Source organism: Emys orbicularis, chromosome 2, assembly GCF_028017835.1.
Source record: "Emys orbicularis isolate rEmyOrb1 chromosome 2, rEmyOrb1.hap1, whole genome shotgun sequence".
Taxonomy (NCBI): domain Eukaryota; kingdom Metazoa; phylum Chordata; order Testudines; family Emydidae; genus Emys; species Emys orbicularis.
This window is the reverse complement of record NC_088684.1, coordinates 127,728,359-127,800,447: the sequence shown is the minus strand read 5'-3', so window position 1 is coordinate 127,800,447 and position 72,089 is coordinate 127,728,359.

Below are 72,089 nucleotides of genomic sequence, written 5' to 3'. Positions count from 1 at the left end.
AACTGTTACCATGACCCATCCGAGTCTTTTCTTTGCCAGACTAATCAAGTTGTTCAATCTTCCCTCATAGATCATGTTGTCTAGACTTTTATTCATTTTTGTTGCTCTTCTCTGGACTTTCTCCAATTTGTCCACATTTTTCCTGACATGTGGCACTCACAACTGGACATAATACTCCAACTTAGGTCTAATAGCGTAGAGTAAAGCGGAAAAATTACTTCTTGTGTCTTGCTTACAACATTCCTGCTAATACATCCCAGAATGATGTTTGCTTTTTTTGCAACCGTGTTTGTCATAACTATAAAGGGAAGGGTAACAGCTCTCCTGTGTACAGTACTATAAAATCCCTCCTGGCCAGAGACTCCAAAATCCTTTTACCTGTAAAGGGTTAAGAAGCTCAGGTAACCTGGCTGACACCTGACCCAAAGGACCAATAAGGGGACAAGATACTTTCAAATCTTGGTGGGGGGGAAGGCTTTTGTTTGTGCTCTTTGTTTTGGTGGTTGTTCGCTCTTGGGACTGAGAGGGACCAGACATCAATCCAGGTTCTCCAAATCTTTCTGAACAAGTCTTTCATATTTCAAACTTGTAAGTAAACAGCCAGGCAAGGTGTGTTAGTTTTTATCTTTGTTTTCTCAACTTGTAAATGTACCTTTTGGCTAGAGTGTTTATCTCTGTTTGCTGTAACTTTGAACCTAAGGCTAGAGAGGGGTCCTCTGAGCTCTTTAAGTTTGATTACCCTGTAAAGTTATTTTCCATCCTGATTTTACAGAGATGATTTTTACCTTTTTCTTTAATTAAAAGCCTTCTTTTTAAGAATCTGATTGATTTTCCTTGTTTTTAGATCCAAGGGGGTTGGATCTTGATCCACCAGGAGTTGGTGGAAGGGAGGAGGGGGGATGGTTAACTTCTCCTTGTTTTAAGATCCAAGGGGTTTGGATCTGTATTCACCAGGGAATTGGTGAAGAGTCTCTCAAGGCTAACCAGGGAAGGGAATTAGCTTTGGGAGTGGTGGCAGCGGACCAGATCTAAGCTGGTAGTTAAGCTTAGAAGTTTTCATGCAGGCCCCCACATTTGTACCCTAAAGTTCAAAGTGGGGAAGCAGCCTTCCTGCTAATACATCCCAGAATGATGTTTGCTTTTTTTGCAACCGTGTTATACTGTTGACTCAAATTTAGCTTGTGATCCACTATAACCCCCAGATCCCTTTCCACAGTACTCCTTCCTAGGCAGTCATTTCCCATTTTGTATGTGTGCAATTGATTGTTCCCTCCTAAGTGGAGTACTTTGCATTTGTCCGAATTGAATTTCATCCTATTTACTTCAGACCATTTCTCCAGTTTTTCCAGATTGTTTTGAATTTCAATCCTATCTTCCAAAGCACTTGCAACCTCTCCCAGCTTGGTATCATCTGCACTCTCTATGCCATTATCTAAATCATTGATGAAGATATTGGACAGAACCAGATCCAGAACTGATCCCTGTGGGACCTCACTCAATATGTCCTTCCAGTTTGATTGTGAACCACTGATAAATACTTTCTGGGAACAGTTTTCCAAACAGTTATGCACTCACCTTATAGTAGCTCCACCTTAGTTGTATTTCCCTAATTTGTTTATGGGAAGGTCTGTGAGACAGTATCAAAAGCCCTACTAAAGTCAAGATACATCACATGTACTGCTTCACCCTTATCCATTAGGCTGGTTACCCTGTCAAAGGCCTGGTCTACACTATGACTTTAATTCGGATTTAGCAGCGTTAAATTGAATTAACCATGCACCCGTCCACACAACGAAGCCATTTATTTCGAAATAAAGGGCTCTTAAAATCGATTTCTGTACTCCACCCCGACGAGCGGAGTAGCGCCAAAATCGATTTTTTCATTTCGAATTAGGGGTAGTGTGGCCGCAATTCGATGGTATTGGCCTCCGGGAGCTATCCCACAGTGCACCATTGTGACCGCTCTGGACAGCAATCTGAACTCGGATGCACTGGCCAGGTAGACAGGAAAAGCCCCGTGAACATTTGAATTTCATTTCCTGTTTGCCCAGCGTGGAGAGCACAGGTGACCACAGATAGCTCATCAGCCCAGGTAACCATGCAGGCCGATAATCGAAAAAGAGCACCAGCATGGACCGTACGGGAGGTACTGGATCTGATTGCTATATGGGGAGAGGATTCAGTGCTAGCAGAACTTCGTTCAAAAAGACGAAATGCCAAAACTTTTGAAAAAATCTCCAAGGGCATGATGGAGAGAGGCCACAATAGGGACTCAGATCAGTGCCGCGTGAAAGTCAAGGAGCTCAGACAAGCCTATCAAAAAACAAAGGAGGCAAACGGTCGCTCCGGGTCAGAGCCGCGGACATGCCGCTTCTACGCCGAGCTGCATGCAGTTCTAGGGGGTGCCGCCACCACTACCCCACCTCTGACCGTGGATTCCCAGGCAGGGATAATCTCATCAGCTACACCTGAGGATTCTGTGGACGGGGAAGAGGAGGAGGAGGAGGACGAGCTTGCAGAGAGCACCCAGCACTCCATTCTCCCCAACAGCCAGGATCTTTTTCTCAGCCTGACTGAAGTACCCTCCCAACCCAGTATCCAAGACCACGACCCCATGGAAGGGACCTCAGGTGAGTTTACCTTTTAAAATATAAAACTTGTTTTAAAAGCAAGCGTTTTTAATGATTACTTTGCCCTGAGGACTTGGGATGCATTCGCAGCCAGTACAGCTACTGGAAAAGTCTGTTAACGTGTCTGGGGATGGAGCGGAAATCCTCCAGGGACATCTCCATGAAGCTCTCCTGGAGGTACTCCAAAAGCCTTGCCACAAGGTTTCTGGGCAGTGCAGCCTTATTCCGTCCTCCATGGTAGGACACTTGACCGCGCCATGCTTGCAGCAAGTAATCTGGTATCATTGCATGACAAAGCCTGGCAGCGTATGGTCCCGGTGTTTGCTGGCATTCAAGCAACATCCGTTCTTTATCTTGCTGTGTAATCCTCAGGAGAGTGATATCGCTCATGGTAACCTGGTTGAAATACGGGAATTTAATTAAGGGGACAGAGGTGGCCGTTCCTACTGGGCTGTTTGCCTGTGGCTGAAAAGAAATCCTTCCCTGCAGTTAGCCAAGAGCAGGGGGGGGGTGGGGGGGAATTGGCCCAGAGCTTTTCGCGTTTGGCTAGCAGGGATCTTCCCTGATACCAGCCACGCGGTGGGGGGAGGGGTAAAGCGATCATCCCAGAGAATTCATGGCGGGGTGGGGGGTGTTAGTTTGGTTCCTGCAGGGATCTTCCCTGATACCAGCCACGTGGTGGGGGGAGGGATAAAGCGATCATCCAGAGAATTGGATGTGGGGGGGTTAGTTTGTTTTCTGCTGCTGAAGGTTAACAGGAAAACTGCAGCACTCAACGGGCTTTGCTTGGTATGTGGGAAAGGAGGGCGCAGAAGCCGAAAGACAATGGCTTACCATGGCTGCATGCAAGCCGAATTCTGTTGCCCGGACCTGCGTCTGTGATCTCTAGCAGCAAAGCCACAGGCAATCAATATTAAGAGGCAAAATGCGACCTTGCACAGAAATCACATGTGCTATGTAATGTGAATAGTGTAGGTCACCATGAAAGAGTATAAGCATTGTTCTGCAAAATGTATCTTTTTAAAAAATTCTCTCCTTTTTTCCCTTCCTCCAGCAGCTGCAAATTCTTCAAGCCTCCCTCCTCCGTCCCGAAGGCTATCCCAGATAAGGCGTCGGAAAAAGAAGACGCAAGACGATATGTTCGCAGAAATCATGGAATCCACCCGCAGTGACAGAGCTCATCTGAATGAGTGGAAGGACACGGTTTGCAAGTATAGGAAAGAAGCCAGTGAACGTGAGGACAGGAGGGACCAACGTGAGGACATGAGGGACCAACGTGAGGACAGGAGGGACCAACATGAGGAGAGGAGAGGCGCTCGAGATGAGAGGTGGCGGCAGGAAGATCAGAGGAGGCAGAATGCAACGCTGGGGCTGCTGCGTGAGCAAACAGACATGCTCCGGCATCTGGTGGAGCTTCAGGAACGGCAGCAGGATAACAGAGTGCCGCTACAGCCCCTGTATAACCCCCCTCCCCCCTCACCATGTTCCATAGCCTCCTCACCCAGACGTGTAAGAACGCGGGGGGGGGGGGGAGGCTCCGTACACCTTCCCATTCCACCCCAGTGGACAGCCCAAGCAAAAGGCTGTCATTTTTTTAACCTTTTTTTAGTGGCCTTTTCCTTCCCTCCTCCCAAACCCCACCCGGGTTCCCTCCCTCTTTTTATAATCTATGAATAAAGAATAAATGATTTTTAAACGATAGTGACTTTATTTGGTTTGAAAGCAAGCTGGGGGAAGGGGGAGGGTGGGTTCCTTACAGAGAATGAGTCAATAAAGGGGGCGGATTTTCATGAAGGAGAAACAAACAGATATTTCACACTGTAGCCTGGCCAGTCATGAAACTGGTTTTCAAAGCTTCTCTGATGCACAGCGCTTCCTGGTGTGCTCTTCTAATCGCCCTGGTGTCCGGCTGCGCGTAATCAGCAGCCAGGCGATTTGCCTCAGCCTCCCACCCCGCCATAAAGGTCTCCCCCTTACTTTCACAGAGATTGTGGAGCACACAGCAAGCAGAAATAACAATGGGGAGATTGGTTTGGCTGAGGTCTGAGCGAGTCAGTAACGATCGCCAGCGACCTTTTAAACAGCCAAATGCACATTCTACCACCATTCTGCACTTGCTCAGCCTGTAGTTGAACAGCTCCTGACTCCTGTCCAGGCTGCCTGTGTATGGCTTCATGAGCCATGGCATTAAGGGGTAGGCTGGGTCCCCAAGAATAACTATTGGCATTTCAACATCCCCAACGGTTATTTTCTGGTCCGGGAAGTAAGTCCCTTGCTGCAGCCCTTTAAACAGAGTAGTGTTCCTGAAGACGCGAGCGTCATGAACCCTTCCCGGCCAGCCCACGTTGATGTTGGTGAAACGTCCTTTGTGATCCACAAGTGCTTGCAGCACCATTGAAAAGTACCCCTTGCGGTTTATGTACTGGGTACCCTGGTGCTCCGGTGCCAAGATAGGGATATGGGTTCCATCTATCGCCCCACCACAGTTAGGGAATCCCATTGCAGCAAAGCCATCCACTATGACCTGCACATTTCCCAGAGTCACTACCTTTCGTAGCAGCACCTCAGTGATTGCTTTGGCTACTTGCATCACAGCAGCCCCCACAGTAGATTTGCCCACTCCAAATTGATTCCCGACTGACCGGTAGCTGTCTGGCGTTGCAAGCTTCCACAGGGCTAACGCCACTCGCTTCTCAACTGTGAGGGCTGCTCTCATCTTGGTATTCTGGCGTTTCAGGGCAGGGGACAGCAAGTCACAAAGTTCCATGAAAGTGCCCTTACTCATGCGAAAGTTCCGCAGCCACTGGGAATCATCCCACACCTGCAACACTATGCGGTCCCACCAGTCTGTGCTTGTTTCCCTTGCCCAGAATCGGCGTTCCATGGATAGAACCTGCCCCATTAACAACATGATCTCCAAAGCACCAGGGCCCGCGGTTTGAGAGAATTCTGTGTCCATGTCCATGTCCATGTCCTCATCACGCTTGTCGCTGCGCTGCCGCCGCCGCCGCCTCCTCGCCTCGTTTTTCTGGTCCTGGCTCAGCATAAACTCCACGAGAATGCGCGAGGTGTTTACAATGTTCATGACTGCTGTCTGGAGCTGAGCGGGCTCCATGCTTGCTGTGGTATGGAGTCTGCAGTGTTCACCCAGGAAAAAAGGCGCGAAATGGTTGTCTGCCATTGCTTCCATGAAGGGAGGGGTGAGGCTGTACCCAGAACCACCTGCGACAATGTTTTTTGCCCCATCAGGCACTGGGATCTCAACCCAGAATTCCAATGGGCGGGGGAGACTGCGGGAACTATGGGATAGCTATGGGATAGCTACCCACAGTGCAACGCTCCAGAAATCGATGCTAGCCCCGGTACATGGACGCACACCGCCAAATTAATGTGCTTAGTGTGGCCGCATACATTCGACTTTATACAATCTGTTTCCCAAATTCGAATTATATAAATTCGGATTAATCCCGTAGTGTAGACATACCCAAAGAAAGCTACTAGGTGGGTTTAACATGATTTGTTCTTGACAAATCCATGCTGATTGTAATTTATCACCTTAACAACTTCTAGGTGTTTGCAAATTGATTACTTCATTATTTGCTCCATTATCTTTCCAGGTACTGAAATTAAACTGACTATTCTGTAATTCCCCAGGTTATCCTTCACTCTTTATAGGTGGGCACCATATTTACCCTTTTCCAGTCCTCTGCAATCAATCCCATCTTCTAGGATGTATTTCATCAGGCCCTGGTGACTTGAAGACATTTGGTGAAAACTGAAACAAAAAAGTCTTTTAACACTTCTGCATTTCCACATTTTTTGGTGGCTGGTGTGAATTTTGCTCATTTTCTCTAGGCAATGCAGCTAGAGCCATCATCACTCCAGTCAAGGGAGGAGAAAGAAACAGCATCTTCCTACATAATGACCCTAGTTGTATGCAATGTTGTAGCCATGTCGGTCCAAGGATATTAGACTGACAATTCACCCACCTAGTCTCTCTGCATAATGACCCTATCAGCTTGGGGGAAAGAATAATGGTGGTATCAACAAGATCTCTGAGCTGATGTGTACTGCTTCCAGCAGCCTCTCAAGTCATTTGAATGATCCTGAAGGTACCATGTACCCCGGATGGTTTGCATGAATCTAAACCCAGTTCTGGTCACTATTAAAAAGTGTTTAAGCTGCTATTAATCCAGTGTTAATATTGATATCATAGGGAATACTGAAAAGTATTCAGAAGTATAGGGAAAAATAATGAAGTAACATTATCTAAGAGAAAACTGAGAAGATCTTAATAGTGACTGCTCTATAGGGTACAATGTAAAGAGTGTGTGTATTGCTCAGACCTCCTGAGCTGCCTCTAGTCACTGGACTCTAGGGGAAATAAAATCCTATTCACTAGAGCTAATGAAGATTTGTTTTACTTTTGTTTTGTTTTGTTTTTAAACAGAAAGTATCAAAAGTCCATGAGGCTAGGTTATGCAGTATAATTTAAGGCTGTAAAATCTACTCTAGTCACTGCAGGACACATGCCCATATTTGATATATTTTGTACAAATAGGCAACTTTATTCTTCATAGCTAACAAAATTAAAGAAGGTGGCATGCAGAGAGGCTTAGTTTAACTGTTTATTTTAGCTCCTGCCGGGAGTGTGTGAGGCTGCCCCTCCTCTCTCGGATCCCCATTAGAAGCTGGGTGGGCAGCAAGCCAGCCAGGACCCCCCCACACACACTCACCCTGGGGTGACAATCCCAGCTGTGAGAGGCTTTGTCAATTTCACGGCTCTGTGAAATTGACAAGAATGACAGCTAACAGCTGATATAAGCAACCGACAGTGTCTACAGGGACACTACGTTTCCCTATCTACACTGACATAAGCCCTACACCTCTTGTGGAGATACACTTATTATGTTGGCGTAGTAGGGCACTTACATCAGTGGGAGAAAGGTTGTAGTATGTACTGCCTTTCATCGACCTAACTCTGTAGTGAAGACCAGGCCTGAGTCTCACCTACATGATTTAGGTTTACTAGAGACCCAGAGAGGGATTTGCCTAACTTCAGTCAAGGTAAAATTAATGAAGAATCATGCACCTTTTGCACCTCAACAGGCATTGCTCCATCTTGATGTTTCTACTGAAATTAATTTCATGAATACATCCATTAATAACTACCTGCAAACTAGTAAAGAACCATAGCTAATTGGTTTTGACTAGAATTTTCCAGTAAGCTAGCATGGAAATGGATATTTTCACCTCAGGACAGTTTTTGTGAAAACAATGTTAGCTGGGACATATATATTCTGTGTAGCGTTCTACATCTTAGCTCTAAGGTTGTTGAAAACAAAGGGAAAATAAAAGAAAAAAGAGAGAAAGTGATATTAAGGTGTACGTACCAGGGCATTAAAATATAAGTTTCCATTTATCTTAACTTGGATTGTTCTTTGCTTCAGTCAGATTACAAATCTGAATTAGGTCTCCCATCAATTTTCACAAGCCAAATACTGTCCTTTTATAACTGGATCAAAAGCTTAAAAAGCTGAGTACTCCAGGACAGCATGTAGCAAATAGAAAAGGCATCTTTATTTAAGAGTGGATGCTGCGTTGAGTGTGTGTGTGTGTGGGGGGGGCTATTGCTACATGGAAGCAGGACATGCAGGAGAGAAGAGGACACAAAGCAGTCCATCTAGCCTGAAACACTGGAAAGCCAAAGATGCACAAAAGGGGTGAGCTCGAAACATGAGAGGATGTGTCTCGGCTGTTTATTTTCCAAGTTCTGCAACTCTCAAATTCTGTTAAGAGTAGAATACTAAATGTGGGCAGACTAGTCACTATTTCTGTCCCTATCAGACATTCTCTTGAGCTTAGATCTCATTTGACTCTCCTTCTTGGGATGTGAGACTCCAGTTGCTCTAGACTTGTAAACCAGTACCACAGACCTTAAGCTCCCTAATCATTTACACTTTCCCTATACTCCACTGATACTGTGTGTGTTTTGGGTTCTAGTGTAACCCCTTTGCAGATGACATGGCAGGAAAGCAAGGGATGTTGGCATAACCAGGAGGAGAGTCAGACAAAAGTTCTAAGATTGGAAGAATGCCTGATAGATTGAGTTAGAAATAGGCACTAGTCTCTGTCCATATGCAGTTGGCTTAGAAACACATGGGGCTCAGTGGATTGAGTCCCCTTGCGATAGACTGACAACTGTACAGTGATGCTGGGCCAGGTTGTGAGAGTAGCATTGTTCTAGAGATCTGATTCTGTCTCATGCATGAAGACATGGTCTCTGATATAGCTGGATCCTGACCCATAACAAATTTTGTAAATTATACTCCAGTGCTGTGATTTGGGATTGGCTGGAAACTGGGAACCAGTTAAGGGCATGGATCAGTGCATGATGGTCTTCCAGTGACTCTTCCTAAAGAGGAGATGGGATGCTGCATTCTGTGCAAGCTGGTATAGTCAGAGATTCCCCAGTACGAAGGACCACATGCACTGTTCAGGTTCCACTGGCTTCTGAGATGTTTGAAAAGTAAAAAAATTAATGAACATTTACTGAAGTGTTTTACAGTATTGGCCTCCTTCTACTCAGAAATATTCCTTCATTACTCCTGCGGCATCCAAAACAAGTCTCAAAGGTTGGCCATTCTACTATTGTCCACACCTACTTTCTGCAACCATTTTTTATAATATGGATACGCCGTGCTTTGTTAGAAGACCTCAAGAGCACACCCAACAATGCCTCCAGTGGACAGTCTCTCCATGCAGTATTATAATCTTTCATCCACCCTGAACTGATTCACTCAAAATTAGAGGTGCTTGAGAATATTTTGACAATGCTGATCAATCAAAACAAGATTTTTGTGGAAACATTGATTTGATGAAAATTTCCTTTGCAAGGTTCTCTCAGGTCCAGGATGGACTTTCTGGTCAAAACAAGAGAGATGGACACCCAACAGTGGTTAAGAGCACTCACTAGGATTATAGGAGTCCCATTTTCAAGCCCCGGATCCAAATCAGACAGCACAGGGACCTGAGTCTCTCACATCCAGAGTGAGTACCCTAACCACTCGGCTATTGGCTATTCTGGAGTAAGTTGGTCCATCTTTCTTCTTTTCATTAAAAGTTTTGAAAGGTCTAGTTTTCAATCTGCAATAACTGGCCAGACCTCAAAATGTTCCATGACGCTGAATTCTTATTCTGAGTAGGGCTGGATAGAGAAATATCATTGAGCATAGTGTCTTTAAGGTATATATTCAATGGTAGTAATAACTGTAACCAGTATACATGTCACCACCATCTGTGCTCAATTTTGGGGAAAAAAAACAACAACTCAAAACTAAGATATACTTCTTCCTCCTTTAGCCTTACCCAAACCCTCAAAGACCAGGTTTGGATTCTCCTTCTTTTTATTCCTTTTCTGCCCAAAATACACAATAAAACATTAGAACATTCATAAATTAAATAGAACATATTAGCATTAAAATTGTGAGTGTGATTTCCCCCCTTCTATTCTCTCTTCTCTGTCACTGTTAATTTCCTTTTTCTCCTTTATGTCCTAGACATTCTTTGTGGAAGCTCCTTTATAGGGTAGATCTGCCTTGGCTTCAGAATTGCCAAGTTGGCCAACAAAGTATACTTTCAGAAATTGAAACTTTTGCTTATGACTTGCATTAAAAACAAACTTCAACAACAGCATCAAAGACAGAATGTACTTTGTTCATAATTCACAATGCAGCCAAGTAATAGAATTATTAGTATCTTAATTTTTTATGACATTTGCAAGGGGACATTATAAAAAATTCTTAGCAAATCTGACTTTATTGCATTTCACAAACTCAACTTACCTTTGGACTTAAAGTAATAATTAGCATTTTACTTGTATCGAGCTACTGGAATTATATATCTGATAATGTAATTTCAAAAGTTCAGCAGCAGTCAAAATTCTAATTTAAACTTTAGGAAAGTTTTCAAGCTAAAATCTCGTGCTGAACGGTAGAGCTACTAAAGCAGCAGCCACTTAAACTAAATTAAACAAGTTACTAGCTGCACTGCAGACATACTGTGAACAGGTAGAATTCTTATCATGCTTTAATGGACGCACTGCATATAGTTCAACTTTACCCCCTTCTTGGAGTTTGACTTTACTGGAAACTCAAACAACATTAACTGAGTAATGCTTGCAGAGCCCTGTAAATTAGGAACCTCAATTTTGAACTCCCTCCCCCACCTTGGTGTGAAATAGCCCAGATTAAAGTTTGAAATGAAGGAAAATCAAAAGTGATTCTTTCCATGAGGATTTTTGGGGTAGAGTGTTGCCTGAGATGAGATGTTTGTTGTGGGGGGAGGTTACTCTTTATGGATTTTTTTAAGGGTTAGGTAGTTTTTGTTAGTGTAGGTATATGGTGTAAGCGGTGTTGGTTTTGTCTTCTTATGTTGAGTTTTTTTACAATTATTGTCAAAGGCAGATAGGGCCAGATTTCGAAAGGTATTTAGGTGCCTAAAGATGCAGATAGGAATTTAATAGGATTTTCAGAAGTTCCTAGGCACCAGACTCCCATTTAAATCAATAACTTAAAAAAATCTGACCTCTAAAAACTGAGCTAGACCACTTCTCTGTCTCTATCCTACCTCAGTTATAAATATAAAGAAATGTATAACAAATGCAGTAAACATAGACAAAAGAACATACACCTAAACCTAGGCTATCGTCTCAAGCTTGGCTGCTCCTACAGTATTCCTGCCGGTCCATCCTTTCCCCAAACTTTCTGTAAGGGGTAGAGGAAAGTAGATTTCAACTCCTCTTCTATCCTGGCTGGAACTATTGAATGTACCTGCTAGTAAAAGTCAGCAGTAATTACAGCAGCCTTCAAGCACCTGATAAATGGATGACTTAATAGGGGATCTATACAGCTTTCTACAATGTTGTTTCACCTATACGGACCCACCCAATACTATAGCCTTTTACAAATATTACCACGATGTAGAGCTCATTGTACTTTTTTACACTACTTACTGAGCGCATTCAATAAACATACTTTTAAAAGCAGTCAGATCTACTTGTCAGCTATTTATATACTAATATCTATTTATTTTTATTTTATAAATATTTATATAATAAATTTAATTAGGTTGAATGTTCAAAAATGGCAAAGAGAATATTGGGTCTTCACAAGCTCAAAAATGCTTAAAAATTGGAGACACAAAACTAAGCCTGAGTTCTAGAGGCTGCCTTTACAAACAAACAAACAAACAAAAAAAGCCCCAAATGACTGAATAGTATCTTTGAGACAGAGTGTTTTTTAACTCAGTTAGGACTTTATCTAATTTCTGGCAAGACATTAACTGCACAAAGCAACATAAGAGCAGGAGTAGAAGTGTTACTGGACATACAAATCAGTATTCTAGTATGCTAGATGTCAGCTGACATTGTTTATGATAGCTCTTCCTGTAACTACTGTATTCTGCATATTAACTCAAAGCCGGCTTGATCCAAAGTCGACTGAATTTAACAGATCCATTGACTTCAGTGGGGTTTGGATAAGGCCCTACATAAACAATAATGAGCCTGTAATCTGTATCTATGCTTAAAAAAAAATAAAAATAAAATAAAATAAAACTTACACTCATAAGAGAGATTCTTGATGCCTGGTATATATGTACACATATACATACATACAGACAGACAGACTTGAGTTTTTGACTTTTTTATCTTTATTTGAATAATAAAAAGTTGCCTATACAAAGATCTAGACACTTTAAGATGCAAACACAATTAATACCACAACAAAACCATAGCATTAAAAGAAATCACTCAAAATGTAACTCTACCAGACTGTTACCTGCAAAATAGCTCTGTTCCACCCTTTTACCATTCTGGGAAGCCAAAACCTCAGCCCCCTCCAAATTCCCCCACCCCCCCAACAGTCTTTTGCAGAACACCCAGGTCACCACATTTGTGCTATTCACTCAAATCATAATTGCATGTTGCATGTATTCTTTTTACTATTTTTGTCCCAGTTTTCTGTGATTTCCCTGAAACTGAACATTGTACAGGGAAAGGAAAAAATATTTACCATAAGCAAGGGCTAAATTAAGCTTAGTATCCCAGGGCTGATGTGGGCTTTTTCGAGCTCTTATAAAATCCTGATTGTGACTTTAACTTAATCTCCAAATTTTCTATTACTCTAAGATTACAGCAGTTTCACATTTGGTCCCTACTGGGTAGGTCACACTTGTGTAATTGCCATTGTCAACTTTCTGAGCAAAATATCTGGCTTGACATTTTTGATGCACATCTGTGTACCTGTGGTAGAATCATGAATGGACTAATACATAGGCATGACCAGTCTACTGCTCCTTTCAAGGGCAAAATTAAATTGATTACTACTACTCCAGGACTACTTATATAGCCTGCCAAGTCAACATATTTTAAAAGTGATTTGGCTAGCCTGCAATTTCCCTCCCCACCCCCAATCAATATTTAACAGTTTATTTAAACGTGGAGAAACAAGTGTAATACAAGAAGCTTAAAAGATAAAAGTCATGAATTTGAGTGCTCCTAGAAAGAGACTAAGGACCTAACCCCTAGAACGTGCTGAATAAACACTGAAGGACTTAAATAGGAGTCATGAGTCTCAACTGCACCTGATTGCTCCTTTTAGTCTAATAGTTACCTTTATTTGGCACAAGTTTGGTGTACTCTCACTTTTAACAATGGAAATTATTTACATCAGAAATAAAGACTCATGAAACTGAGGTTACAGAAAGAGTTATTTACCCCAAAGTAATACATTCCATATCATTTTAGCTTTCCTGCATGAATATTTTCCATGTGTGTGTGCGCATGCGCTCCTGTCCCTCCTTTTAGGTGTTTGTCATATATTTGGACATTGGCAGGTTGAGAGATGTGCTGGGAGTTGGAGGTGTTCAGAATAACACCCAAACACCACAGGCTAAAGCCTGAAACAATGCAGTTAGGGGAATGTCCAATCTTCTCCACACATCTGTAAAGAGAACTGAACTGTAACCTTCCATAACCCCTAGATAGTTCAGTCTAGACCTTCTCCTAAACAACATGTCATTGGGGAGAATCTGTGAAGAGGAGCTAAGTGATGCTGAAAAAAAAAATGCAACAGCACTCAGCAAGTGGCATTTTATGCCAGTTTTTCAAAATTTAATTCCAAAACCAGTTTGGTCTATTGATTTCATGACCTAGCTGATGCTCTTGATGTCTTTAATTATTATTCTTTGACCTGAATCCATTATGTAGCAGTGTAGGTTACATCTGTGATAGTTTTCTAAACTGTGATATCAGCTATATTAAGACATAATTCTCACGGTACAATGCCTTCTCAGAGTTCTTATGTGAGAAGATAATTGAGTGCTGATCCTGGGATGTCCACCCTTTTTCCTTATTGACTCTTTCACTATGTATATCATAAAATCGAAAGTAAAATATCCATCAGATTAAAGAAAAAAAGGGTAGTACAAACAATAATTGAAGTTGCCTTGAAAGGCTTAAACTCCCCACCGCCCACCCCCACGCTACTCCCAGGGGGGGGGGGAAACAAAACATTTTTGACCAGTTCCACTTGCAAAGCTTATTCAGGTTCCCAAAGTAGAAAGCCAGTGAGCCAAAGAAATATCTGTAGATTATAAATGTTCCTATGAAGTTTGAGGTCTGCAGAAGTAATGTTGTGGTATTGTGAGCATGAAGGATTTAGTTCTTTACAACATGCTGTTCATGTAAAGGAACTTTCTGTTATACATAGACAGCACTGAAATTACACAAATGTAGATGAAAACAAAGAGTGCTAATGATTCCAAGAACACTGGGGTAAGAATCTCAGCATATATTTACCAAAAAAAAAAAAAGAAAGAAAAGAAATTCTAGCCCTCATGGCTGCAGAGAAAAACTTAAAAGACATAAACTCAAAAACAAGAAGACAAATGAAAAACAAAAACAACTGTATTTTTCAATGATTAAGCTAATTTCATGAGTTTTTGGCTCTGACTCATAATTGTTTAATGCTTAGGCTTGGCCGTCCTGGGACACTGTAGGACGGTACTGAGACATTTCCCCAGGCATTGGAATTACAGTATCAGATAACCTAAAAAAACCCCTGGAACTCAGGCTTTAAAATAAAAATCCTCTCCTATGTAGAAAATGGGCATGTCTGAGAGACTTCATGTGAGGTTTATTTGAAAGATCTTGGCAAAATCTAGCACAAAGAAGCAAATGTCAGCTGCTGAAAAATATATTAATTAAAAACAAAAATAAAAACTATTAAGTGCTGAATAATGGATGTCAGGAAATTCACCAGACTGACATGTCATTCTAAGGATTGGCAGGAATCCTGAGGTTCTGATGGATGTTTGCTGGTTTGCTGTGGCAGCAATAAACTTTTTTTTGTTTGTTAAATTTTCACCACCAACTCAAACATAGTGTCCCAGTGCACCCACCACTACATGCAAGAATGGACTCTCCAAATCAGGCGGATAGAAAGCTTGCCTCAGGGCATGGCTACACTTGCAGATGTAGAGCGCTGTGAGTTAAACCAGCCCTCGGAGACAGCAGCAGGGAAAGTGTTGCCGTGTGTTCACACTGTCAGCTGCATGCACAGTGGCATGGCCACATTTGCGACACTTGCAGCGGCATTGAGAGCAGTGCATTATGGGCAGCTATCCCACAGAGCACCTCTTCCCATTATGGCGCTGTGGCTTTTGGGAAGGGGGTGGGAGGGTGCAGAGTATTCTGGGTCCTGTCCCAATGCCCCGTGATGCATCGCTTCGCATCCCAGCAATCCCTGTGCTTCCGTCCACATTTGGCGCCATCTTTCAACATTTTTTGTACTGCATGCTCTGTCTTCCCTTTCGGTCTGCGGGAATGGATCCTGAACTTGTGAGGAATATGCTGATGGGTCTCTCCAACACGTCACAAATCGCAGTCGAGTTACTCCTTAAGCTACAAAGTGACAGTGAGGAGTCAGACAATGATCTCAACTCGCATAACACATATGACACGAGATTGCTTGTGGCATTCACAGACATGCTCACCACAGTGGAATGCTGCTTTGGGGCTTGGGAAACAAGCACTGAGTGGTGGGATCACATCATCATGCAAGTCTGGGATGATGAGCAATGGCTGCAGAACTTTCGGATGACAAAAGCCACTTTTATGGGACCGGGTGCTGAGCTCGCCCCCACCCTGCGGTGTAAGGACACAAGATTGAGAGCTGCCCTGCCAGTGGAGAAGCATGTGGCTATTGCAACCTGGAAGCTGTCAACTTTGGACAGCTACCGATCAGTCGCTAACAAGTTTGGAGTGGGAAAGTCGACTGTTGGAATCATGTTGATGCAAGTTTGCAGGGCCATTAATCGCATCCTGCTCAGAAGGACCGTGACTCTGGGCAATGTGCATGACATTGTGGCTGGCTTTGCACAAATGGGTTTCCCTAACTGCTAAGGGGCAATAGATGGGACACATATTCCAATTCTGGTACCAGACCACCTAGCCTCCGAGTACATAAATCAGAAGGGGTATTTCTCTATGGTTCTCTGGGCACTTGTGGATCACCGTGGGCGTTTCACAGACATTAATGCAGGCTGGTCCAGAAAGGTGCATGACGCATGCATCTTTCGGAACACAGGCATGTTCAGGAAGCTGGGATCTCACGGTTGCATCTGTAAAGCCAAAATGCAACACTTAACAGAGGCAGCATTGTTCACACTAGACAGGGCAACAATTTGGCCATACTTAAAGACAAGTATAGTGTATGCAATAGCAGAAAGTGCCCGTCCCAAAGCGAGCACACATAACACACAGAGGCAAGGGGGATGGATTATTTCAGGGCCATACTGTCCTCTGGGGTTGGTTCTGTGCCTTGGGGAGAGCCAAAAGCTGCAGGGGGCCCCTATACTGAACACTGTCCCCACATGTTTCACAGGATGAGTTTGTTCTGGAAGATATCTCGCTGCTGAGGGTGACCTGTGAAGCAAGGGAGAGTCTTCTACTACAATGCGGTTTCTGCCCTGGCCCTTATGCCACTTGCATGTGTGCAGCAATGGTCCCCCCACCCCTCACGGCCCAGTGGCCCGAACATGTTAGCCTTACTGGGTCAAGGAGCACAGTAGTTCTGCCAAGGAACCTGCACAAGTGGATTGCCCAGCTTCTGCATGAGACCTTTGAAGAGATCATTGAGGCCGATTACCACGATGTGAGAGAGCACATCAACGCCCTATTCTACATCTAGGCATGCACACAGCCATAACCCTTCTTTCTGCAACTCTCCTCGTCCCAAGAGCCCGCACTGTACAACTACCTTCCCAAAATAAAAGCCACTTACTGGCACCACCTCTGCTGTTTGTTCTTCCCCAAGCACCATCCGACGTGACTGGCTACATGCATCTAGGGATGCTGGGCCATCCTCTGCCTCTGCGACCCCCTCCTCCTCAGCACCCTCGCTCCCGCTTTCCTCCTCCTGCCTTGTTGAACTTTGTCCTGCTACGGCCTCTGAAGTGTCCATGGTGGTCTTTGGAGTGAAGGTGGGGTCACCCCCAAGTATCGCATCCAGCTCTTTGTAGAAACGGCAGGTTGTGGGGACAGCACCAGAGTGGAGGTTTGCCTCCCACGCTTTGCAGTAGGCATTCTGCAGCTCCTTCACTTTAACCCTGCACTGCATCCCGGTCATGGCCCCTTTCCATCATGACCCTTGATATCTGCCCATAGGTATCATAATTTCCTATGGCTGGAGCGCAGCTGGGACTGGACAGCTTCCTCACCCCAAACACTGATGAGGTCCAGCACCTCGCCATTGCTCCATACTGGGGATCGCCTGGCGCGTGGAGGCATGGTCACCTGGAAAAATGCGCAGAGAGCACTCCACTCCTTGCTGAGCAAACAGGAAGGGGAATTTTAAAATTCCCAGAGAATTTAGAGGGTGGGTCTGATGGCTGGTCATCTGAGGGCAGGACAGTAGAGTTCAAAGTGATGACTAGAGTGGCTAGAACAGGCATTGTGGGACATTTCTGGAGGCCAATCAGAGAGCATTAATAGACCAGGGCATCCACACCGGCACCGTGGTGCTCCAGCTGGGGTGCAGCAAGCTTTATGCTTCTCGTGGAGGTGGATTACCAGAGGTGCTCCAGCGGTGGAGTCCAGGCGCTCTACATGCCTTGCCAGCGTGCACATCTCAGGAGTTAGGGTGCCCGGGGCTAATTTAATGTGCTCTAACTTGCAAGTGTAGCCAAGGCCTCAGTCTTGGCAATGGAGTTGCAAACTTTCAATACATGGGTTGTTCAGCTAATAGGATACGTTTTGTTTTTCATTTTTCTAACAGTCACAGGGTTACATTTAGAAGGCACTGTGTAGAAAATGCAAATGGAGAGTGTGACACTACACTCCATATTCGTCACAGAAGTTCCTTTCCCCTATGCAGGTGATTCCAATGAGAAGAGTGGGGTTCAGTATAGACAACCTCAGGATGTGATTGAAAGTGGAGCATAAGTGGTGTACTGCAGACTAAGCACTGGAGTGGATAACACACACACACACACACACACACACACCACAAAATCAAATTCCAATTATGATTGGCAGGGCAGTACCTCAGATTCCTGATCAACTTTGCTCCTCTATATGAGTAATGAGAGAGATTTTATTTCTACTGCACTAGGTTTTTTCAAAGGTTACCAGCATGGCTTTCAGTGGAGAACAAAGCTTGACCTGACTGCACTGTTAGATATCAACTACTGGGTAATAGAACAGAAGCAGTATTTCAGTGAATCAAATTATTGGCTCAGCTTTCAGTAAGATTCCAAAAAGTAGACCTAACAGAGAGGCTGCACACAGTCCAGAGCACATGGGGATCAGACTTATCTAATGAACAAACTTAAATTAGGTTAAATAAAAATGTCTTACAAATCAATAAAGTTTAATTACAATTATATAGTAATTAAAGAATTAAAGCAATTGCATTGCCAGAGTACAAAAGTAATTAGAAAACACAAAAGATGCCATCAAGGATCATATATATATCAGCCTTTGAATAGAAGAAATGAAGTTAGTTAAAATTCTTCTGGTCTTGACAGAAATAAATGGCTCCAGCATAATTCAACATGTTTTACTTTTTCTGGAAAAATTGGAAAGTGCAACTATTTATTAAGTATTTTGAAAGTTACTGTTATGAGCATCTCATCTACTTGGAATATGTGTACAATAGACATGTGCAAACTGGAAATGTTAAAATATATTATAAACCTTACTCAATCCCAATACTGTAAAACAAAAATGTTTCAGTTTGAAAAATATTTAACATTATTTTATAGGCTGCTATTGTTTTTGTCTTGATAAACTAAATGGGATTGATCACACTAAATGTAAAATTGTGTTCGTGCACCCACACATAGTTCAATTTCTTAGAATTTGACTTGAGCTGGATAAAAGGGGTCGGCAGAGAGTTCCCTACTGTATTTTGAAAGTCAATACTCCTTTTTGGAAGCTGCTGAAGAATCCATGTCATGGATGACTTTTAGCCCTCACACAGATATTTCTGAAGTCATCCTTGGAGTGCACCATATTGCACAAATAACAGGAGGACACAATAAAAGTTAATGCAGACGCCTTATGAGGATTTCATGCCTCCATCTCTATGCAAATGAAGGCACATTTTGTAGGCTATTCAAAACCCTTTATTCAGGATACTGGCATCTTCCACTTGGGCCCTAACTGCATTAAAAGACTGCTACTAAGTTCAAAGGCCAGTGATGGGACACTAAATAGGGAGGGCTCCGTTAATACAGAGAATTCTATCCCAGGTATCTGGCTGTTGGGTCTTGCCAACATTTTCAGGATCCAACTGACTGCCCTATTTGGGGTCGGGAAGGAATTTTCCTCCATGACAGATGCCTGGTTTGGGGTTTGGTTTTTTGTTTGTTTGTTTGTTTTTTATTTTGGGGGTTTTTGCCTCTCTCTGCAGCATGAGGCACCGGCCACTTGCAGGTTTAAACAAATGTAAATGGTTGATTCTCTGTAGCCTAAAGTCTTTAAATCATGATTTGAGGACTTCAGTAACTCAGCCAGAAGTTAGGGGTCTATTACAGGAGCAGGTGGGTGAGGTTCTGTAGCCTGCAGTGTGCAGGAGGTCACACTAGATCATGATGTTCCCTTTCTGGCCTTAAAGTCTATGAGTCTATAAAATGGGTTCAGAAAAGCTACCCCAGTGAGGATCTGGCCTGTAAGTCAAAATAGCTCTTTTGACTTCAAAGAGTTCCCACAACTTACCCCAATATCTTTACATCTTACCATGGACATACTGCAGTATTTGGGGCTACTATAGAATACTATACTATCTTTTTAAGGGTCAGGACAGCGTAGGCTTAGAAAGCATGAGATATATGTGTTGCTGCACTATGAAATTTCAATGTCTTATGTATGAGTTATTAAGATTAGGTCTTTAATGATTTGTACATTTGACAGAGTGCCATATCCTCAGCCATGCATTTAAATTGCTGGCACATTTCATCACTCTCCATTCAGGAAACATATAATTGCAAAGACTGTACATGTAACATTTGCAGGAAAATGTTGTTAAATTGTGTAGCTATTTAAAATGTATACCACACCTAGGTGCACAATTACTTATGTAGTTGCTATGCAGAATCTAACAGGAGAAAAAAAAAGTTACTTTGTTAACTACATAGAAAATAAATGACAAGTAACGTTAAGGATTTACCTTTCTGAAGTGTGTTTCACTTCATGTAATTTGCTAATACACAGCAGTATGAAGCCTAAATTAATCCTCTACATAAACTCAGGGCCCAATATTGCAAGCTGTCTGAGCACTAAACTCCCACTGAGTCCAGTGGAAGTTTTGTGCATGAAGGGGTTACAGGACTGGGTGCTGTGTTGTTTCATGAACCCCTCAATTTATTGGTTTAAAGTTAGAGAATACAAACTACAGCCACCACAAACAATACAGGGCTATCTATATCACTGGGCCAAGAAACAAGCAATCATCGTCATATTGATCGGCAGGGCTTCTGACTTTTTGTAGCTTGTGTGCCTTTATCATACTCTGTCAGTATTGTTTAGCTTCTATTGGTTCTCTTCATGTTCAGTTTAAGGCAGCTGTCAGAGGGAGGCAAAGACAGGAATGGCCCAATTCTCTCCTCAAATAGATTTTAGATCATTACAATTCCACTGACTTCAACGGGGGTTGCTCTTGATTTACATCAGTGAGAGAAGAGTTGGGCTTGAAGGAGACAGGCTAACAAAGAAGACTTCCAGAATGACTGATTACTGTGAAAATTGTTAAACATTTAAACCTGATATGAATCAGGTTATGTAAGATCACTTGCATATCACTGAATCTACAGAGAAATGCCCCTGGATTCTCTAAAGCTTATTTATTGACTTGCCACTAGCTCAAAGTTAGATGCAGTGGTTGGTGAAAGAAAAGCATGGCTTATCAGATTCATTATGGTAACAGTAAACACAGTGGAATTTCCAGATATATATCATGTTCACTGGGGGAAAAGGTGTTAATATGGAAATTTACAGAGAACTTTTTGTTTAATCCCGGCAAATTCAGTAAAGTGCATACTTTTCATTAGCATTTCAGTAGGACAATGGTTCCCAAACTTGTTCCGCCGCTTGTGCAGGGAAAGCCCCTGGTAGGCCGGGCCGGTTTGTATACCTGCCGTGTCCGCAGGTTCGGCCGATCGCGGCTCCCACTGACCACGGTTTGTTGCTCCAGGCCAATGGGAGCTGCTGGAAGTGGTGGCCAGTACGTCCCTCAGCCCGCGCCGCCTCCAGCAGCTCCCATTGGCCTGGAGCAGTGAACCGCAGCCACTGGGAGCTGCGATCGGCCAGACCTGCGGACACGGCAGGTACACAAACCGGCCCGGTCCACCAGGGGCTTTCCCTGCACAAGCGGCGGAACAAGTTTGGGAACCACTGCAGTAGGAAGTAGCATTTTAAGCATGGAGGGTGGGAGGGGTGACACGCAAAAGAATAATTTCATCTGAAACACTTTGGCTGCAGGAGCTTCTTTGTCAGTGTCAAAGTGGGAATAAGAAGAATTTAAAATGTCAGGTTTAATCATTTCTAAACACAGCCCCAGCTTTCTTGGAGAAGTGGTTATTTTCAGAACTACATCAGTGTTCTGTTCAGCTTGTATTTCTATACTTGTTATTTTTTTTTTTATTTTTTTTTCAAGTGGCCAAACAAAAACAAGTCTCAAAAAAACTGAGTTTCTCCACTGCTTAGCATGGAGTGAAAGAGCAGAACTGGACACATCTTAAATTTACTTACAACAAGTACCTGTGCATGCATCAAGTTTCAAAAACTGATGTTTTTTTTTTTTACTCCAACTTTTCAACTGGCGGAAGCTTTAACAACATTTTTTCTTTCCATTTGTCAAGTTTTACTACTTCCAGTGTAAGGCAGTCTGAGAGTTAGAATCTGCAGCCCCTATTCACATGAGGTATCCCATTGAAGACAATGGGTCTCTTGCCGTAAGAGCTACTTGCCTAAGAAAAGATGAAACTTCAAGACCAATTCTTGCAGTGGCTGATAAAATGGGGAGAAGGAACTTTGGAGGGGAGGAAGTGGAGAAGCAGTGTTGAATAGACAAAGAGGAGTAGTGGAGGGGCAGTCAATCTCAGACAGTTGCTTTAAGGAAACTGTGTGTAAATGAGACAAACTGTTGGTTGCAATACTGAGGTAGGAAATCATGGTCATGGGAAGAGAAATGGGAGTTGTTGCTTAGGATGGATTGTGGTGATGCCAGTGGCGAGGAGGTCCTGGTAGCTGCTAAGGGTGAAGTTGTTACCAGGGGATAGGCCACTAAACTCTTAGGTCAGAACTGTTTGAAGAGAGTTTTCAAAGCAGCCTGTTCTGAACAGTCACAGGCTCCAGCTGATTGACTCCAGACACCTCCTCATTACAGCAGGCCCCGAAGTGAGACTACTCAGGAGTGGACAAAGTGGATTTGTGAATCATCATCATACCACATATATGGTATTTGAAAAATTGCTTGAACAGATGAAATCCACCTGTCGCAGCCCTATGCTCTGTCATGGCGTCTGGATGGCCAATTGTCGGTCAGAAGGTCACATCGGTGTCGTGTGCAGCACCTTGGTGCTGTGTGCAGCGCCTTGGTGTCGTGTGCAACACATTGGGGCCGTGTGACCATTCTTGAACCTTCCGCCTGGTCAATTGTGAGTCACATTGGTACCATGTGCTACAATTCCGGCATGCCGTGTGCATAAGCTTAGCATGCCGGGTGCAGTATCTGTTTACGTAGAGGGCACCAGCTCGGAGCCTGGTTGGTGTAGGAGCGGGGAACCAATTAGATGCTCGCACGTGCAAGGGTCTTCGAACAAAACTATGTCCCTCGCCTAAATCAGCAGGAGTGTCCGCGTGTTAGCTGGAAGGCCTGATCACCCTTTCAGCCAGGATCTCCTCTGGATTTAGCCGGCTCGTGTCATGTCATCTCGGGTTACATCTCGTCATGTCCCTGGTGTCTGTACTGCTGGTCAGCTGCGCCTGGAGTGTGGTATGTACATATTAATTTTTGTAGATATTCTGTTTGTTAGGCCCTTTTTCTTTATTACTTGGTACCAGATCTCATGTATAGTGTATAGAGGACGAATTGTTACAGTTTACTCAGTTTTGTATGTTTGTTCTGGTTTGTCAGTAAATAGTTGGTTGTAAATTATCTGATTCCTTGTTGTTAAGTGTACATAGACTGTTTTATATTATTGCTCTGGTGATATTTTTGGTTGGTTACTTGTTCCTGTTTCAATTGAATTTGTATTGTTAGTTGGTAAAGGTGCTCCTCCCCAGCCCAAGTTGTAATTCATTCCCCATTAATAAACGGCCACCTGTTTTTGAATTATAATCTGCCTCTGTCTCAATTTTCCTCTTCCACTCGAATCCTCATTCGAACCTGTATTGGTCTCGGACATGGCGTCACGAACAGTATCGAGTGAGGAGGAAAATTGTCCCCTGTCACCAGTGCACTTTAATTGTCCATGGAGAACCAAGGTTATTGACAAAACCCCTGATGATGAGTTTAACCATCTCCAGCATCATGTTTTGTCTGATCGGGGGCATTCTGAGGCAATTAGCTGGAATTGCATTATTGGAGTCGGTTACTCAAGCCAGACTTATACTGTCAGTTTGTCTGTTGGTGCTGCAGGCTGTCTTTTGACATGCCATCTGGGTCTTCGGCTAACCCCCGCAGAGGCTAGCTATCGGCCGACTTGTACAAAGTCAGGGGAAGCTGGTGCTGGGACTGATCCAATACGTTTGTGGAAGGATGCCCAAAAGATTTTGAAGGCAGCTGGAGGCACCTGTCCACTCACTACTAACCCCCCATTTACTAGTCATAGCTTTGAGGCCTTAGTTACCAAGTGGGGAGCCCAGCTCCATGTCCACCTCCCCTATCAACCCCATAGCAATGGTGTTGTGGAGCGTCGCACTGGAATTCTTAAGACACAACTCCGTGCTATTACTGGGAAACCAGATTACAAAGGCTGGCACCTGGCACTCCCACAGGCCCTCATCACTTTAAATGCAGCTTATAGTCAATGGCCACATATCGACCCGGAGCCACCTCCACTCTGGAAACCAGTTTTTGCCCCCCAGGAGCCGGTATGGTTAAGTGCCCCAGTAGCATCCGGACATCCACAACCCCTTTCAGCTATTGTGTCCAAGCCCGGTCATTTCCCCAATACATATCACGTTGTGTGTACTGGTCAGTCAGAAGCCCGGCTAGTCCATCATAACTGGCTCAGCCGGCAATCATAACAGGGCCCGCCCTAGGGGCTCGTCCTATTTTTCTTTTTCTCATTTCAGGTTTACCTACAACCACATCATCCACACCCAAATCCTCTGGTGAACTGGATTCTGGCCTACGCCCGTCAGGAACTCTTGGCTGCTAATTCAGGCGATGTTTCTTCTATTCCCTCAAATCATTATTGTGTAGTATGCTCTAACCTCCTTTTCACCCTCGGGGAGATTCCCTTTTTCCTTGATTTTATCCCTATTGAAAATGTGTCTCGTGAGGAACCTGCCTCACGGTGTAATGAACCCAGTTGGCCCTGGAGACACTTGTTTACCTGTAATTCTTCCCAATCGGATCGATTTGAGACCCCTAGCACCTCCATTTCCGTGTATAACTCCATGTCTCCAACCAGTCCCTGTTTTGTGTTTCTGGGTCCTAACTCCCTCCGGTCTTGGGGGAAATATCCCAACTGCTCCCATTACTATATGCCCCCACCCCCTTGTCAGTGGTGTGGTAAACGATATAATTGTAGTGATCAGCATAATTGGCAGCGATCAACTTCCCCTAATTGGTATTGCCAGGCATTTGAGTCCACCTTAGCCATTCTTAATCAGTCTAATGTCCCTGTTACTGTTTTCAATGCCACCTCATTGTTATCTTCTTTTGGCCCCGTATTTTCTACTAGAAGGCAAACAGTTGGCCTTAGGGACGTTGATTGGGCACATCGCTATTGGATTACAGTTGCATACGATCCCACAGCTATAAACAAAAAGAACTTGCTTCTTAAATGGGGCAATACTTCTGGCCTGTATTCCCCTTCAGGAATTTACTGGCTGGGTGGTTATGGCGTTGCCCACAGTCATCTCCATTTACCCAAGGGCATCTGTGCTCTTGGACAGGTTTTTATCAAAGGAGGAGGCATCTTTCACAGACCTCCCCCTGCATTTGGTCCACAAAAGCGTGAACTCACATGGTGGACCCGTTTAAAATCTGCTACTGAGACCCTTTTTTGGGGCTATGTACAGTTTAATCCCCTTAGTTATGCTTTCACCCTTAATCAGCTTCGCAGCCTTTCAACAAACTTAGAGACGCTCACTAATCTTACAGCTCTTGGATTTCAACAGGTTGATGACTCCCTCACTGTGCTGGCTGAATACACCGAGCAGAATCGCCTGATGATACAGACTTTGTTGCATCAGGACTTTTGTGACGCCTTAGAGAATCTTGATTCTCGCTTCAAAGGACAACGTTGCCTTCGTTTACGTCCTGGATGGAACAACATCTCTGCCATCACCCAACAGTTATCATCTCTGGTTGTTCGTATCCATGAGGAACATCAATCATGGGACTGCTGGCAAACTACTTTGTCAGGCTGGGGACTTGGACAATGGGCACGATCTTTCAAGTACTGGTTAATTGCTGCAGCAGTTGTTATTGTTGTTTTTTGTTTAAGTCTTGCATGTACCAAAGCTTTGGTGACTAGAGCTGTATCTGCACTACATATTCAAGCCACGTACCCCGCTTTCCAGTCAGCTGACAACCAATCAGACATCGAGACCCCAGTCTAAATTTGGTTCCTTCCCCAGGCTCGCCCCCCTTCCTGGGTGTGAGCTGTCCCTCTCGTAATGGACCGCCAATCGGCCACGGGGGCATGTCGCAGCCCTATGCTCTGTCATGGCGTCTGGATGGCCAATTGTCGGTCAGAAGGTCACATCGGTGTCGTGTGCAGCACCTTGGTGCTGTGTGCAGCGCCTTGGTGTCATGTGCAACACATTGGGGCCGTGTGACCATTCTCAAACCTTCCGCCTGGTCAATTGTGGGTCACATTGGTACCGTGTGCTACAATTCCGGTGTGCCGTGTGCATAAGCTTAGCGTGCCGGGTGCAGTATCTGTTTACGTAGAGGGCACCAGCTCGGAGCCTGGTTGGTGTAGGAGCGGGGAACCAATTAGATGCTAGCACGTGCAAGGGTCTTCGAACAAAACTATGTCCCTCGCCTAAATCAGCAGGAGTGTCCGCGTGTTAGCTGGAAGGCCTGATCACCCTTTCAGCCAGGATCTCCTCTGGATTTAGCCGGCTCGTGTCGTGTCATCTCGGGTTACATCTCGTCATGTCCCTGGTGTCTGTACTGCTGGTCAGCTGCGCCTGGAGTGTGGTATGTACATATTAATTTTTGTAGATATTCTGTTTGTTAGGCCCTTTTTCTTTATTACTTGGTACCAAATCTCATGTACAGTGTATAGAGGACGAATTGTTACAGTTTACTCAGTTTTGTATGTTTGTTCTGGTTTGTCAGTAAATAGTTGGTTGTAAATTATCTGATTCCTTGTTGTTAAGTGTACATAGACTGTTTTATATTATTGCTCTGGTGATATTTTTGGTTGGTTACTTGTTCCTGTTTCAATTGAATTTGTATTGTTAGTTGGTAAAGGTGCTCCTCCCCAGCCCAAGTTGTAATTCATTCCCCATTAATAAACGGCCACCTGTTTTTGAATTATAATCTGCCTCTGTCTCAATTTTCCTCTTCCACTCGAATCCTCATTCGAACCTGTATTGGTCTCGGACACCACCAAAGAGAGAGAGTAAAGTGGAAAGAAGGGAAACCAAGGACAGAACCCTGTGAACTTCCACAGACCATGGGAGAGGATGAGGACAAGCAGGACTTGCCAAAAGAGACACTGAAGGAATGGTCCAAGAGTAAGGGGAGTCAAAGAGCTATCTGGCTGGTCACTTAACATGCTAAAAGCATGTCAGCGATTAAATACCTGCTCATGGTGTATCATTCCAGGACATATTTATTGAAATTGTTGAAGTTGAATTTTTCCAAAGCTTTGTTTGACTGCTGTGGTAGAGTCTCTTCTAAAAGTAGTTTAATGACTCTTTTTTATTATTATTTTTTAAAAACAAGGCAAACAAAACAATTGAGAGAGAGGGAAGGGGTTTTTTTTTTGTATGCAAAAAGTGTGAAACAATAATGTTTCCCCTCATATCTAGTCTCTCTAAAACTTGCTATAGCAGTACAGAGCTGATTTTAGAGTCTGGTACAGTATTTGAATTGTCAATTGAGATGACAACTGAAGGGTAAACACTTGTTTTGAAAGCCTGTGTAATAAAATCTAATAATTTTTATTGGAACAACATGTACAGTATTCCTAAAATTATAGCATTCTTGTATTGCTTTGCCTCATCAGCTCTCCCCATCTCATTTCAAATCCCAGATGAAAATATTATTTCCCTTGCTTGTACTTCTTAATTTCCAGGTCCCTTTTTCTGTGTCTCTCCCTCCGCCCCCCACGACTGAACTTGGTAATTGTGTCATTTGGGATATAGTTTGCATGAGCAATACAAAACTTTTATTTATTGTATCCGTTTATCTCTACTGTTAGAAAAGGAACCACATGCTCATCTTTAACATGGAATAACTAAACATAGGGGCTCACACCAGTATGCTGTGTTTGAATACCCTTAAGCTTTAAGGGGGTTCACACTCCGTACAACTGTGTTGAGTAGTATGGATTGACTAGTCCATGAGTCTCTAGCGGCCTTATAATTGACTTCAATGAACTTTGGATCAGGCCCGATGGGTAATGGGCTAAACAGAAATCTTTGATCCAAACTCATCCAAATTTTTAAGGGCTAGAAATCCAGATTGAAATGTTGCAGCTTGAGGCTTGGTCTACACTGCAAATTTAGGCTGATGGAAGTTGCCTTACGTCAACCTAATAATGTATACGTCCTCCCTAACAGATGCCTTCCACCAACCTAACACACCTGTTAAGTCAACTTAATTACTCCACCTCCCCGAGAGGGGTAGCCCTTTATTCAATGCGTATGCATCGACAAACAGGCAGAGTAGATTCTGCATTGTGTAAAGCAATTAAATTGGCTTCCAGGAGGCGTCCCACAATGCTCCGCTGTGACCACTCTGGTGATTGTTTTCAGCTCCACTGCACAGCAGCCAGATACACATGGAAACAGCCCCTTCACTCTTAAAGCCCCAGGAACTTTTGAATTCCCATTTCCTGTTTGATCAGCATGGAGAGCTTGCCAGCCCAGCTGATCATGGTGACTCAATGCCCGAACATGCTCCAGCCTGTAATACACGGGAGGTGGTGGATCTTATTGGTCTGTGGAGAGACCACAGGCGCAGGCACAGCTCTGATCCAGCAGAAGAAACAGACATCTACAAAAAGATCCCACAGGGCATAGGGGAGAAGGGGTACACCAGGGACATGCAGCAGTGCCACATGAAAAATCAAAGAAACTTCGGCAGGCATACCAGAAGACAAGGGAGGTGAACAGTTGTTATGGTTCTGCACCACAAACATGCCGCTTCTACAATGAGCTGCATGCGATTCTCAGTGGCGACCTCACCACTATCCCCAACATAGTGTGAATACCTCCCAGGAGTGAGAGTCCCGGGCCACCTCAGGCAACAATGAGGAGGACATTCTGGATGAGGAAGAGGAGAATGGAAGACAGGCGAGCAGGGAATCCATTTTCCCCAAGAGCCAGGAGCTATTTTTAATCCTGGAGCACTCCAGCCGATCTCACAATGGTATCGTGGTTGAGCGTGATGCTGGGGAAGGCACCTCTGTGAGTATGCAATTCCAATCAAAGTGTAGGGGTTACAGGCTCTTATAGTTTATGTTTAATCTGAAGAAAAAGTGAGGTGTGGTAGGTATCTGCTTCCCAGTGGCCACTCCAGCTACGTAGAGGGTGCCCCCGGAAAAGACTGTTTATGTACACAAGTATGGCTTGGGAATCCTCCATGGAGATCTCCAGGAAGCTTTCATGGAGGTACTCTGCAATCCTTTGCAGAAGATTTCTGGGGAGGGCTGTCTCATTTCTTCCACCATGGTAGGATACTTTCCCCACCACTCCAGTATTCATTCTGCTAGCATCATTGCAGCATATGGACCAGGTCTGTACCCAGACTCTTGCAGCAACTGCTCTCTTGCTGCCTCTGTTATCCTCAGGAGACTGATATCACATAGGGTCACCTAGGGGAGATGGTGGAAGTTTTAATTACAAGTGCTCATACCGCAAACAATAGAGCATGTGATTCTCCTACCCATGGTGATTTCTGGGTCCCTCAACCATAGTTTCCCTAACATGCCAGTTGTTTGAGTGGCAGGGATTGGTGTTGGCCTCCAATCTGCAAGCCCAGGACGACTGCTACCAGCAGTGTTAAGGAAAGGGATGGGGTGGGTTTCCTGTGCTCTCTCTTGGCCACACCCTCCCATCCCCGAGACACTTCGGACAAAGTCCAGACTTTGGGAGGCTTAACGCTGGTCCCTGGTCCCCAGGCACTGTCCACGTTGCCAGCAAGTTGCAGCACAGGGCCCTTTTCCCATGTTTCTGGGCAATATTAACCATGGCAGGAACAGCAAAACAGTTCATTGAATAGCTAGAGATATTGATTATGTTCTGGCTTGCAGTTCGGTGTAATAAGGGGAGGGATTCTTAAATAGCAGCTTTGTACTAGACCCAGGGAATGTGCTGACAATAGTTGCCTTGTGCTTTGCATGCCTTACATGGAAAACTTGGCCTTCAGCACAGCCTCCACACCTGTGGAGAGGCTCTCACAGATGAGAAGGTGGAAAAAGAACACATGATGACATGTTCAATGAGGTAATGAACTCCTTTTGGACAGAGGGCATAAAGCTAAGAGCCTGGAGGATTTCATTGTCTGAAAAACTCAAAATGGACCTGGAGAGAACAGGCCAGGAGGATGAGCGTGCCACGCAGGATGAGATGCTACAGATTATGAGGGACCAATCAGACAGGTTGAGGCATCTAGTTGAGCTTAAAAATAAAACACAACAATTTGAGGCTGGACTCCTTCTATAGCCTCTGCAGAACAGCCTTCAAACATCTCCCCCCTCCACTTCTCCAAGAAAGCTGGGGCTGTGTTTAGAAATGATTAAACCTGACATTTTAAATTCTATTTATTCCCACTTTGACACTGACAAAGAAGCTCCTGCAGCCAAAGTGTTTCAGATGAAATTATTCTTTTGATGGACTTAATTATCCCAGTAATCCAGCCACTGCAGTATCCCTTCCACCACTCAACACCGGGGGAAGGTGTGATGGGTTCGGTCACTGAGACCCCCTTGGGACTGTTACCTGATGTGCTGAAACTACCTCTGAGCCTGTTTTCTCTGATGGCTTGGGACTCCAGAACCCAGTCTTGTTGAGCCAGACATGCTAACTTGCTGCAATACACACCCAGGGTCTGAACCACACCCCGAAAGCTGCAGATTTAACTGAAAACAGCTCAGCAAGTACTTCTGTCTCCAGCACCCAGACACCGCTCCCAATGGGATCTAAACCCCAAATAAATTTGTTTTACTCTGTATAAAACTTATACAGGGTAAACTCATAAATTGTCCGCTCTCTATAATACTGATAGAGAGATATGCACAGCTGTTTGCTCCCCCAGGTATTAATCACTTACTCTGGGTTAATTAATAAACAAAAGTGATTTTATTAAGTATAAAAAAGTAGGATTTAAGTAGTTTCAAGTAATAACAGACAGAACAAAGTAAGTTACCACGCAAAATAAAACAAAACATGCAAGTCTAAGTCTAATACATTAAGAAACGGAATACAGGTACATCTCACCCTCAGAGATGTTCCAATAAGCTTCTTTCACATATTAGACTCCTTCTTAGTCTGAGCCCAATCCTTTCCCCTGGTACAGTTCTTGTTAGTTCCAGCTCAGGTGGTAACTAGGGGTTGTCTCATGACTGGCAACCCCCTTTGTTCTGTTCCAGCCCCTTTTATATTTTTGGCACAAGGAAGGAATCCTTTGTCTCTCTTTGGGTTTCCACCCTTCCTTCTAAATGGAAAAGCAGCAGATTTAAGATGGATTCCAGTATCATATGACATGTCCTTTGAGACTTCATTACCCACTGGCTGGCACACACATATACAGGAAGGCTTACAAGTAAACAGAGCCATTTACAACCAATTGTCCTAGTCAATGGGAGCCATCAAGATTCTAAACCACCACTAATCACCCACACTTTGCATAACTACAGTAGGACCTCAGAGTTATATTTCATATTCCTAATTTCAGATAAAAGAATGATACATTCATACAAATAGGATGAACACACTCAGTAGATTGTAAGCTTTGTAATGATACCTTACAAGAGACCTTTTGCATAAAGCATATTCCAGTTATATCATATTCACACTTATCATATTTTTATAAAGCATATGGAGTGAAACATCACAGAGGGAACTAAGAACAAAACGTGGTCATTCAAAGACATTTGATGGGCAAGACTACAGCACTTCCCCAGACAAGCTGACTTGGTTTCTCCCCTCCCAATTTTATCCCACCATTTTCCCAGGATTAAATTCTTTTCCTTGTCTTTCAGTTTCTTTATGTTTGTGCTATAAAAGTCAATGTTCTGAGAATGAAATACTCTTTTTTTATTGCAAGCATTGGGGTTGGAGGGGGGAAGGGAGGGACAGGGAAACTGATGTAATGGAGGGGATGGTATGGGAAGGCAAAACGCAGATAAGCGGTGCACATTACTGTGGCACATTACTGCAATTACTTTCAAAGCCTCCCGGAGACACAGAGCTCCTCGCTGAGCTCTTCTGATTGCCCTGGTAGCTGGCTGTTCAAAATTAGCTGCCAGCCTATCTACCTCCATGCCTCAACCCTCCAGAAACTTCTCTCCCATTTCCTCACAGATATTATGGCACAGATATTGCTTTCACTGAGGCCTAACCTAGTAACCAAACTGCACCAGTGACTCTTTACATGTCTAAAGGCACATTCCATTACCCTTCTGCACTTGCTCAGCCTATTATTGAACCACTCCTTACTGCTATCCAGGTGGCTGGTGTATAGCTTCTTGAGCCATGGGAGCAAAGGGTATGCTGGGTCTCCCAGAACCACTATTGGCAATTCAACATCTTTTTTTTTTATTTTTTTTGAAAGAAAATCCCTGATTGTACCTTTCTGAACAGACCTGTGTTCCTAAAGATGCACATCACCTTTCCAAACCATCCCACGTTGATGTTGGTGAAACCCCCCCCCCCCCCCCGTGATCCACCAGCGCTTGCAACATCATTGAAAAAAAGTGTCCCTTTCAATGTATGTACTCTTGGCGAGGTGGTCTGGTGCCAATATAGCAATATGCAGATCATCCCTTGCTCCACTGCAGTTAGGGAACCCTAGCATGGCAAAACCATCAACTATGTCCTGCATGTTACCCAGAGTCACTAACCTTCTTAGCAGAATTCATAAGAACATAAGAATGGCCATAATGGGTCAGACCAAAGGTCCATCTAGCCCAGTATCCTGTCTTCTGACAGTGGCCAATGCCAGGGTGCTTCAGAGGAAATGAACAGAACAGGTAATCATCAAGTGATCCATTCCCTGTTGCCCATTCCCAGCTTCTAGCAAAAAAGAGGCTAGGGACACCATCCCTGATGATCATGGCTAATACCCATTGATGGACCTATCCTCCATAAACTTATCTAGTTCTTTTATGAACCCTGTTATATTCTTGACCTTCACAACATCCTCTGGCAGGGAGTTCCACAGGTTGACTGTGTGTTGTGTGAAGAAATACTTCCTTTTGTTTTAAACCTGCTATCTATTAATTTCATTTGATGACCCCCAGTTCTTATGTTATGAGAAGGGAGTAAATAACACTTATTTACTTTCTCCACAGCAGTCATGATTTTATAGCCCACAATCATATCTCCCCTTAGTCGTCTCTTTTCCAAGCTGAAAAACCCCAGTTTTATTAATCTCTCTTATGGATGCTGTTCCATACTGCTAATCATTTTTGTTGCCCTTTTCTGTACCTTTTCCAATTCCAATATATCTGCATGCAGTATTCAAGATGTCAGCGTACCATGGGTTTATAGAGAGGCAATATTCAATTAATAGTCCTGCACACTTGGATCACAACAGCTCCCATGGAGGATTTACCAACTCCAAATTGATTCCCACTGACTGGTAGCAGTCTGGCGTTGCAAGCTTCTACAGCATGATCACCATTCATTTCTCCATTATCAGAGGAGATCTCATTTTAGTGTTGCTGTGCTTCAGGGCTGGGGAAAGCTCTGCACAAAGTTCCTGGAAGTGACCTTCCACATTTGAAAGTTCTGCAGCCTCTGCTCATCATCCCGTAACTGCATAACAATGTGATCCCACCAGCTGGTGCTTGTTTTCTGGGACCAGAAATTGAACTCCACTGTGTTCAGTTTCTGCGCAACAGCCATCAGCTGCCAGGAATTGTTGTGTTCCATGGCTTGCAGCAGGGCTGTTTGCATGACATCTCAATGTTCCATGCAGCAGTTCCTGTCTTGGCTCTGGAAACACGGCAGGATAAGGTGCAAGGTGTTTGTAATGCTCACAACAAAAGTGCACAGCTTAGCAGGGTCTATGCTTCTTGGGCTATGATATATGCACTGCTAAGGCAGACTTAAAAAAAAAGAAAAGAATGGGTTGTTTGTCTTTGGTACCAGGGCAGGGAGAGAGGGAGGAAATGGCATCATGGGAGGTCAAAGCCATGTTCCAATTCTTCCCTGCAACAATGTTTTGGTCCCATGAAGCATTGCAAACAATCCCCAAAGCCCCCTGCAGTTAGTTGCACTGTGGGATAGGACCCATTGTGCACTGCTCTCTGCATTGATACAAGTACTGCTAATGAAGATGCACTCCACCGACACAATGATTGTGGTGTGGGCACACCTGATGGACTTAATTACTGCAGTGTCTGGATGTTGACAACTTAAGGGTTTGTCTTCACAACAGGGGTAAGTCAACCTAAGTTGCGCTACTCCAGCTACATGAATAACGTAGCTGGAGTCTACATAGCATAGGTCGACTTACCCCGGTGTCTTCACTGCGCTGGGTCAACAGGAGACGCTCTCCAGTCATCTTCCCTTACTCTTGTCTGAGAGCTGGAGTACCGGGGTCGACCGGAGAGCATTCTGCAATCAATTTAATGGGTCTTCACTAGATCCACTAGATCGATCCTTGCTGCATCAATTGCAGCAGCATAGATCTCCCTGTAGTGAAGACCAGACCTAAGTTGACTTAAGTTTGTTGTTAAGAAAACTAGTCAAGCATATAAATAAATTAAAATCCTCCTCAGTCCTTCTAACTATATTAAATTCTTCTTCTACTGTACAATTCCTGTGTAATGCTGAAGTCTCATTAGCCAATTATAAATGCCAATACTTTGTGCACATTCTTGTTTTCCTTTGAACTCTCAGCTTGACATTGTACAAACTTGATTCAAACTGCTGTATAATCCTGTTATAAATGCATTGCCTTTTCATTTAAAGCCTTTGGTTTAATTCTTTCCTGGATGGATCTGTCAACTCATTCACACTGAATAGTCACACAAGGGCTTTATTTCTGGCTTTTTAATGCACCAATCACAGATAGACATAACAATCGACTACAGTATCTCAAGTGAGCATCTATAGTGCAAACATTCACACAACTGCGAAAGTCAAACCTCAATTCATCTGGTGAAGCTTTGGCTGACATTAAGATTAAGAGCTTAGCAAATGGAATGGTCTGCTGTGTTACCATCTGAGAATTACTTGTTAAGAAAGAGAAATGAAGGACTGTTCTCTTCCCAAAAATAACCAACCTCAAAGTTTGCTTATGATCTCTGGAGTGTTGTGTGTGATTAAGAGGCTGGAGAGAAGATTTGAGAACAGCTATACAAAATGCCCAAAGCAGTACACATGGAAACCTTGCCTTTGGACACTGAAGTGTCTTCCTTTCAGAATAGTGTTAAGGATTATGAATTTGATTTGAACCTCTTGAAATATAGACAAACACAAACTTATTAAATCCAGAAATAACTGGAAAAGCACATTAAGAAATGTGCATCATGAACACTTTTAAGTGCATTTGTAATTGTTCTGCTTTTACATCACAATAAATCTGTGTGTCTCATCAATGTTCCCTTTATTGTTTCAGCATTTAACACTCTTCTTGTTGATTTTATTTGTTTTTCATCTCGTTGCAGAACTTTTATTTTTTTATTTCCCCGTCCCATTGGATACTCTATTTCGCTTGAAGAAAAAGAAATCCTTGCCTTTTTTTCCTTTCCTCTTTGTGAGGCAGATAAAATGGCTTAGTGTTTAAATTGCTGATAAAGCTAAAAACAGCCTTTAATGCCTCTAGTAAAGTACATTAATACAAAGGACTAAGTTTGAAGCCTTTGGTAGCAAGATAAAAACAGCAATTCCATGGGAGTAAAAAAAAAAAAAACCTCTCTCCAGACTTATATACCCATGATTATGACTGCTATTAAAATGTCACATCACATTAACAACAAGTGAAGTTGCTATGTCTAGAGCACATTAGCTATTGTGACAGCTGTAAATATTGCTGTAATGACTCTCCTATGGGTAATAGGACAGATAAGTAAATAATTGAAATTCAGTAGGTTTACTGGAGGTTTCCAGATGATTCAGCAGTAAGTTAGAGGATCTCTGAAGTACTAGCAGCCTGATCACCATAGCACACTGATTCTATAATGCAGTATGTGCTGCAGGGTATTTCAGTGGCAGGTGTAGTATGCTACCTTCTTCCAAAAGAATTGTTTCATGAAAGTCAGTAAATGAAATCAGATGGTGGGGAGAGATGCTTTGGTTGCTTTAAAGGTCATCTGCAAAATGTGTTTGTCATCCTTTTTGCTTCCTTAAAATGTATAAAAAAAGGCTTAAATGTTGTTTTAAAGATTCTGTTTCCTTAGGAATATCAATACCAAGTCTTGTTTTTCCCCACCCCTGCATACAGATTCCAAGGAACGCTTTCAGAAACAAGATGAGACCTGCGCAGGCGCATCCCAGATCTTATCCCCCTCCTCTCCTTAGCACAGCAAAACTGTACCAACGGAGGAGGTAGCAGGATATTGCTTGTGCATACATAGATGTCAGAGTGTTTTTTGAGAATGTAATTAGAAATTATATCCTATGGTGCCTTATAGTTTTTTTTTTTTTAATCCACTGTTGTCAATCTATAGTGGGAGGGAGAAGAGGTCAATATTTGAGTCTTAGAATCTTAGTTGGCTAATTACAGTTCACTGTTGCTTCAAGCAAAGTTCCATGAAAGAGGCAAAACACAGAACATGAAACGCTGCCACACAGTGAGATAATTGGGATGGGTCCTAGATCTACTTTGAGGAACAGTTATATTTTGTGCTCCATATCGTGCAGGTATAAATTTGTGCCCATCAAATGTCTGTCTCGGACAGATGCAATATGCTTTAAAGAGCTGTTTGTTAGGATTTAAATATTTTTATAAGGCTTAACATAAAATGGAAAGGCCATCTAAATGACAGTCCTTTAATAAAAGATGCCTCTGAAATCTCTTCATATACAACAGCCAACTACCACTGAAAGTCATGGAGAGGCTACCTAAGTGCCCTTTTTACGTAGAGGGCTAGATTATAGCTTTTAAAGCCACAACCTTTTAAAGATGCCTGGAGAGGCATTGGCACCTGTGGCAATTCATGGAGGCATTCTCCAGGTGGAAAACAGAAGATCACATGTCAATATATGGTAGAAGTGAACCAGAACAACAAACAACAACAACAACAACAACAACACTGTACCTAGTCCCAAGGAAACAAATGTTAAGTAAGGATCATGTGCTACAAATGTATGTTGATTTCTGAGTCACTTATTTTTATGACATTTAAAATATTTCCAGAGCTTCATTTCACATGTTATGATAAATGGTTAATCTAATTACTTCATAGCAATGAAGAACCTGTAGCTGTACAGATGAAAGAGATGATAGAGGTGATTAAAAAAAATTCAGTAGAACAGTTTTCCATACAAAAATGCAGCTTGGTTGAAATCAAAACATTTTCCAGAAACATCAGTTTTGACGTTATTTTAAATAGGGAAAAGGTAGAAACATTTTCTTCAGACAGGAAATGAAACATTTTATTTTGAATTTTCTTTATATAAACACAATATTCAAATTATTATCTTTAGTAAGTGGAAAATAAATGTATCAACATTATTGAAATGTTTTGATGGTCATGAATCTTTTTTGGGGGGGGGTGAGGAACAGGGAAATTTACGTTCTATTTGAAGTTTCAATAGGTTGTCTCTCTTTTAATTCAGAAAGGATTTTTTAAAAAAAATATTGGAATTTCAAGTTGAACATAAATTCCGGTTCCTTTCATACCTAGTAAGCAGAAAATTGTAATGCACACATTTCTACCTTACATCTTTCTGGCTATCAGGAAATGCATCATCATATATTAGAAAGAGCACTTATGTCCTTTTTCTATATAGCAGTGAAACGTTTTCTATAAACAGTGGCATGCAAACTATTCTAGTCACGCTCCTCCTTACCATTCACAGAATTTGTCGTGTTCCCCTCCATTACCTGGCTCTACCCTGCAGCAGGACTGGGATCCCGTGGGAGGACCCACTGTCACAGTAGCAAGAGCAGGATAAAAGTTCAAACAACCCGGGAGCAGGTGGGAATGGTTTTGTGGGGCGGGACGGAAACAGGATTAAAAAAATATTCCCTCTGCACTGCAAACAACATGAATAGCCAGCCAGCAGTGCAGAAGAAAGGGTGACAATGGGGCATTAGTAGGTCTGCTTTGAAAAGTGTCATTTGTATGTTTGTTTTTTAAAATGGCAAAGTTTCTTTCCTCCTCTCCCCCCCCCCCGAGAACCTCTTGTGCCCCCCCCCCCCCAGGAGAGAGAAACCCCAGTTTGCACACCACTGTTCTATATTGCTACTTGACTTAGAGCTCTCTTATTTCAGACATCACAGATAGATCTAACAATAAGTAATTACGTTGTTGCTGCTCATCTCAACTTACAACTTCTAAGCCTTAAGGGGACATTTATATGAATATGTGGTTCATATATCATATTCTTAAACACTTTCATTTACATGTCCTTAGCTATTATGAAAGTTTGCATAAAACCCAGTTGAGTAGCACACTGCAGCAGGAAACAATCTCCTGAAGGAGAACTGTTCAGTAATTCTTGCTGAACATTTTTTTAATTGCATACTATATAGAGATAATACAAGACATTAGTTAATTTCTGGTGGATCTATGCCTGGGACCTATGATGCAGGGAAGCCATGCCCCTTAGGCTGGCATGATCCTCCTGGAGCTGGCTATGCAATCAACAATGCAGTGTAACAGAGGAACAGCAGAGCAGCAAATTCTGGCCACTTGTGTTTAAATGAAAGAACTTTAATAAGACATTTTCACAGGGACTCTGAATCAAAATGAGTCTCATTCTTACTACAATGTTCCTATTTCCTCCTACTATACAAAATATGGTCACAAAATGGCATTAAATTTTGCAGTAGCCATTTTGCATTAGTTCAGGCACCTAACACTCATTACCACCCATCCCACTAACATTATTTACAGCTTCTACCTCTTTGGGACATTTTAGCTGTAAAATCTCACCAGCTGATAATCATATTTTTGAATAATAAGAATGAAGTCTCCAAATAGCTCTTTTACAATTTCATATTGACCTGCTTATAAATATATTGTGTATTTTTAATAGGAAAATGTAAGTATTGCTATAGTTTTAAAATATTATCTTTTGGGCTTTTCACATATTATGTATATAGTCTCCATTCTAAGGGTATGTCTACACTACGAGAGTATTTCAATTTTACTTAAATCGAATATGTGGAATCGATATTACAAAGTCGAACGTGTGTATCCACACTAAGGACAGTAATTCGACTTTGTGAGTCCACACTAACGGGGCAAGCGTCGACATTGGAAGCGGTGCACTGTGGGCAGCTATCCCACAGTTCCCGCAGTCAATGCTGCCCATTGTAATTCTGGGTCGAGCCCCCAATGCCTGCTGGGGGAAAAAATGTGTCAAGGGTGGTTTTGGGTAACTGTCGTCATCCAACCGTCACTCCCGCCCTCCCTCCCTGAAAGCGCCGGCGGGCAATCAGTTCGCGCACTTTTCTGGTAAGTGACAGCACGGACGCCACAGCACTGCGAGCATGGAGCCCGCTGCGACCATCGCTGCAGTTATGGCCGTTGTCAACACCTCGCACCTTATCGTCCACCTTTTCCAGAGGCAGATGCTGAGAAATCGGGCAAGGAGGCTACGGCAGCGCGGTGAGGACATGAAGTCTGAGAGTGGCACATACCTGTCACAAAGCACGGGACCCCGCGCCGTGAACATCATGGTGGCAATGGGTCATGTTGATGCTGTGGAACGGCGATTCTGGGCCCGGGAAACAAGCATGGACTGGTGGGACCGCATAGTGCTGCAGGTCTTGGATGAATCACAGTGGCTGCGAAACTTTCGGATGCGGAAGGGAACTTTCCTGGAACTTTGTGAGTTGCTGTCCCCTGCCCTGAAGCGCAAGGACACCCGGATGCGAGCAGCCCTGACTGTCCAGAAGCGAGTGGCCATAGCCCTCTGGAAGCTTGCAACGCCAGACAGCTACCGGTCAGTCGCGAACCACTTTGGCGTGGGCAAATCTACCGTGGGGGTTGCTGTGATGCAAGTAGCCAACACAATCGTTGAGCTACTGCTGTCAAAGGTAGTGACCCTTGGAAACGTGCAGGTCATCATAGATGGCTTCGCCGCGATGGGATTCCCAAACTGCGGTGGGGCTATAGATGGAACTCACATCCCTATCCTGGGACCGGACCACCAGCCCAGCCAGTACATTAACCAAGAGGGCTACTTTTCAATGGTGCTGCAAGCACTGGTGGACCATAGGGGACGTTTTACAAACATCAACGTCGGATGGCCGGGCAAGGTTCATGACGCTCGTGTTTTCAGGAACTCTGGTCTGTTTAGATGGCTGCAGGAAGGTATTTACTTCCCGGACCACAAAATAACTGTTGGGGATGTGGAGATGCCTATAGTCATCCTCGGGGACCCAGCCTACCCGCTAATGCCCTGGCTCATGAAGCCCTATACAGGCGCCCTGGACCCTGAAAAAGAACTCTTCAACTACCGTCTGAGCAAGTGCAGAATGGTGGTGGAGTGTGCTTTTGGATGTCTCAAGGGGAGATGGAGAAGCTTACTGACTCGCTGTGATCTCAGCGAAACCAATATCCCCATTGTTATTGCAGCTTGCTGTGTGCTCCACAATCTCTGTGAGAGCAAGGGGGAGACCTTTATGGCGGGGTGGGAGGTTGAGGCAAATAGCCTGGCTGCTGATTACGCCCAGCCAGACAGCCGTGCGATTAGAAGAGCCCAGCGGGACACGCTGTGCATCCGGGAGGCTTTGAAAGCTAGGTTCCTCAGTGAGCAGGGTAACCTGTGACTATTAAGTTTGTTTAAAGAGAAGCTGAACCTGCCCCCGTTTCTTTACCCGGTTAATGTTGACTATCCTCTCCAGCTACATACCCTGTTCACCCTGTCCCCCCTTCCAACACACGTTTAAAAATAAAATAAATGGAACATTGTTAATGAACCCTGTTTTCTTTATTACGGGTTTCGCGGTAAAGTGTTGAAACTGGGAAGCAGACTGTGGTGGGGAGCGGGCGTAGTGATGGAAAGGACGCTTCTAAACTCGAGGAATGACAGGCTCCTGCTCCTAGAGCGGTCCTCAGTGGTGGACTGGTTGTTTCAACGGAGCCTGCCACCCCTCCTTTTCGGGACTCTGTGTGTGGGGGCTATGTGACTTTGTGGCGGGGGAGGACGGTTACAGATCCCCTGCTGCGTGGCTCTGTGATCCAGGATAAGGACCGCTGCATAAGATCTCTAACCGCCCTCCCCCGCCACAAAGTCACATAGCCCCCCCCCCCCCCCGAACATGAAAACCACCTCCCAGACTGACCAGGGTGCCTAGTGACTGCAATGTGTGTGTGACCTGCTGCTGAACCTGCCCCCGTGTCTGTACCCTGGTAAAGGTACCTGTCCTCTCCAATTACCAACCCCCTTCCACCCTTCAAACACACTCTCCTCTAAAAGAACATGATGGAAACAGTAATTAACCGAAACATATTTTTTATTAGCAACTACACAGTTAGGGGATGAAACTGGGACGGGGGCTTGGGTGAGGCGGGAAGGAAAGGACTTATCAAATTTTTGGGAATGAGAGCCTTCTGGTACTTGAGCAGTCTGCAGGGATGGAGTGACAGTTTTCACGGCCCCTGCCGCCCCTCCTTCTTGGGACTTTGGATGAGGGGGGTATGGGACTTTGTGGCGCGGGAGGGTGGTTAGAGATAGACTGCAGCGGGGCTCTGTCCTCCTGCCTCCGGTCCTGCAGAACATCCACAAGGCGCCGGAGCGTGTCCGTTTGCTCCCTCATTAGTCCAAGCAGCGTTTGAGTCACCTGCTGGTCTTCCTGCCGCCACCTCTCCTCCCGTTCAATGTGTGATCGATGGTATTGCAACATGTTCTCCCTCCACTGGGTCTGCTGGGCCACCTCGGCTCAGGAGCAGCCCATAAGTTCTGAGAACATGTCGTTCCGTATCCTTTTCTTTCTCCGCCTAATCTGCGCCAGCCTCTGGGAGGGGGATGCCAGGGTAGGATGGGAGACAGTCGCAGCTGTGGGATGGGAAAAAGGGAGTGAATTCCTCTAAAAGATAATTTTTTGTGAACTATGAAGATAGTCTTTCTCTGTGAAGAAGACCATGCACAGCACCTATCACATGCGCACTCAGGACAAGGTCGAATTTTCGGCCTTCGCATTCAGTGCCTGGGGTCTTGCAGTGCAGATCAGACAAGCGGGGCAGGACAGCGGAATTCGGGTAGCAGGCTGACATGGTAAGCCGCAGACTTTTGGCTGCTTAAAACTTAAATTATAGCAGTGCCCTCCTTTCACGTTCAAAGCAATGCTCCTAGGAATGGCCAGTTCCTGCTGCCGGCAATCCGGCAAGCATGAACTCTGCCCCGTCCCACCCCCTCGCGGCTGTCCCCGGGAAAGATCCCTGTATGCTGCCCCTCTCCCGCCTCCACCGTGTGGCTGTAAACTGCCGGTTACAGTTCTGTAAAGGAACAGGCAAGCAGTCCCAATAGTAACATTCCCCTAATTCTAAGCAGGTCACCATGAGCGACATCACTCTGCTGAGGATTTCTGAGACAGAGAAAGAACGCATGCTGCGTGAAAGCCAGCAAAAACCAGGGCCATATGCTGCCATGCTCTGCAAGGCAATGATCCCAGAGTACTTGATGATTGCCTGGCGCGGAAAAGTTTCCTACCACGGAGGACACAATAAGGTCGCTCTCCCCAGGAACCTCATGCAAAGGCTTTCTAATTACCTCCAGGAGAGCTTCGTGGAGATGTCCCATGAGGATTTCAGCTCTATCCCCGGACATATAGACCTTATTTTCCAGTAGCTGCACTGGCAAGGACTAAAAAGTAGAGCGCCTAGGGCAAACTAATCATGATAAACCGGACATTGTTAGATTCTTTTGCAGTAGTTGCACTGCCAAGGACTTAAATGTTAAGCGCCTAGGGCAAACTAATCATGAAAAACCCACTGTTAATATTCCTGTTCTGTTCAAAATAAATGTTTACATGTTTAAAACACTTACCGACTGATCCTTTCCCTGATTCAGGGTCCGGGTTAAAGCCTGGTGAGGGTTGGTAGGGGATCTCTGTGAGGGTGATGAAGAGATCCTGGCTGTCGGGGGAATCAGCGTTGTAAGCGCTGTCGACTGCCTCGTCCTCCTCATCTCCTTCCTCATCTTCCCCGTCCGCTAACATCTCCGAGGAAGCGGCCGTCGACAATATCCCATCCTCAGAGTCCACGGTCAGTGGTGGGGTAGTGGTGGTGGCCACACCTAGAATGGAATGCAGTGCCTCGTAGAAACGGCATGTCTGGGGCTGGGATCCGGAGCGTCCATTTGCCTCTTTGGTCTTCTGGTACCCTTGTCTCAGCTCCTTGATTTTCACGCGGCACTGCGTTGCATCCCGGCTGTATCCTCTCTCTGTCATGGCTTTTGAGATCTTCTCGTAGATCTTTGCATTCCGTCTTTTCGATCGCAGCTCCGAAAGCACGGACTCATCGCCCCACACAGCGATCAGATCCAAGACTTCCCGATCAGTCCATGCTGGGGCCCTCTTTCTATTCTGAGATTGCATGGTCACCTCTGCTGGAGAGCTCTGCATCGTTGCCAGTGCTGATGAGCTCGCCACGATGTCCAAACAGGAAATGAGATTCAAACTGCCCAGACAGGAAAAGGAATTCAAATTTTCCCGGGGCTTTTCCTGTGTGGCTGGTCAGAGCATCCGAGGTCGGACTGCTGTCCAGAGCGTCAACAGAGTGGTGCACTGTGGGATAGCTCCCGGAGCTATTAGCGTCGATTTCCATCCACACCTACCCTAATTCGACATGGCCATGTCGAATTTAGCGCTACTCCCCTCGTTGGGGAGGAGTACAGAAATCGAATTTAAGAGACCTCTATGTCGAACTAAATAGCTTCGTTGTGTGGACGGGTGCAGGGTTAATTCGATTTAATGCTGCTAAATTCGACATAACCTCCTAGTGTAGACCAGGCCTAAGAAATGCACTATAGGATGAGAAGGAAACCAGAACCAGGCCTGTAGAGGCCGATATTTTTTTTTAAAGCACACCTGAAATTATCACTGAACTCAACAGGAGCTGCGTGTCTAAAGATTGAAGAATTTGCTTTAAAGTGTGAATGCTGCCTGGATCAATCCAATAATTGGTTTTGTTCTGTTACTTCAGCAGAGAATTTTTTTATGTAAGACATAATTCAGGAGAAGAAAAGTAACTTACTTATAGGTTAAATTTATTTAATGAAAGGACAAACGCACCTTGATGAAAAGTTGGAAGTCAATAGAAGTGTGAATATTATGGGTCAGATCCTCATCTGGTGTAAATTAGCATTGCTCCATCTACTTCAGTGAGACTATGCCAGTTGATGATCTAGCACCACAGGTTGAGAACATCAAGAAGCCACAAATATTTATGATTTCATAACAGTTAGGTGCATTTATAGTTTAATACATCATGTTGCCTCCTTCACATATCATTTACCTAACAAAATAAACCGCCAGAATGTGAGATAACTCAGCATAATGGGAAGTAAATATGCCAAAATCTCAACCTATCCAAAAATTATTTTTAAGAGCTGGAACAACCTAAACATGGAAAGATTAAATGTATTTACCGTTTTCAGCGACAACAAGATCCTCATTTTTGGTCCTGACTTGGGTTTGATAGAGAACGTATGATTTTCAGAAAATATGTGCAAAACGTTAACATTGAAACAAAAATGAGACTTGAAAAACAATATTAAAAACAAATACTCAAAGCCAGAAGTAACAGTACTAAGACAGTAGGCCTCTACATCACTTTTTGTAATTACTGTAAGCAGGGCCGGCTCCAGGCACCAGCCGACCAAGCACATGCTTGGGGCGGCACCTGGTAAGGGGTGGCCAATCTTGGGGTGGTGGGGGGCGCTCATGGTTTTTTGTTTTTGGGGGGGGGTTTCGGTCGGGTGGCGCTGAGGGTGGGGTGGGTTGTTTTTGTTTTGGCGGCTGGGGGCGGGATTCGGCAGCGGTGCTCTGGGGGGGGGGTGGCGGCGCGGCGGGGCACTCCGCGGGGGGGGGGGTGTTCGGCAGCGCGACTCGGCAGTGGGGGTGTTTAACGGCGCTCGGCGGGAGGTGTGTGTGGCGGCGGGAGGGTTCAGCGGCGCGGCACTCCCCGGTGGGGGGGGGCGGTGTTCAGCGGCGCTCCGCGGGGGGTTGGGGGGGCTTGACCGCGCGGTGCTCCACAGGAGGCTGGGGGGGGGGTTCGGCGGCGCTCCGCGGGGGGCTGGCATGTTCGGCGGCATGGTGCTCCACGGGGGGCTGGGGGGGGGGTTGGCGGCGCGGCGCTGGGGGGGTTCGGCGGTGCGGCTCGGCTGTGGTGGTGTTTAACGGCGCTCGGCGGGAGGTGTGTGTGGCGATGGGAGGGTTCGGCGGCGCGGTGCTCCGTGGTGGGGGGGGGTTCAGCGGCGCTCCGCGGGGGGTTCAGGGGGCTTGACGGCACGGTGCTCCGCGGGGGTCTGGGGGGGGGGGGGGTTCGGCGGCGCTCCGTGGGGGGCTGGCATGTTCAGCGGCGTGGCGCTCCGCGGGGGGCTGGAGGGGGGGTTGGTGGCGCAGCGCTGGGGGGGTTCGGCGGTGCGGCTCGGCTGTGGGGGTGTTTAACGGCACTCGGCGGGAGGTGTGTGTGGCGGTGGGAGGGTTCGGCGGCGCGGTGCTCCGCGGTGGGGGGGTGTTCAGCGGCGCTCCGCGGGGGGCTGGGGGGTTCGGCGGGGGGCTGGGGGGTTCAGCGGCGCTCCGCGGGAGGTGTGTGTGGTGGCGGGAGGGTTCCGCGGCGCGGCGCTCCGCGGGGGGGGTGTGTTCGGCGGCACTCCGTGGGGGACTGGGGGGTTCGGCAGGGGGGTTCAGCGGCACTCCGCGGGGGGCTGGCGTATTCGGCGGTGCGGCGGTCCGTGGGGGGCTGGGGGGAGTTGGCGGTGCGGCACTGGGGGGGTTCGGCGGTGCGGCGCTCCACGCGGCGGGGGTGGCGGCGCAGTGCTGAGGGGGTGTGTTATGGCAGCGCTATGGCGGGCGGCACTCTTTTTTTTTTGCTTGGGGCGGCAAAAAAGTTAGAATCGGCCCTGACTGTAAGGGTACTCTTCTTTCCCCATCCCCGATTATAGATGACTCAAGAATGGCTGGAATTTCAAACTTGACATGTAGTAATCCTTACTGGGGAATGTATTTATGGCTAAAGCTTGGGGGATGAGAAGAGTTGTTGGATAACACAACTGTTAGGCACTTATGTACAATGGGATTTTAAGTGTGTGTGTGTGTGTCGTATACTTACCAATAGTAAGAAACAAACAGTCTAACGCATAGTGCAGAGGTAGCCAATAGGTGGACTGTGCACAAAATCCAGACCTCCAATCACTTTCGAACAGACCACAACATCTTTGTATTTACTTACTATCATTGTTATTAATTTTGTATTATTTTATCTTGAGTCTGGACTTTGACTACATCTTGACCAGTGGTTCTCTAACTTTTGTACTGGTGACCCCTTTCACATAGCAAGCCTCTGTGTGCAACCCCCCTTTTAAATTAAAAATACTTCTGTACATATTTAACACCATTATAAATGCTGGAGGTAAAGTGGGGTTTGGGATGGAGGCTGACAGCTTGCGACCCCCCATGTAATAAACTTGTGAGCCTCTGAGGGGTCCCAACCCCCAGTTTGAGAACCCCTGTTCTTGACCAAGAAATTTGGACCTTGACAAAATATAATTGATTACCCCGACTTGGTGCTTGCTAATGGGAAAGTTTGGAAGGCGAGCATGACTGTAAATGCCTGACAAACCCACAGCAAATTAATTTAAGATTAAGGACTAATCACAGGCAAGAAAATACTTTGGACACGTGATCATGATATCCTGCCTACTTACAATTTGTGCTGGGTTATGAAATTACATTTTAGAATTCAAAGCTCTCTTTAAAAAAAAGAAGAAAAAAAAAGGAAAAGGAAGGGGTCCATTCATTACATCAGTGCAACTCTACCGTAGTCAGTTTTTCCATCAACATGGGACATCTCAGTATTTAATATACAGTTGTGCTGATGTACTGGTAACCCAGCCTTGTAGAAAACTTTTTCGAGGTAGATAGGAAAGTTGGAATGCACCTGCAACCAACTTCACTCACCTCAATGAGGCATAAACTTCAAATCCTTATTGAAACCATATCAGTGCTAGTGTTGGATGTGATTTAGGCAAGTACGTAAGTGTGTGCTTATCTTGAAAACAATGGGACTTAAGCATGTGCTTAAAGTTAATGCTTAAATGCCCTTCTTGAATAGGAATACTTTCCTTATCACAGCCTTTAAGAGAATTTCCAAATGTAGCTTATTCAGGTTTAGAAGCCCTTAATTCTGTCTTATTAAAAAAAAAAAAAATACAACCCGCACACAAACACAAACCATCTTCTGAAAAGCCTTTAGTCTATAGTTTTTAAAGATAACTTGAGATGCAAAGAGAGTTTCACACACCAACTACTTCATTTTCTTTGTCTCCCATATTTAAGGGCATCAAGAAGAAAAGCTGTAAAATCTGAAAGTGCCCTGCCCTTTCTAGGAGTTCCAATCTAGCCTGGTGAAGACAACTTTGTGCAGGTATTTTAATGTATTCTTTGTTTTGTGGGCTTGTGTGTATGTGTGCTGTTGTTGTTGAGGTCTGCCAATAGATTAGTAAAAGTCACTGTTCATAAAAGAGCAAAGAAAGTAAGAGCATCAAAATTAAAATGAATTCTAGAACCCACATGTAGCCACTCTGTTTTAGAAATGAAGTATTAGTCCACTGGTCTTTATGTATTAAATAGTATTAAATTCTTACTCATTGCATTTTCAATTATATATAGTTAGATCTAATTCACTAACTACATTTGACCTTTTTAGCAATGTTTTATTTGTGAAAAATAGATCGTGCAATGTGATAGGGCTACAATGTCATTTTAAATGGCAAAAGACTATTAGGATATTCCATCAGAAGTTGGAAAACAAATTACACTGCTCTACAGCCAAAATGCTTCTGAAATAAATGTAGTCAAACTTTACTAATTCTGGGTCACTGAGAACGAAAATGATGCTTAAAATTGTTGATTGGCTCTAGTTTTCAAGATATGCTATTGGGTCAGTATATACGACCCTTGACTTGGGAATGGCGGAGGATAAGTGAGTTATAAAGGGAAGGGATCTCAATTTAAACCAGAAATGACTAAAATACATCTTTGACTGGATCTATGAATAAATCTATGACTGGGTTTGGACAGTACTTGCTTTTTAGGCAAAACAATGAATGATGCAATCTGAAGCTGGTATTGCGTCATACATGATATGAATTGCATCATGTTATTCCTAGAAGTCATGGATGATGCAATCATAATGAAGCTTACATCACTCTGATGAACAAATTGCCCTGTATCAGCTCTAGAAATCATACAGTGTCGTGCTCTCTTATTTGTCAGTGTTTGATTTTGCAAAGGGACACATTTCTGTTTAGCCAAAGTGAGCAGAGATGCCTCGTACTTGTGTGAACAGTGCAGATAACTTCTGCTATGTTTGTGGTGACGTGACTTTTGCATCACAAAAGCGCAGTATAACCACTATGGTTAAGAAAGCCTATCACCTTTATTTTGGCTGCAAAATTGGAGATCAGGACAAGAGGTGGGCCCCACACATATGCTGCAAGACTTGTGCAACAAATCTTCGCCAGTGGCTGAACAGGAAAAGGAAATCTATGCCTTTTGCAGTGCCAATGATTTGGAGAGAGCCAACAGATCATACCAGCAATTGTTACTTCTGCATGGTGCCTCCAGTTGGGAAAGGTGTGTCAAAGAAGAAAAAGTGGACTGTGCATTATCCAAACATTCCATCAGCTACACACCAGTACCACACAGAGAAGGACTGCCGGTTCCTGATGCACCAGAATCATTCTCACTTGAGTCAGACGAGGAAGAGCAAGAGGATGAAACTTCTGGTCCTGAACCATCAATGTCACAGGACCCACATTTTCTCCCATCCTCCTCCTCTGAACCACACCTCCTAACACAAGGTGAACTGAATGACCTTGTCAAGGATTTGGAACTACCCAAGAGTAAGGCAGAGCTGTTGGGCTCCAGACTACGGCAGTGGAATCTCCTGGCAGGTGATGTTAGGGTTTCCATGTTCCGTGACCGTCAAAAGGATCTTGTCCCATTCTTCTTCATGGAAGGTGATCTTGTAGCCTGCAACAACGTCGATGGTGTGATGGCAGCCCTCAACAATCGTTCACGATCCAGATGAGTGGAGACTGTTCATTGATTCATCGAAGATGAGTCTTAAAGCTGTTTTACTGCATAATGGCAATGTTTTGCCATCAATTCCAGTTGGTCATGCAGTCCATAGGAAGGAAACCTATGACAACATGAAACAACTTTTGAGGTGCATAAACTATGACCAACATCAGTGGCAGCTTTGTGGCAATTTGAAGGTTGTTGCTCTCTTGCTTGGTCTGCAGACTGGATACACAAAGTACTGCTGTTTTCTCTGCGAATGGGATAGTCGTGCAAGAGATTCCCACTACATCAAGAAAGATTGGTCACTCCGACAGTCATTGGAGCCTGGGAGGAAAAGTGTTCAGCATCCACCACTTGTTGAATCAAGGAAGATTTTGTTACCACCCTTACACATCAAGCTGGGTCTGATGAAGAACTTTGTCAAGGCCATTGACAAAAGACAAGCAGCTTTCAAGTACCTCCGTGGAAAATTTCCAAGGTTAAGTGAAGCTAAGATAAAGGAAGGTGTCTTTGTTGGTCCTCAGATTCGTGAACTTCTTCGAGATGATGCAGTTGACCATGCACTGCGTGGCAAGGAAAAGACGGCATGGAAAGCCTTCCAGTTAGTGGCAATAAATTTTCTCGGAAACAACAAGGCAGACAACTACAGGTTGTTGGTGAAAACCTCCTCAAGGCATACAAAAGCCTTGGTTGCAACATGTCACTAAAGATACATTTTTTGCACTCTCATATAGATTTTTTTCCACCGAACTGCGGAGCAGAGAGCGACGAGCACGGCAAGCGATATCACCAGGACATTGCAACAATAGAGAAATGCTATCAGGGCAAATGCTATCAGGGCAATCAATGCTTGCAGGCTATTGCTGGACAGTGACAAGAGATGCTCCATTTAATGAATACAAGAAACAAGCCAAGAAGTGCCGAGTAGACACTGAATAGGACTAAACTATGTACATAATAGTTTTTTGCCTTTTGTTTCATAATAAATTTTATTTATATAACCCTTTTGCTGATTTTTAAAGTGTTACATAAACAGGACAGGTGAAATATTATCATGGAAAGCAACCATAAACACATGAAAAGACCTAGGTTTACAATTTATGATTAAAACTCTACTATCTACACAATATACATAGACATAAAATGTAAAAACTTAAATATCTTAGAAACAGTAGCCAATCAGTTGTTTTAATTGTCATATTTGAATTCAGCACATCAAAATACATAATAAATAGCACATTTTATCTCTGAAGCAGACGACTTCTCAAAAATTGTAGACCAGTGTTATTTTCCAGCTAATGTTTTAAGATTTTCTAAAAGCCAAATTTTGATTAAAAAGATGATAAAGGACTAAGACATCCCATTTACTGTATGTACAGTGTGACTGATGTAATGGAATGCCAAGGGTAGAGCTTCACTTTTTGTAAGGCTTTACGTCACATTATAGGCATGCAAATGTTTCCATGACCATCAGTCAGGCCAGCCTTCACTTTGTGTATATTAAAGAATGCTAGTCCTGCCATACTTATGGCTAGATTCTGGTAGTTCCAGAGATGGGACTGCAGAGAAAGGGAAGCCTTCCGATTCTTGTGTGGACTGCATAATGACAAGGAAGAATTTTGGTCCCTGCTGTCGATGCAGTTCAGGCACTGCTCCCTAATTATTGCCACAAAGGGCTGAGAGTAGGGCAGAGCCATGGGTCCCTGGGAGATAAGTGCATGCATTTTCCATCTGTGCATCCTTCGATCTCCAGGAGGCATTCTTTAAGGAAGACTGCCTGTGGTGCCCCTAAGTAGATTGCTCCTCAATCTTTGTTCCCTTCCCTATCACACACAAAGGGCTTTGCCTAGAAGGCACAATAGCTAGTCCTTAATTAGGTGAATGGGATGAGTCATTTGGGAGGTTCAATCCAAACATGTACTCATCTTATTTCTTGAAAATTTTCCCAATACATTTTGAATCATTGTTACTGAAAAAAGTGGGATCTGAGAGTGTATTATGAGCAGAATTAGTTGTAGAAAGTAGTTTCCATATACATTATGAACACGACTGAGTTCCTAAATATGCAAGGCCATGATGTGGACCTTGCAAAGCCATGATGGAGACAGTAGCATAAGGTGGGGGTTCCTTGCAGACCCCACACAACCACCGATTGGCCCGTTACAGTCAGGTCCATATTAATTTGGTTAAAGCTTTGTATCATTTTACAGCTCAGATCAGTGTTGAAATGGCAACTCACTTGAACTGAAATTCAAAAGGGAGCTGACCGGAACATGTCAAATCTTGTTTCACACAACTTTTGAGATTTCAGAATTTCTTTTCATTCCAATGCAGAATGAAAACAAAAATCACTGTGTTTCAGTGAAAATGGAATTCTGCTCTCCATTTTCAGGTAAAAAACCAGAGGTTTTAAATTCAGGAAGATATGTTAATATGCACAAGAGAGTAAACCTGTATCTTTAGGGCACTGATCTAGGAGGTGCAAGACCCTGCTCGGTGGAGTTTTTCAAACCACATCACTCAGGCTCAGGCAGAGCAAGGGCTTGAACATAGTACTCCCACAGGCCAGGCCAGTGCCCTAATCACCAGGCTACAGAGTATGAACATCACTCTGTTTTGATTAAGTTTTAGTCAAAACCTAAATGTTTTAGCTTCACCACAAATTATCAAAAGTGTTCCAACCACTTTTAGTCCTAAGTTAGCTGTCGAGCTATATGATCCTTTTCAACTTCTCTGCAAAAAGCTGTGATTATTTCAGCTCTACATAAGAAACTGCCACTGGAACATATGGCACAGCTTACAGCAACAATGAAGTCTGTTCACTTCACTAATCTATTTAATATGTTTGGATGACACTGTTTACCATTAAAGTCTAAAATTGGAAAATATTCAGTCATTCCCATCCATGGGCCTAAAACTAGAATAGAAAATCAAAACCACGTTCCTCCCCACCTCCTCAGAAATGCTACTGAGGTTGGATGTGTGGGGGGGTGGGGAGGAGAGGGGGGAATCTTTGCAGTTCTCCCCCAAAATTACTCACATATTTTTTATTTCTGTTACAATGCAGGACTGAACAGTTCTCACTAAGGAGGCTTAATGCTGAACTCTATACACATGCAAAACTCCTATTGCTTTTATAGCATAGGATCAGACAAACTGAAATTGTTTTAGTTATACACAATATAAATCATGTCAAGTATAAACTCCAATATACAAAAGATAAAGGAATATGTTCTGCTTCCACTTAAAACCATATTACTGCATAGCTTCAGTGAGGTGACAAGGGTACCACAGAGGGCAGCATTTGGCCCAAATGATCTAGACTAAAGTCAGGACTAGCCTATTTAGTCCAGTAAACATTTTTCCTGGATCCTTCTCATTTTACTCATTTAGGTAGACCTACTGAAGTCAATAGAACTACTCACTTCAGTGAGGTAAATAGAATTTGGCTCTGCAAAGTGGAAACTAAAATACAAAGCATTACAGAAATTCACTTTTGGTATGTATATGCATGATAGTGTGCATATAATCTGGCAAATACAGCAGGGCCGCCCAGAGGGGGGGGGGCAAGTGGGGCAATTTGCCCCAGGCCCCACAGGGGCCCCCACGAGAGTTTTTCGGGGCCCCTGGAGCGAGGTCCTTCACTCGCTCCAGGGGCCCTGGAAAACTCTCGCGGGGCCAAGAAGCTCCGGGTCTTCGGCGGCAGTTTGGCGGCGGGGGACCCCAGGCCCCCTGAATCCTCTGGGTGGCCCTGAAATACAGATGTGTATTCTTACTTTTTAGTGGAAGTTTCATAAGGGGTTAATTATAAAACAAGATAACATAAAACAAGCAGAAGCTATAATCACCTAGAATGACAACCTACAGGGAGTAATTTTGTACTCCTACAATAATTGGATGTGAAACATAATGATAATGAGGCCTGAAGTTGAGCTAGAGTGTTTTTAAAGTGACATGACTGGAATTACACTAAGTGGCAAATCTAAACTTGTAGGTGTACTGCAGTTTAAAAGTCTTTCACACAAAATCATTGAACCCCTAGATCACCCCAAATACAAGAAAAGACTAGAAAATCACTAATGTCCATTTGATCCTGGAGACTTGTACAGTGTTCTATAGCAAGAGGATAGGTTGATTGCTGCAAGTACCATGAATATTAACTTTGCGGATTAACCATGATCAAGTATATTTTAAACTTTCTGACCATCTGTTAGGAGAAGCTTTGAAGCTTCATTATTAGGTAATTGTTTGATAATTAATCAGAAAAGATATCTAATGTAGATTCTCATTTAATTGTATTATAATTTATTGGAGAAGTTTTTAGTCTTCTGGCTTTTTGCCTAATTGTTTTCAACCAACATCTGCCAAATATGAAAGATGAATATTAAACATCCTCACAACCACCAATACTTTGCTAGTATTCTATTAACTGAGCAAATGTGCAGTAGCAGTTAATAGCCAGGCAGCAAAAGGCACTAAGTATATTGGCTGCTCTCTTCCAGCTGTTGGCATTGAGAATCAGTCTAGGGAGCTCTTTAGAGTACACATCTGGGCAGAGTTGTACCAGCTGGTGTTTACTGACTCTGAGCCAAATCCTGCTTGTAGTCATTTGACAAGTCAATAGGAAGTAATTTAGCGGAATTGATGGAGCTATTCATGTTAGTAAAGTGATCAGAATTTGACCCTCTGTAGAGTCTTTTATGGTGAAGTATAGGTGTGAAATGGCAAACGCTAAGGGCTGGTCTACACTACACAGGTCAACACAAGGCAGCTAATGTCAACCTAATTAGGTCAGTGTCTACACTACAGCCTTCCTCCTAGCTATGCAAGTTCCCTACTACACTGACATAACCATAGGTGTGGACTTCCACTGTTCCCAGGGGTGCTCGACCCCACCCCCACCCCTACCCCGCCCTTATTCCATCCCTTCCCCAAAGTCCCTGCCCCCATTTCACCCCCTTCCCCCAAGCCCTCGTCCGCAGGTCCGGCCGATTGCGGCTCCCACTGGCTGCGGTTCGCCGCTCCAGGCCAATGGGAGCTGCGGGAAGTGGCTCGGGCCGAGCGACATACTGGTCGCCACTTCCAGCGGCTCCCATTGGCCTGGAGCAGCGAACCACGGCCAGTGGGAGCCGCGATCAGCCGGACCTGCGGACGCGGCAGGTAAACAAACCAGGCCGGCCCGCCAGGGGCTTTTCCTAAACAGGTGGCGTCCCAAATTTGGGAAACAGTGGTCTAAGCAGTTGAAGTCAATGCTTAATAAGAGTTTGGTAAATGCATTTTAAAAGCATTTCTATAATTTATCAGATGCTTTGTTTTAAATCTAATGAGTAGTGTGATGGGGTACATGACTCACCGCCGCTGGCGCCTCCCGCTGGTTGCTCTGGGAATTAGCTCGGGTCAGCTGCGGAGCACCCTCGACACGTGGTGCCTCGTCTGTCGTCTGCTCTGCTGCCCTGGGACCCGCGTTGCTCCCTGCTCGGCGGCGTCCTCTTCAGGACACTGCTCTCCAGCAGTGCCCACTACTCCAGTCTCACCCCCTTCCGGAGGGGCTGTGTGTGTGTTAACAACAGTCCTTTGCCTGTCACCTGCCTCGGTGGCCAACCACAACCCTAAAGTCTAGCCCCTCACCTCAGGGGCCAGTTGCAGTCCATCTCAGCCACTCCTCCACAGGCAGGTGAGGTACCAGGGGAGCGGGGGGGAAAGGAGGGGACCCAGGCCCGTCCGCTACTCTGGGTCCTGACCCAGAGACCCTCTAGCAGCAGCCTCTCTGCCCTCCTTCTCTCCCCTTGTTAGACTATGTTCCCTGGGCCACTTCCCCTTTGGCCCCTTGCACCTTCTCAGTCCTTCTAGTCAGGGCCGCAGCCTGGCAGGTAATGGGCTGGAGCTCTTCTCTGCTCCCCCAAGCCTGCCCAGCACTGCTCTATCCAAGGTGCTACCTCCTTGCCTCAGGAGTCAGTCCTTCTCCCTTGCTAGTCAGGGAGAGACTCCCTTCTCCTCTGCTAGGCAGCCTTTATATAGGACCTAGCCCGGCCCTGATTGGCTCTCCCCTGGCCTTGGCTAATTGGCTGCTGGTCTGCGCAGCCTCTCAGGCCTGGTTCAGCCCTTTTCGTCAGGGGGTGGGGCACCGCCCCACCACAAGTAGCTAAGCATTTCTCAAATGCTGGAGGTATTTCACAGGTAGTGTCTTAGCATGTTACAGGAGCCTCATGGAGAAAACATATGGATGCTGTTATTCTTTGTGCATTTTCTGGAGATAGGACAAGAAAAGACTTTAATAGGAATATAAAGCATAAAGACTTTGTTTGTATGGTCGAGGTTAAATTCATGTGATAATTAGAAGTAGTAGTGTGTTGAGATATGGGCTTTAGGGTGAGATTTCAAATGGTAATTTGGGTAACTCTTCTAAGAGGACCAAGGAAAGAGGGTTGACACTTCCGCTCAGCGTGTTGAGTGAAGAGTCAGTTAGAAAGGTGTTGGATTGTGCTGTGGATTCAGAGAGACTAGAAGGTTGATAGCAGTGATTGTATTGTAGTAGATGGGGAAACGAAGAGTTAACTTCTGTTGTGAAGTGGTAGGGTAGTTGAAAAAGGGTGGGGATGGGAGTAGAATTGCCAAGCAGAAGAAATAGGGACATTTCCAAGTAAGCTAGCTAAAAGAGACCAATATAATCACCCAGTCTGACCTTCTGCCTAACCGTACATAAAATTTCACCCAGCATTTTCTACATCAAGACCATTACTTTTGGTTGAGACACAGCATCTCTTTTAGAAAGACATCCAGTCCTGATTTAAAGACTTCATCTGAAGGAGAAACCACTACATCCCTTGGTAACTTGTTTGATTGGGTAATTACCATTAAAATAATTGTACCAATTTCTAGTCTGAATTTGTCAAATTTCAGATTCCAGGAATTAGCTATTTGTATGCCCATGCCTGCTAGGTTAAAGCTCTCTTCTATCAGAAATCTTCTCTCCATGTACATACTTACAGATCATAATCAAGTCACCTCTTAACCTTTTTGTTAAGCAAAAATAGATGGAGCTTCTTGAACCTCTCACTATACGAGCAGGTTTTCCAGACCTTGAATCATTCCTGTAGCTCCTCTCTCAACTTTTCAGTTTTTCCAACATCTTTTTTGAGGTGTGGATCTCAGACCTAGACACAGTATTCCAGTAATTGTCTCACTAATGCTATATACAGAGGCAATACCACCACCCTGTTCCTAGTCAATATTCCTTTGCTTGTATATCCAAGGATTGTATTAGTACTCTTAGCCACAGCATCTCACTGAGAGCTCATGTTCAGCTAGTTATCCATTATGACCCATAAATCTTTTACTTACATCCACAGTAGTGCCTCTTCTCAGTCTTCCTCTCTGTCCTCCCCCGCCTTTGGTTTTGTACTTCTTTTCCTCTCCCCCCTTCATCCTCTTTCTCCCATCAGTATGTCAAAGCCATCTCCCCTCTTTTATGTACAGTGAACCCTCACATCAACAACTTTTAAAAATAACCATATTAGACATCATATCCTGAGTCTTCTGCTTTCTTCCCCGCAGGACCATAGTTGAGCTACATCATTCAAATCCTGCTCTTCAAACACACAGATACTGGTCTGCTTACTGCCTATGCATAATACAAGTTGGTACCAATAGTAACTGTTGGAGAGAAGTCCTGGAAGCTAAATTTTAGATTAGAAGCATATCCCAATACAGTAGATTGGTTGTGAAATCAATGCAAATACTGTCCAGTGCTTCTGAAGTTGGAACAGTTTAATTAATACCTTAGTTTACAATTTTACAGACCTCTGCACTTCCTGATTCCAGCTGGGGCTGAGGTCAGAAATGCTAAAATATTACTAGATGTTGTTTTCTTTTTACTGGTAGCTATAGCTCTGTGGGAACTGGAATTTCCATCCTGTGAAAAACATTTGCATTTCCAAATTTTTGTTGTTGTAGTTCAGAACCAGAACAAAAAGGGAGTATGAAAAAAAAAAATCTGTCCTACAGAAAATGTAATTCTATTTTCGAAGAACCAACATGGAATTTTTTTAAACTTTCCAGGCTGGTAAGATAGCTCCATGACTAGCTTGCCTCTAACTGGCAGGCAGGCTGACCAGGGAGTCAGCCACCAGGCCACTTAGGTAGCCAGGCAGCCCACCCAGCTTCTAGGTGGGCTACCAAGGAACCAGGGGCTGCTTGCCTAGTTTCTTTTGCAACGTTCAACAGAACTGACGTATTCTAGTGTAAAATTGTTCTGTCAAAAAGTATTAAGCCATCTTTATTGCTGGATCATTAGTATTTAGCAAGAGAATGTCACAAGAGACAATTAAAAAAAAAATCCTAGACAAATTTTGCAAACACAAGAGTTGAGGTAGGTCAGATAAGACTCCATGATTTTCCATGCATTATTGTATTTGAATTGTTGTTGCTTTGATTTCTTGAAAAATTTATGAAATTATAGCTCCTTTTTCATTTGGGGATTGATCCATGTTAGTCTTCCTAATGATCATAACAATTGAATCATTTTGTTCTTTATCATTTTTGTTCAGCTTTCACTGATGTGCAATTAAGCAATTCCAATTACAACAGAATATAGAAATCTCTGGAGTCTTGACTCTTCTGGAAAGGCATGTAATTCTTTGTTTAGAATTGAAATCTCAGCTGGATTGGTTTTAATTTGAAAGTTAATTCCTCTTGCACAGTAAATTAATAATTTGAAGTAGCTTTGTTCTGACAGGTATCTGTAAAACATCACAAAGAAAACCCACTCTATTTTGGGGTTAGAGATTTCACTTTACTGTATCACAAGCTACCAGAGTTTTGTGATTTTAGGCCCAAATGGCCATTCAATTGTTTTAATGAGGGAAGGATGATTTTTTTTTATAAATATAAGTTCTGTATGCAAATGCCACATATGTGGATATGATTATTGCAACTCTGATGATCTCCCTGTGGCCCTTGGCCACCCATCTCTCTGGAAGTTATTTTAAAATGCTAAACTCCTAAGCAAATTCCAACAGCTACTTTTCTTTCTTTAAAAAAAAAAAAAATCTGACTGTCAGAGAAAACTTCCTCCTAGTCCCCAAAATGTGAAAATTTCCCTCCAAAATTACATCTGACTGAAACTCAGTACAGGAAAGATTCAGCGCTAGACCAATGACAGGCTTTGTACAGTTAAAAATATAGCAAGTTAAAACTTGGATGTCTCACAGCTCTGCCAGGCTATACATAAGAATTTTATGCCTTTGGGAAGTGTAGTAGGACGGGTGAGATGGAGAAAGAGGGGCAGATTTCAGGATGGACTTTGGTTAGAGAGACATCTGGTGCTTTGGGACATCTCAGTATGTAGCATTGTTTTCCATGCATGCTCAATTAAAAAAAAAAATCTGTCTTATAACTCTGCCTGCCTCATCATTTATTGTAAATGAAAGAGGATGGCAAATTCCAAGCTTCCCAAAAGTACACATGACATCCACTTCCTACCCTGAAAAGTCAAGAGAAACCTCACTTTAAAACTGTGATTACTTTAAAAAAAAAAAAAAAAAAAAAAAAAAACACCTATTAGAGAATGTTTTTCGGAATACTGGAGTCATAGCAACATAGGCAGTTGCCTTTCCAGGCAGAAAGATACAAAAACCATCCAAAGAAATCTGAAAACATTCCAAGAATAGTTTTCCTCCATAACACATAGGTTAATTATGTTTGCTATTTGGTAGTCTGGTAAGATTTCCAATTATTGCCAGGACATTAAGTTGCAGACTATTTTTCCATTTAAATCTGGTTAGAGATTTGCAGCTTTCCCCCTTTCAATGCAAACCTCGCCATCTCACTTTTATCACCTCAAGATTAGAATACTTCAGAGAGATCTATTTATGGCAGTATCTTAAATGCATCTGGAATCTAAATTGTTACAGGCACCTTAATTTTTTTTATTGTTTTTTTTTTTGGTTAGTTTTTTCTTTTTAATTTATACCAAACCTAACTATACAGAACAGACCAAACAGCTACTAAATTTGACTTATTTGTTAAAACCTGCAGAACTTCCTCACAATGCAGTAATCCAAAACTCATGCTGACCAAACCTTTCTAGTACACCACATATTCAATCTCATATTCACATAATTCTACTTCTTTGAACATTTTAAAACAAACATCTTTGGTTTTAGTGAGTCACACCAAAAACAATACATCAGCTCTCCCTGCTGGCTATATAGGAGACATTAGTTAGACCAGCCCTCCCCAAACTGTGCATTCCGTTCCGCTGACATCAGATATAATGTTGCTACAAAAACACCCAGAATTAAATCAAACAATAGCAATATGAAAAGATTCTTCCTAGGTTAACATTTCATCAACAAATTGAGATATGTATATCACCTGCTGTAAGGAAAGAAAAGAGAACTGTGCCAATGAATCATTTTAAAATTCTGCTCTGAGAAATGCTGCACTGTTATGGCCATTTGTAGTATGTTAATTGTCGTTACCATGCACATTTCAATCATTTGTGCAGGTGTCCATTTAGCTGTCTGGTTCTAACAGGATAGTTTTCTTCTTTAGGGACAACCAGAGGAGCTTTGTTAAAGTGACTTCAAATCTTTGTACATTTATGCATTGTTTCAGAGTAAGATAACTGTCATGCTAATTCCTTTTCAAAGTGGTATGTGAATATTTAATCATTCCTTTCCTACTGATATTAATGGAAGTCACATGGTTTAATCTCTATTGCCCGACCTTGAAAATTTAACAATATTGGACACAAATGAGTAGGTTTGACAATGTTGTCTGCAGGACAATTCTCACTCAGCTATTCTATATCTCTTGTAATAACGCACATACAGAATCACCTGTGGGGCAAATCATAATGAACTCTATGATGCAAATTGCAATGGTCAAAGCTCTCTAATTTGGCTTAATGGAGAAACTGCAGGACTTCAGTAATCCACAGGAATGTCACTGTATAAGCTCTTGCCAAGGTCAGGCCAAACATTTCAGGTAAATTTACAGCAGCTGAATTGCCAAATTACTGGTAATCTTATATAATAACGTAATCAGCTGTTTATTCATTGTCACTTGGATGAGTAACTGATTGCGATTATTCTGCAAGGCTATGCACTGTCCACTTTTATCAGCCTATTACCAGAGATCTTTTATGATTAAATTTTCTGTTCATTAGTAGACCCTTATGACAACTGTCATTTAGAAGCTGTGGAAACTGGGGAAGAAGAGTGACAGAGCCAGTTATCCAAGTTTCCTGCTGATAAAGTCAGAAAAGTGCAATTTTTCCTTTTTGTTATTAAACAAAAAAAAGAAGAATAAAATTGTTACTTTACAGTGCTGAACTTCCCTGATGTGTTGTTGCTGGTAATACTATTTCAAAGCCACTTTGAAAGTAGGAAGGTCCTTGCATTCCCCTCCATCAGCCAAAAAGCAATGAAGCATTACAATTCCCTGCCCATTCTATTAATAGAGTTGCAACTGAAGCAGAAGAAATTCAAGGACTTTCTCTCTTACATATTTTACACCTGTAACCGTAAGCAACATAACACAAATCAAGGTGCACAAAGCATAAGTGACTTTTTTCTGATGAAGTACTGCATTTGTTTAAGTAGTGAAAAATTCATTAAACATATTCATTAAATATATTTTCAATTTCCTGCTGGTAAATTCAAAGGGTTGCATGGCCTAATACACTATATAGTGAATACCACAACACAGTACATATCCCATGCAACACACAGTGACAGAAAACTGAACCCCATATACAGTGTTACAATAACAAGAAAAAAGTATCAGTTCATCCAGAGCTAGCGCAGTGTCTTATCAATACTAGGCAATGGGCATAGGCTTATTAAGAGTGGGAGGAGTTAAATGTTAAGACATTTACTATGTAACAATTATACTAGAAAATAGCATGAGTGAATAGAAACAGTGAGTTTTGAGTTAAGCATGGTGAACCTGAAACCCAGCTGGATCGTCTGTAAAGCTTCTTTTTTTGGTCAGATAACGTAATGTCCATAATCAGATATTGTCACCATATCCATATATCAAATTAGTCTTACAATACATTAGATACATTGCCTAGTAACCCGACTCAGGGATCTGGACCTCATTGTGCTAGGTGCTGTACAAAACACAGGAAAAATGTTCCTTGCCCCAAATAGTTTATTATTGTTTAGATATTGCCTTGCTGTTTTCAACCACATCTACTCCCCCCCTCCACCCCCCAATCACTAAGGTCAGCATCAGTAGCCACCCACAGAAAGCTACTAAGCAGGACCTTTCACTGCTAAGTGGAATGCCCATATGGCGCACACGGTATTCTTTTGTTTGTCTGTGTAAACGTCGCAGATGGATTTCACAGGCAATTTTTGGATGACTCTGGAGTTGCCTCTGAGACGGTCACATGATGTGGTGCCTGATTGGCATTTATATACAATGAAGTCACAAGCCTTATCACCAGGTCTGAGTCAATCTTAACCAATCATAAGTGTTACTAACCTTAGAGAACTACTGTGAACTTTACCTGACAAGGTGTATCATCATTTCTGCTTCTCTTTTAAAATCAGATCCATTGATGGATAAAACAATATGATTTTTGTGTGCTTCTGAAGGCATACGCTGCTGCAAAATACTCCCTTGACATCTCTCTGTACTTTTTTTCTGCTTACTCAAGGCTTTTATTTTGTTGTTGTTTGGAACTCAGAGAAGGGCATAATATTCCACAGAAGATTTCAGCTATTTTTCTTTAGCTTCTTTCCCTTTAAGACAAAAATATTGTCAAAAGCCTTCAAGCCTTCCAAATAACCTTATAGAGAGGTGTTTGGCCAATCAGAAAGTGATGATGAATTTACTAAGGATTTATTATGCTGATGATTTCAACCAGGTTCTTTAAATTTTCTATAGTTTTGACAAATAAGGGGTCAAACTTTTCCTTTGTAGCATAAAAACCAAATAGGGTGAAAGGACACACAAAAACCTACTGACAAACACAACAACATCAGATATTCCCTACCTTCTCATCAGTTGTAAGGACCTGTCCTGTTCCAGCAAAGTGAATAGGAGTCTTTTCATTCACTTCTACTGCCCAGCTGAATTCCTGCAGTTGTGCTTTCAGTAAGCAGGCCAGGCCCAATTAAAGAAGAGAGAAGTCCAACTACCGGACACTGTTTTTCTCCAGCACACCTCCTGGTTTATAAATTCTCTTCCCTCTAGGGAAGGAATAGAGGAGTGCTGCTGATTAATTGAGGCACATAGCTTGTTATCATTATCTTAATCACACAGAAGGTGAAAATGGCTCTCTGGAGAATGAGGACCCAGGGAGTGAACTGAATAGCCCTCATAATGGAAACCTGGGGGCATTCACACCTGTGGAGAAGGCTTGGACTGGATTTTGTGGCATTTCATTTTTAAATTCCTTTTGTAGATAAAGCCATCTCTCCAAAAGGAGAAAAACAGACTGTTTGGAACAGGGTCAGGAGAAGCCACTGCTCACACGTGTGTTTAAAGACATTTTCTAAAGACCCAAAAATGTAACAGACTTTATTTACAAAAAGAACAGGAGTACTTGTGGCACCTTAGAGACTAACAAATTTATTAGAGCATAAGCTTTCGTGGGCTACAGCCCACTTCTTCGGTTGCATCCGAAGAAGTGGGCTGTAGCCCATGAAAGCTTATGCTCTAATAAATTTGTTAGTCTCTAAGGTGCCACAAGTACTCCTGTTCTTTTTGCGGATACAGACTAACATGGCTGCTACTCTGAAACCAGACTTTATTTAAGCATACCAACCAGATCTGGTGAGAAAAATCCCTGTTATGCTAATCAAAGAGACAATGAAAGTCAACAGATAACATCAGCTGAGACATGCATACAGATGGTTTTAACACAAAAGAGGAATGGTGTATATCAAATGCTGTACATTCTACACTCAGAATCTAGAATAAGTTAAATTTCTCTCACCTCCTTTGTCATAGTTGATTGTCTGCCAAATCTCTTAACAGTTTATTTTAAGAGTGTCCTGTGTAACTTAAACTCCTTGTGGCACCTTAGAGACTAACAAATTTATTTGGGCATAAGCTTTTGTGCGCTAAAACCAATTTCATCAGATGCATGGAGTGAAAAATACAGTGGATGAAAGCTGGAGGCATGTAGGTAAGTATAGCGGTCAGTAGGTTTCCGGTATAGGGCGGTGTTTATGTGACCATAGTTTATTTGCACTGTAGTGTCCAGGAAGTGGATCTCTCATGTGGATTGGTCCAGGCTGAGGTTGATGGTGGGATGGAATTTGTTGAAATCCTGGTGGAATTCCTCAAGGTCCTTTCAACAATTTTAACTACTGACAGAATTGTTGCATACAAGAATTGTACATATTGTGCAATCAAGAATTGTAATGTTCAAAAACCAGTAGGAGAGCACTTCAATCTCAGACTCAATAACAACAAAACTTCAAAAACAGACTTCAATGAGAAACTGCAGAACTAGAATTAATTTGCAAACTGGACACCATCAAATTAGGCCTGAATAAAGACTGGAAGTGGATGAGTCATTACAAAAAGTAATTTTCCCTCTGTTGATATTCACCACTTCTTGTCAACTGTTGGGAATAGGCCACTTCCACCTTAATTGAATTGGCCTTGTTAGCACTGACCCCCCCCCCCCACACACACACACACACTTGGTAAGGCAACTCCCATCTTTTCCTGGGCTGTAATATATATACTGCTTACTGTATTTTTCACTCAATGCATCTGATGAAGTGGGTTTTAGCCCACGAAAGTTTATGCCCAAATAAATGTGTTAGTCTCTTAGGTGCCACAAGGACTCCTCATTGTTTTTGCTGATACAGACTAACCTGGCTCCCACTCTGAAATCTGTGTAACTTAATTTAAAGAAGTTGTAAGACTTGTACTATGTTAATGGAGTCCATGCTTCTGTTTTATATAGTTATATCTTTACTATTGTTAATACATTGTCAGAAGTCAGTCAACCTGGATTAGGCACAAATCATATTTTGGATGTAACAGATGTCTGGCACAATTATAGATCACTCAATATATATATGCTGAAATGAGTCCGATGCCACCACCACTCAGTGAAGCCATGCCACTTCAGGTGAGGGCACAGCATGAATCCCTGGTGTGGTGTGAGGGTTTACGCCCCTCGTTACAGGGCAACACGGCCTAGTGGCCAGAGTCCTTATAACCGCCCCTGGTTGCAGGGCAACACGGCCTAGTGGCCAGAGTCCAGAGAATGAGCCTGTGACGGTATACGCCCCTCGTCACAGGGCAGCACAGCCTAATAGCCAGAGTCCAGGGAATTAGCCCTTGGCTACAGGGCAACACGGCCTAGTGGCCAAAGTCCATAGAACAAGCCCTTGGTTACAGGGCAGCAGGACCTTACTGCTGGCTCAGCGGGGGTGGTCCTACCGAAACACGCTGAGGCTTACCGGGGGCAAGGTACCAGTCAGTCACCCACCCCGGGTCGGTTCCTACCGGTTTGGGAGTTGGGGTCACCCACGAATCCCAAGGTCCTCCGCGGGTCTCCGGGGCCGTCGCCTCCTCTGGTTCCTCCCCCGGTAGGGGTTCGTGCCGGTCAGAAGAAGCCTCCGCTCCGAGCGGCTCTGAGAGCGTCGGCTGGTCCTCTGCAGGTGCTGCCCAGTTAGGTCCTTCTCCTTCGGCTGCCCACCCAGACTGAGCTGAGTTCCCTCCTTTTCTACTCACGGAGCATCTGGAGCATGCCCAGTACGGGCAGGGCGGGACTTCCGCTGACAGAGCTACCTGTCTGTCACTTCCGGGGCTAGTGCGGGGCAGAGCTGCCCCGTCACATGTGGCTTTATCATCTTATGTAGAATATGTGTAGTGCCCTTAAGAATTCAAGAAGTCAATTTAATGTGTTTCACGTAGAAAGTTTCCAAGGATTGGTGTGGGGTGCTAATGGGTTCACGTTAGATAAAATCCAGTTCAGGTGTACAACCAAACATGTTACCCCAACTGAAGTGAACTTCTTTCAAAATTAAAATGTCTAACAAACAAAATGAACCCCATAAAATCCTAGGTTGAACTGTTCTGTTGACCTATCAAGTTAGCAGGTGTTGGAATCTAGAAGAGAGATGCTGGCTCTATGTGGCTGATGCAGTTTGCTAATGCCACGTCAGCTGTATGGAAAGTGGGAATGGCTTTCTGAACAGAGGTGCCTAGGACCAGTTGATCGTTGCCAAGAAACCCTGTTCACAATCACATGCAAGCTTGAAGTTGACGTTTTGTTTTGAAGTTACAGATAAAGCCAAACTCCTTGAAGGGGGTAATTTTGGAGTAAGCAGAGTGTGTAAAGTTTCTGTTCAGAACAGAGTAGTAAAAATGGTCTCATATGAAAAAAGGATTGGGGAGAGAAGAGATTGTCTTGTGTGCTCACAGCCCAGTTTCCTTGTGGCTTTGGGTAAGATGCTGAGGTCTGATAAAATCCAGATCAACACCTTCTTTTTAGCTGAATGGAATGGGCACCACTTCATATGTTAATATATAAGTAGGAAGGAGGAGGGAAACAAGTGAAATGATGCCCAGAAAAGGCTCTAAAAAAAGAGTCTAAATTGAATGTGAGAGTCACAGCAATATTTATAATTTAATTATTTTTTTCTTTCTGTAATTTATTTTGTAGTAAGATATTTCAGTTTGCACCTTTGGAAAAATGAAGTACTATACCTCAATCCAAACATATGTTCTCTGACCCTAAACCAACAATTACATTCCAGTAGATAAATTCTGATTTTTTTCCCACCCAGGGAAATTTCTGGAATATAGTACCTGGCAGCAAATTCAGGAAGTTACACAGCTTAGCACTAGTTTGCCATGCAGCTGAAGGACCATTTTCTTTCACTATTTGTATACTTGTAGGCCACATGTGCCCTCTGATACATTTGCACAATCCTGTGGCCTTGATGATACTTCAGAACTTTGACAATGGAATTGTATTGGTGTGACTAGATACAAAATTTAACCCAAAAGATGAATTTTCAAAGCTAATTAAGGGATTTAGAGACCCCTCTCCCGTTGCAGTTAATGGCCATTATGTGCCTAAATCCAGGAGCGGCGCCAGGGTTTTTGCCGCCCTAGGCGGCAGCGCTCCTCCTCTGAGCATTCAGGGGGTCTGGGGTCTTCGGCGGCGGGGGTCCTTCCGCTCCACGTCTTTGGGGCACTTCGGCGGCGGGTCCCAGAGCGATTGAAGGATCCGCCGCCGAATTTCCGTCGAAGATCCGGAGCGGAAGGACCCCCCGCCACCAAATTTCTGCCGAGGGCGGGAAAATGCCACTCCCCAAATCCTGCCGCCCTAGGCGACTGCCTAGGGTCACCTAGTGGAAGCGCCGGCCCTGCCTAAATCCCCACCTTTGAAAATTTCAACCATAATGTATATAACCTGGGAGAAAGTAGTATTGTGACTCTCAGTTAAATTAGAAGGTTGCTGCCTGTGGACTCTATTGCTATTTGGACAAACAAGCCTATTCACACTTAGCTCGGCACCTACCAACAATCCCTCTTTCAGCTGCGCAATCTATGTTTCAGCTTCCTTTCAGAGATCCTGGCTCTTTGCCAACCCTCCTATTCCTATCTCAGTAGTTACAGATATAATAAGGGGATAGCAGAGAATGACAAATCTCTTGAGTGGATGGGACAGAACAAATGTGACCTGCAAAGCAAAGTTCAGTGAGATTGTTAACATCTCAATGTCTGGGTCACAGGAGAGAAAATAAATATATAAAGAAAGAAAAGCAGAGAATAGAAATCCGAATGAAAAAAAAAATCAAGAACAGAGAAAAATACAGCAAAGTAAGAAAAAAAAGGGGGAAAAAAAGCTAAAAAGCCAGTTTTGGAAACTTTACTCAGGCCAATTTGTACTTTCTCACTCAAGTAGTCCCATTGAAGACAATGGGACTGCTAGAGTGAGGAAACTGAATAAATGAGAATGGGCCCCACCAGCTGACCCCAAACTGAGAGGAAATCAGCGAGATATGAATAGAGATGAATGCAGTAGAAAGAGAAACAAGAATAGAGATGAATAGAAAAATCCAGCTGGCTGGTTGCTGCACATCTTGATGGTCAATTTCCAAAATCGATGACTTCTAAGGACATAGAACAGGGGATGGGAAGTAGTAAGAATGCCAAGGGAAGCCAAAAATCACCTGACCTAAGGTGAGAAAACTTTCTGAAACATCTGATTAAATAACACACAAAAAGAGAGATAAAACAAGGAAGGGAAAGGAGAACTGAATTAAAAAGTGTTACATTCCTTTAGGCATTATTTCAGACAAAGGCTCAGTCCAACCATTTCTCAACATTCATTTACACCTTAATAGGCTAGGCCCTGAGGGACTCAGCTGTTTTTTTAAGAGCTCATCAACTATAAGTAATTTTTCCTTAAAAAAAGACTTCAAATTTGACTTACTTTCACCTGTTCATATGCAGTTGAGGGTCTTGACACCTACCCAAAGGTACTCCCACCCCTCAGAATAGGGCCCATTTAGCTTCATTCCAGAAAAGTCTTATATTCATATAATCTCATATGCAGTATACACACATTTTTCATTAATTATATGAGTTGAATTTATTATTATTATTAATTATTATTATTGTTGTTATTATTAGCTAGGTTACTGGGTTTTTTTCCAGTGAGGCAAAATGTGTGCTATTTTATGGGTTGAATGATTGAATGGCATAATACCCCCTCGCCCCCAATGTCCGTCACTAAGTCCGGTAATTTTGTCAAGTGTTCGTTGCACAATATGGTGGTGCCTACCCCTGCCTTGTGCTTCAGGGGGTCACGGGGTCCAGAGTGGCCTGGGGAGTTAGCGGGGGGCCTGGCGCTGGCAGCAGCGAATGATCTGGCCCCAGCCCACTCCGCTCCACCTCCCCAGTTCCCAGCATTGCTCAGGGGCGGGGGCTTCGGGGAAGAGGTGGAGTGGGAGCGGGGTGGGAAGAGGCGGGGTGGAACAGGGTTGCTCGCTGCTGTCAGCGCCAGGAACCCCACTAACCCCCCAGGCCGCCCTGGACCCCGCATCCCCCTGAAGCACAAACTGGCGCAGCCCGCCAAGGTGCTTACCCTGGCGAGCCGCGTGCCAAAGGTTGCCGATCTCTGGACTAACACAAGTTATATTTTGTGTTAAAGAGAAAAATCTTTGTCCTATCAGTTTTGAGGGAGTCCATCCCACCCCCAATTCCCATTTTGGCAAAGCTGATAAAAACTAGGAAATCTTTCCATAGATTCCTCATGTCTAATTCTTAGTCTAATGATTATTCCTAAATAAAGTACAGTTGAAAGAGTTGAAAACAAGGAGGATCCTATCGGACAACAGAGTGCAAATCGTTTGCTGACAAGAGTTCTTTGCATCAGAAGCTATACTGTCTCTCTGATCAGGCCCAGAGGATTCAGCTCCAAAATGCTCAGCAGATTACTCTTAGTAAGGAGGAGTGGGCAGCTGAACATTCACAGAGCTGTCTCTATCCGAAAGAACCCCTTCCAATCTCAGGTCTTGTGGAACCACAAGCTCTGGAACCTGGCAGACCAGCCCTGCTCCGTGAAGGGGAGTTGCATATTACACAGAGAGCACCAGCTTCCCACTATCTTTTTGTGTAGAACTGTTGCACTTTTGGGAAGGGGAATATGCCACAGAGTGTGGCCATTCCCAGGAGTAGCACCAGCGTTTTTGCTGCACTAGGCAGCAGCGCTCCTCCTCTGAGCATTCGGCGGTGGGGGTCCTTCCGCTCCACGTCTTCAGGGCACTTCGGCGGCGAGTCCTGGAGCGAGTCAAGGACCCGCCGCCGAATTTCCGCCGAAGACCCGGAGCGGAAGGACCCCCCCGCCGCCGAATTTCCGCCGAGGGTGGCAAAATGCCGCCCCCCATATCCTGCCACCCTAGGCAACCGCCTAGGGTCGCCTAGTGGAAGCACCAGCCCTGGCCATTCCCCATCCACTTCCCTCTGCCCCTGGACAGGTAAACATACTGAATATAACTACTTAATCCTTCCACATGGTCCCATGTGGAATACACATGGATTTGTTCCCCTCTGTATCGGGCATGCTGGCCCATATGCTGCCCAGGGAGTCAGAGTTCATAGTTAACAGTCTCTAGAAGATGAGCCCAGATCTCAAGCTCCAGCATTTTGCTGTTCATATTACTTTGCACTTCTATACCTCTTCACCCATGGCTCACAAAGCACTTTACAAAGATATATAATGGCCAATATCCACAGTCTAAGGGCTGGTCTACACTGGGGGGCGGGATCGATCCAAGATACGCAACTTCAGCTACGCTATGTCTAAGTATCTTGGATCGAATTACCTGAGGTCCACACGGCGCGGGATCGACGGCCGCAGCTCCCCTGTCGACTGCGCTACCGCCGCTCGCTCTGGTGGAGTTCCGGAGTCGGCGGTGAGCACGTTCGGGGATCGATATATCGCATCTTAACGAGACGCGATATATCGATCCCGGATAAATCGATTGCTACCCGCCGATACGGCGGGTAGTGAAGAAGTACCCAAAGGCTAGGAAAGCTGAAGCACAGAGCTGTCAAATGACTTATTGAGGCTCTCACACTCAGCAGCAGAGTGAGTAACAGAAATCAGGACTCTGGAATCACAATCTAGCACCCGTAGCCACTGAACGTACTTTGTTTCAATATTTGCATGTAGTATTATCTAAACTACTAAGACAAACAAAACATCATCTGAACTACCAATAACACCTTTGATAGTTTGATATAAAATAAAAATGCAATTCATTATCTATATCTTAATGTTCAATATTTGGGGCCAGTTTCTGTGCTGTTCTACATCTGGATCCAATCCCACTAATTGAAGTCAAACTAGCACTCCTTTAAGTACCAATAATAATAATAATGAGTCCCTATGTGATTAAGTTACACTTCAGGATGCTACAAATAAATATGGTATGAAGTTTCACATATTAGAATCATTCAGGGGTGTTTTAACCTAAGGATGTAGACTTTCACAAAAGCTACAGCAGGTCTTCTTCTACAGTACATTACAGATAACAATCTAAAATGTTTTATTCATCAGATCTTATTAGGATCCTTAACTAATTAAAGCACTGAAGCATGATAGGGGTTTACAGTAGTTGGTTAGGGGGAAAATAGCCCCGGGGGCATTAAAAGTCATTAAATAAAAAACAAAAGTCTATGATCTTTGGGAGGGGAATATGATGTGCTTTAACTACCCTTTCTAGAATTTATTTACTCTGTCTACATAAAGTCCTAACGTGGGAGAAAAGGGAACCAAGATATCTTTAAGCTGCAACTTTTATGATGTTGGGATCTGCTGTAGCCTGGTTTGATCAGCTGACAGGGCTGCTCTAAGTTACATCAGCATGAATGATTCCCTTGAGACTCTTCCACTGATCAGGGATCACTAAAGGGTAGTGTGGCCTGGGCATGCCCAAGGCCCACCCCTTTCTCCAGGAGCCAAGAGCAGGTGGAATAAAGATAGCTTTATGACACCTACATATTCCCCTACATCAGAAGAGTACCCAGTTCCCCCATAAAGGGAGATTTCTAGCTCCAACACAAAGCAGTCAGGGCCAAACATCACACTAGAATGAATGGAGTTACACCAATTAACACCAGCTGGGAATCTTGCCCAATAATTGAATACCATGGCAAAATCTTGAGAGAAATATGTATGTGAGGTGAGTCGGTGTGGCTCCCCTCCTGCCCAGCAGAGGGAGCAGGCACCTGAATGGGCGGAGCCACCGCCGCCTGTTCCCGCCCCCCGGAAGTCAAGAGGCGGGACAGGAAGTATAAAGGCGGGCCGCCGGAGCTCAGTCAGGGCCCAGCCGCCGCAGGGAGCGGACGTGCCGCCGGGAGCTCGTGGCCGGGAGACCTCTGAGACCCGGGACCGTTGACCTAACTGGCCGGAGCTGCCCCGAGCCCACTACGAGGAGGAGCCGCTGGAGCCCCCCCGCACCCGTTATTGGGAGGAGCCGTCAGACCTGCCCCGCGCCAACTACGAAGGCGAGGAGCCCCCAGAGCCCCTCCGCCCCTGCTGTTACTCGGAGGAACCGCCGGAGCCCCAGTGGCCGGATTTCCCTGAGGAGCTGCCGGACCTGCCCCCAAGCCCCGGATGAGAGGAACCGATGCTAATGGACGAGGTAGGCCCGGAGGGGGAACTGGGAAGTAGCCCGGGGGTAGCCGACCCCGGTCAGGCTGCAGACGCATGTGAGCTGATGTCAGTGTGTTTCGGTCAGGACACCCCACTGACCAGCAGCAACACGAGCCGCTGCTATGGCCCCAGGCTGGGACGCAGTGGAGTGGGTGGGCCTGCGTCCCCCCCTGCCACCCCGCTCTTGGGTGGCAGGTTTCCCCCTCACCCAACGCTCAGGTGTAGGAACCTGAGTCTACCTACCTAACTGACTGTTGCTCAGCCCCTGCACCAGAGGGCCTGAGCTGTGACTGTTTGTGCCCCGCCCTGATCTAGGGCCTGGGCTTACCTAACTGATTGTCGCTCAGCCCCTGCACCAGAGGGCCTGAGCTCCCTAACTGTGTGTCGCTCAGCCCTGCCTGAGGGCCTGAGCCCTGAACTAACTATTTGTTTGCTCAGCCCCTGCACCATAGGGCTTGGGCTCCTAAACTGCTGTACTGTTGCTCAGCCTCTGCACCAGAGGGCCTGAGCCCTGGACTACCTGTTTGTTTGCTCAGCCCTTGCCAGAGGGCCTGAGCCCTGCACTAACTATTTGTTGGCTCAGCCCCTGCACCAGAGGGTCTGAGCCCCTGCCCTAACTAGTTGTTTGTTCCACCAGTAGTGAGTCGGTGTGGCTCCCCTCCTGCCCAGGAGGGTCGAGACCCGGCATGAACCCTCTACAGTATGTAACTGAAACCATGAGTT